The 72,089-nt window shown below is 36.8% G+C and overlaps 5 protein-coding genes across 5 annotated transcripts; 2 read left to right on the top strand and 3 right to left on the bottom strand.

The window, feature by feature from the left end:
• Positions 1 to 1,770: 1,770 nt before the first annotated feature.
• Positions 1,771 to 2,264, bottom strand: LOC136261677 (keratin-associated protein 4-5-like). The gene is made up of 2 exons (XM_066055757.1): positions 2,137 to 2,264; positions 1,771 to 2,074 (listed from the first exon to the last, which is right to left on the bottom strand). The coding sequence occupies exons 1-2, from the start codon at positions 2,262 to 2,264 to the stop codon at positions 1,771 to 1,773; spliced, it is 432 nt and encodes a 143-aa protein (XP_065911829.1).
• Positions 2,265 to 7,277: 5,013 nt separating this feature from the next.
• LOC136257728 (phenylalanine-4-hydroxylase-like) lies at positions 7,278 to 19,607 on the bottom strand. Its single transcript, XM_066051022.1, has 11 exons — positions 19,509 to 19,607; positions 19,361 to 19,459; positions 15,611 to 15,773; positions 12,579 to 12,667; positions 12,459 to 12,526; positions 10,409 to 10,459; positions 10,183 to 10,281; positions 9,859 to 10,111; positions 9,560 to 9,712; positions 9,258 to 9,391; positions 7,278 to 7,514 (listed from the first exon to the last, which is right to left on the bottom strand). The coding sequence occupies exons 1-11, from the start codon at positions 19,527 to 19,529 to the stop codon at positions 7,424 to 7,426; spliced, it is 1,221 nt and encodes a 406-aa protein (XP_065907094.1). The 5' UTR covers positions 19,530 to 19,607; the 3' UTR covers positions 7,278 to 7,423.
• A 16,234-nt stretch (positions 19,608 to 35,841) lies between these two features.
• On the top strand, positions 35,842 to 69,113 carry LOC136248756 (tyrosine aminotransferase-like). The gene is made up of 8 exons (XM_066040551.1): positions 35,842 to 36,040; positions 58,067 to 58,171; positions 59,416 to 59,483; positions 59,530 to 59,688; positions 61,713 to 62,057; positions 62,713 to 62,841; positions 65,253 to 65,435; positions 68,866 to 69,113. The coding sequence occupies exons 1-8, from the start codon at positions 35,905 to 35,907 to the stop codon at positions 68,980 to 68,982; spliced, it is 1,242 nt and encodes a 413-aa protein (XP_065896623.1). The 5' UTR covers positions 35,842 to 35,904; the 3' UTR covers positions 68,983 to 69,113.
• Positions 44,955 to 49,839, top strand: LOC136257710 (uncharacterized). Its single transcript, XM_066051004.1, has 8 exons — positions 44,955 to 47,668; positions 47,730 to 47,777; positions 47,828 to 48,019; positions 48,070 to 48,584; positions 48,639 to 48,869; positions 48,929 to 49,157; positions 49,208 to 49,261; positions 49,320 to 49,839. Exons 1-8 carry the CDS (start codon positions 46,636 to 46,638, stop codon positions 49,523 to 49,525), a joined length of 2,508 nt encoding a protein of 835 aa, XP_065907076.1. The 5' UTR covers positions 44,955 to 46,635; the 3' UTR covers positions 49,526 to 49,839.
• On the bottom strand, positions 47,759 to 51,488 carry LOC136257720 (uncharacterized). Its single transcript, XM_066051009.1, has 2 exons — positions 50,318 to 51,488; positions 47,759 to 50,065 (listed from the first exon to the last, which is right to left on the bottom strand). The coding sequence occupies exons 1-2, from the start codon at positions 51,074 to 51,076 to the stop codon at positions 49,778 to 49,780; spliced, it is 1,047 nt and encodes a 348-aa protein (XP_065907081.1). The 5' UTR covers positions 51,077 to 51,488; the 3' UTR covers positions 47,759 to 49,777.
• Positions 69,114 to 72,089: the final 2,976 nt, after the last annotated feature.

Here is a 72,089-nt window from a genome sequence, read left to right as displayed (position 1 = left end):
AGCTTTCTTGCCTGGAAATGTGGTGTGCACATAGGATTTCATTTATTATAGCTAAGAACACTTGGTATGCTTTTAGCTTTTCTTTACTATTCAGAAATTTGATATTAACACATAGTATTTCCTTAGTGTAGACCACATGGCATGATGATAGTTTCCTATTCTCTTCAGACATCTGACATGTAGATTTAGTGCAGAACACATGACATGATGATAGTTTCCTATTCTCTTCAGACATCTGACATGTAGATTTAGTGCAGAACACATGGCATGATGATAGTTTTCCTATTCTCTTCAGACATCTGACATGTAGATTTAGTGCAGAACACATGACATGATGATAGTTTCCTATTCTCTTCAGACATCTGACATGTAGATTTAGTGCAGAACACATGGCATGATGATAGTTTCCTATTCTCTTCAGACATCTGACATGTAGATTTAGTGCAGAACACATGACATGATGATAGTTTCCTATTCTCTTCAGACATCTGACATGTAGATTTAGTGCAGAACACATGGCATGATGATAGTTTCCTATTCTCTTCAGACATCTGACATGTAGATTTAGTGCAGAACACATGGCATGATGATAGTTTCCTATTCTCTTCAGACATCTGGCATGTAGATTTAGTGCAGAACACATGGCATGATGATAGTTTCCTATTCTCTTCAGACATCTGACATGTAGATTTAGTGCAGAACACATGGCATGATGATAGTTTTCCTATTCTCTTCAGACATCTGGCATGTAGATTTAGTGCAGAACACATGGCATGATGATAGTTTCCTATTCTCTTCAGACATCTGGCATGTAGATTTAGTGCAGAACACATGACATGATGATAGTTTCCTATTCTCTTCAGACATCTGACATGTAGATTTAGTGCAGAACACATGACATGATGATAGTTTCCTATTCTCTTCAGACATCTGGCATGTAGATTTAGTGCAGAACACATGGCATGATGATAGTTTTCCTATTCTCTTCAGACATCTGACATGTAGATTTAGTGCAGAACACATGGCATGATGATAGTTTTCCTATTCTCTTCAGACATCTGACATGTAGATTTAGTGCAGAACACATGGCATGATGATAGTTTTCCTATTCTCTTCAGGCATCTGACATGTAGATTTAGTGCAGAACACATGACATGATGATAGTTTCCTATTCTCTTCAGACATCTGACATGTAGATTTAGTGCAGAACACATGGCATGATGATAGTTTTCCTATTCTCTTCAGACATCTGACATGTAGATTTAGTGCAGAACACATGGCATGATGATAGTTTTCCTATTCTCTTCAGGCATCTGACATGTAGATTTAGTGCAGAACACATGACATGATGATAGTTTCCTATTCTCTTCAGACATCTGACATGTAGATTTAGTGCAGAACACATGGCATGATGATAGTTTTCCTATTCTCTTCAGACATCTGGCATGTAGATTTAGTGCAGAACACATGGCATGATGATAGTTTCCTATTCTCTTCAGACATCTGGCATGTAGATTTAGTGCAGAACACATGACATGATGATAGTTTCCTATTCTCTTCAGACATCTGACATGTAGATTTAGTGCAGAACACATGGCATGATGATAGTTTCCTATTCTCTTCAGACATCTGGCATGTAGATTTAGTGCAGAACACATGGCATGATGATAGTTTTCCTATTCTCTTCAGACATCTGACATGTAGATTTAGTGCAGAACACATGGCATGATGATAGTTTTCCTATTCTCTTCAGACATCTGACATGTAGATTTAGTGCAGAACACATGACATGATGATAGTTTTCCTATTCTCTTCAGACATCTGACATGTAGATTTAGTGCAGAACACATGACATGATGATAGTTTCCTATTCTCTTCAGGCATCTGACATGTAGATTTAGTGCAGAACACATGGCATGATGATAGTTTCCTATTCTCTTCAGACATCTGACATGTAGATTTAGTGCAGAACACATGGCATGATGATAGTTTCCTATTCTCTTCAGACATCTGGCATGTAGATTTAGTGCAGAACACATGGCATGATGATAGTTTTCCTATTCTCTTCAGACATCTGACATGTAGATTTAGTGCAGAACACATGGCATGATGATAGTTTTCCTATTCTCTTCAGACATCTGACATGTAGATTTAGTGCAGAACACATGACATGATGATAGTTTCCTATTCTCTTCAGACATCTGACATGTAGATTTAGTGCAGAACACATGACATGATGATAGTTTCCTATTCTCTTCAGGCATCTGACATGTAGATTTAGTGCAGAACACATGGCATGATGATAGTTTTCCTATTCTCTTCAGGCATCTGACATGTAGATTTAGTGCAGAACACATGACATGATGATAGTTTCCTATTCTCTTCAGACATCTGACATGTAGATTTAGTGCAGAACACATGACATGATGATAGTTTCCTATTCTCTTCAGACATCTGACATGTAGATTTAGTGCAGAACACATGGCATGATGATAGTTTCCTATTCTCTTCAGACATCTGACATGTAGATTTAGTGCAGAACACATGGCATGATGATAGTTTTCCTATTCTCTTCAGAAATATGACATGTAGATTTAGTGCAGAACACATGGCATGATGATAGTTTCCTATTCTCTTCAGACATCTGACATGTAGATTTAGTGCAGAACACATGGCATGTTCTCTTCAGACATCTGACATGTAAATTTAGTGCAGAACACATGGCATGATGATAGTTTCCTATTCTCTTCAGACATCTGACATGTAGATTTAGTGCAGAACACATGACATGCAGTTAGCATTCCTACATGATTCTGTGTAAGTGTAACATGCGGTAATTAATTTTAAAATTTTTAGAGAGGGGGCTTGCCCCTGACCCCCTAGTTGGAGCATGCTTAGTGTGCTTTGCACATTTGTCAGAGCGGCTTCCAGTAATACTTATCTCAAATCAGTCTCTGTTGTCTAAAATTGGAAAATTAACTTTCTGAGATTGAATTTGGTTATACTTTTGATTTAATAAATACTATAATGTGACCATATTTTGGAAAACCATCCTTTTCCACACATGGTAATATATGTAGAAAAACTCAATTAAAAATTTTCAGTCTTTTTAAAATGTCATAATATTTTGCACATTTTGGTAAAGCGACTATTAATTAATTACAGAAAAATACTACGAATACTTGATTCAACTGTCAGAAATCTCTCTTTATGCATTTATTTATTTGAAACTTCACAACATAAAAGTTGAAAGTCTATAGCTAGAACTCAATGGTCCTGTAACCTGTAAATTTTAGATATAGCCTTTGTTCATGTACAATGGGATGGTGTTCTGGAACATCCTAGAAGCGTAGGCTGTTGTGGTAGAGTATCCATTTGTTTCAATCGTATCTGTCTGTGACGGATATGTTAAAATTATCAATCCAATCCAATCCAATCTTGGGCTCATCCAATCTTCATCTTATTTCTGCAGGTGTGCCATAAGGTTCAACATTGCTATTCAACATTTACATTCAGCTGCTTCCTCTATAGTGTTGTGAAACACAACTTGGTGATTGGGTATACAGACGACCATCCTTGGAACATTATTTGTCTCCAGTAAAAACATACAATGAGATGTCTCCAACCATCTACCATTATTTTTGAACAACACTCATATCCCAGAAGTCACTTCAGTCATAGTTTTTGGATTTACATTTGACTCATCTTTTACCTGGCAAAAGTATTATTTATATTCAGGGCCGGAGCTCAAAGATTTTGAGTGGTCAGACCATTCATGGACTGCAATGGAGGTCATAGTCACGCACACTACATTTTATTGATTTGAAATTTAAATCAGATTAGCTACTGTAATTTTTTGTGGTGCTAGCCACAACATGCATTAACATGCTAAGCTAAGGAAGTGTGGGACATGCTTCCTGGGAAATTTTTTGAAAATACATGTTCTGAAATGGCATCTGGAAGCTATTTTACATACACGGTCTCTTTCTGCTTTTTAAAACCAAGAATATATCCAGGTAATTTTGAGCTACTGTATACCAATTAATTCAATTTACTATATAGCTAGTAGCTAATTTTACATTCTATATACAAAGTGAGTTTAGTTCTTTTGAGATACAGAAGCAATTTTGATTATAATTGTTAATGCATAACATACATTATCAATTAGCTTATTGTGCAATTCTATGCAGATGGTTCACTGGAAAATAATGTGAAGACATTTAAAATGGATATAATGGCTTAGATCAACCAGACTGAACCAGTGTAATAAGAGTATTGATATTGTATACTGAATGCTCTATTATCACGATGACTGTTCTATTAGAGTATAATGTAATGACCGCTCTATTAGAGTATCTCGAACTTTTTGCAAATTCAAGTGGCTGAAAAGTGGTCCGTCCGGCCCTGTTTATATTAACAGTACTCTGAGCCACGGAAAACAACAAATAGGCCAAATGTACTGCTGTTGATCTTTCTTTGACTATCATGACATTTTTATCCTTTATAAATTCTTTCATCCTATGTTGGTAGCATGTCTCCATTTATATTCACGAGAGGTCACCAACTATTTATTTTGGTGTACAGATTTCAAAATCTTGCTTTATTTTGCTTGATTTTACTGATTTCTTATTAATTTCCGAGAGTTTAAAGATCAGGAAGAAAACCCTTTAAAACTATGTACTGCAGAAACCATCTAAAAACTGGAATGAAGCCTCCTAAAAGCTGATATAAGCTATTTAAGTAAAACCACTATAAATATATATTATGCACAAAGCTAGCATATAAATAAGTTACCTAAATTGTGCTTGCACTGCATATATAAAGCTAGCTATGAACTTCTGGTCTGTTGGTGAGACATTATTATTTGGTATGCTTCGGGGTTATATTACAGGTCAGATAGTCAAGGTAAGGAGGTAAGGGCTATGATGGTGCTGTTATAATTAGTTGAAGCACTTTTTTGCATGAAACAGATTAATAATTATAACTGTCTACATTATATTGAACCAGGGCAGTATGAAAAGATTTATTACAGTGAAGTGCTGTTCACATTCTGACCAATATTTATATTATCAGACATAGTTTGCATGCAAACCATAATTAATGCCACAGAAAGGTGACTTGTCAACATTTTGAACTAGGTGTTACTTTGCAATGCTCTGAAGTGGAAAATCCTGCTATAACATGTAATGAATGATATTTATACTCTGACAAGTCACATAATTTAGTTATGGTAATCATTGTTCTCCCTTAGCTTGTACAATTAAGTATAAGGCCTTGGTAAAGTGGTGCCCTTATGTGCATAACCCGGCTATATAAACAATTCCATGCTGTAACATATAGTAACCACCTCGTGCTCTGTAATAAATTGGTGATATGCATTTGATGATTGCCTTAGTAAATACTTTTTATCATTATTATAAGTCTAAAGATTTTCATCAGCATTTAATTTGTCAAATGGAGCTGATGAAATGAGAATTCATCTGCATTCTTTTGTTCTGTCAAAGTATATCTGCTGCCCCCCTAGCCAGGTACAGATATTATTAGCAACTGTGTTGTCAGTATACTAATTATACAGTATTGGGCATGGGACCAAGAACGTTTCATAGTACTTTAAGTACAAGTACAAGTGCTTAAAAAGTTCTCAAAAGTATATCCTTTCATACTACAAAAAATTACATGTTTTACCTGTTGTGCATGTGGTGTAAACATACAAGTATGCAATACATGATATGTGCTTATTATTTTTCTTACATGTACTCTGTAAGATATATGGAATTTACATCAAGAAAATAGTTCGACTGCCTACTTAGGGCATGCCTAATTGAGTCACTTACATATGCATGTGACTTCATAACACAATGCTTTGGCTTTATTGGTATGCTGGCTAGCCAACTTTCTATCGAAACTCTCAAAAGCGAGGTGTAACTTGCGTGACCTCCATGACAGCCTATGATAGATAAGTTTCTTTCTTTGCTGCTGTTCATCTATTGCTACATCATCACTGCTTGTGCTCTATCAATTTCCATATCTGACTCATCCGATGACACATACTCAGCCTTCAAAAGTAGTCTTATTTTATCCTTTTCTTAGCAGTTAAGGTAGCTGATGTATTTAATGCTCTTAGGTGACAATGCAATTTCTCACTACAAAAAAAACTATCAACTTTCAGATGCTTTCCAAGTCATTGTAAAGGCATTGGAAGGGTGATACTTCCACATATTTCTAAAAAATCCTTTGGAAATATGAGCCTTTGGTAGGTGTACAATAGACCACATAAACTTAATTATTAGTTTCTCATCCCTGCCTGCCTCACCAGCTACTTCATCAAGGATTTTTTTGCACCACTGGTGGCTGAGTGCAGCCATCTATTAACACCAGTGACAGGGTATAAGGAATAAAATGGCCTAAACACAAAAATTGACCTTTATTGGGTACTTTATATATGTGACCGAATTTTGGAAAATCACCCATATGGGCACATTTGACACCTAAAATATTTAATGATCAGATTACAAACTTCATAGTGCAAATCTACTTTTTGATGGTTTTAAGCCATTTTCAATACCTTAAATTACAAGAAAATTCTTTAAATATTTTTAGAACTGTTTCCTGCTCTTATTAGCAACCTACTAAACCTGAAAAATTCTAATTATTTCATGCACGCCCATATGGGTGATTTTCCAAAATTCAGTCACAGCTGAGTTTAATCTTGCTCTACACATAGAAATATATATATCCACCTGAGCATTATAACTGCAATTGTAAGTTAACAGAGTCTGAGTGGAAAGTACTGCACTTTCCATCACCTGTATATACACTACCAGGGGCGGATCCAGAGTTTGGAAAGAGGGGGGGGGCACCTTTCTGAAAAACAGTTGAAGACCAAAAAAACTTGCTGAAAACCAGTTGAAGACCAAAAAAAAAAAAGGTCATGACAATAATAGCTAGTTATCCTTACCAACTATATCACGTCTGTTATGTAAAATAGAATCCTATTTATAGCTTCATAGGTAAGCTACACTGCCTCATGAACATTGTGACTGCTTTATTAGAGTAATTGACTGCTCTATTAGAGTATCTCGATCTTGTATGCAATTTCTTGAAGGGGGGGCATTTGCCCCAAATGCCCCATCCTGGATCCGCCACTGACTACAAAATTTCAAGCAAGTATATAGATGCAGGTTCAAGTAGCTGATTTCATATCTGACAAAAAAAATTCAATTGTGTGATGCAACTGGTTGATTATACTTAAAGCTACTACTGTATAATCACAATAATTATTACATAACAGCATTGATAAATGGCTCATATACAATATGAATATATGAATGCACAAAATAAAAGAGTTAAATATATATTGGCAATGCCAAAATAGTTCAGCGCAGCATTACATAAGTTACAGTTTCCATGGTGCTTCTTGCAGCTATTGCACATCCTTTGGAATCACTTCCACACTGTTGTTCTCAGAATTATAATGCAGGGAGAATGGCTTAGGAATAGTATCTGCAAATTCCCTACAGTGATGAAGAGGAATAATTATTAATATGTGATTCAGAAAAAAAGGGAAAAACTTGTGCCTCAAATAAATACCCAAGCACAAGTGAGCCACTACCATAATTATGTCATTTACGTGCAGCAATGGTTTAACAATTCTCATCACAATTCACATGATATTTACCATCTTTAATACTTCATCTCATTAAAGTATGACAAGCTTTGAATTTTGTAGTAAGCATGGGTACCATGGGTGCTTGGTTACTCAGAAATACTTCAAATCTGAGCCAAATGATTAAGGCAATACTATATATCTCTCATATCTAACTTGCCAAAGATTCCATCTGCCTTTGTTAATAGGCTCAAACAAGGTGTGGTACCACAAGATATACACTAAAATATACAAACCTCGGTCACATGTAGCTACAAAATAGTCAAAAGCCACTGTAGCCATGACAAGGAAATGTAAAGTACAATTACAATAAAGCAAGTTATAGCAAAAAGTATTCTTTGAAAAGCATTTGTAAAAAATGCTGCTGCTTTACGATTCAAGTACTCATTGGCAATGGGTGGATGAATAGTTTATAACCTTGTGAATAATATTGATACTCTCCTTAGGAAAGGTCCAGCTCAGCTGATTATTACAGTAAGGTACTGATTGGCAGGAGAAGCCAAAATCGTCGAGTTATGCTACTATATTAAATTGATATTTAGGTATTTTAATTAGCTGCTTTAGAGATTTGTGCAGCTACAGGATCTCCATATGAACAACATGGGCAGTTGAGTTCCAATTAAGTTAACACTTTCACTTCCTCATTATAAGCAACAATGTTTAGTTGATACAAGCCAGTATTGGAAAATATTAGATCATGATGACTTAGAGAATCTATAGTTGTAGGTAGTCAGGCTAAAGCAGGACCATGGACTCTTGCCCAGGATAACTAAACAAAATGGTACATACAAATCTTTGTGGTCACGCTTTCTTAACAATGCATAGCAATGTGATTAATTAATTAATTATAACATAATTATTAGTGAATTATGAAAGCTAAAATATTTGATTGCATGGTACAGTATTTGAAAATTAAACAGTTACTAATACCAAGAGTATCTCTTGATACTACCTATAAAGTGATGCATTTCGACAAAGCAAGGTTTGGAATTATGTAACAATAGTCTATATTGCTTTTAGATACAGTATAGCAGAAAAGTTTAGCCAGAAGAACATTTGTGAATGAGCACTGATTTGCCAACCGCCAAATTGTTTGTTGAATACAAATCTGTATTAGCTACTCACAAATTCAACAAACTTTTTGCCAAAATCCCATCAAGGCAAATTCACCAAAGATCCACCCACTAAACTTTCTGGCTATATAGGTACAATAAATCAAATATTACTTTTTAGTTATCAATTGTTAGTCACTATTCATTCAAAAATTCAAATCATTGACTTCAGTATTTGCTCAAGGGCAGTGGAGAAGTGATGGACCACTACATATGACAATGAAATACAGAATTGTTTCATCAACACAATGAAATTGTCTAAAGCACTCTCAAAGCTAACGGTTTCCTCAGACAAATCGCCAGTTCTGCATTCTTACTGTATGTTCTATATAGTTTTTAAGTGGAATGTAAAAGTGAGAGTGGTTGACTGTTCCACCAGTGTATCTTTGCACAAAAATTTGGCCAATAAAAGTAGCACCATGACTACTGTTTCCACCACCTATTTTATTAATTTATACAATAATCATTATGTGACATACTTTAGTTTCTTTCTGGCATCTTCAAAACTTTCAGCAAGAAAATATAGTGGTTGCATTGTAGTGATAGGGTAGTCTGTGACTACAATCTTCTCTGGATTAAATGGCAGCACCTCTGGCTTGTCAGAGAGGCAGTGCTATACAGAGAATAAGACATCACCTCAGTAGTTAACACTGATAATAATAGGTTTCACAATTAATATGATAATGTAATTATATAGCCCATTAAGTTTGGGCATACATACTAATAATTGCTATCAAGTTACAGACTGATTCATGATATTCAAGTTTACATTGTACAGTACCTGTAACTCTCCAAATGAAGACATCAGTCCAGCACCATAAGCCTTCTTCTTCCCACCTTGTTTGCATATTCCAAATTCAATTGTGAACCAGTAAAATGTAGACAATTTCTGTATATACTCTGCTGGTGCTCCTAAACTTGCTAATCCGATATCCTGTAATACATAACTTATAACCAGACTATACTATAACTCCTAATGTACATATATGGCATATATGGCAACATAAGCAAAACTAAACAAATTAATTAATACTAGACTTTTTAATATTAGAATAATATACACTGTAGATGGTAACAAACTTGGGAGAATTTGGCAAAAGTTGGATCAGCAAGCAGTGGTACATGTCCCATCAATTCATGGCACACATCAGGTTCAGGTGTATACATGGGCTTTGACCCATGCCTGATGTACTGAGTGGAATGGAACACCTTGAATGCCAATCCAGCCAAAAAATCTCGTGGTGTGAGCAAACCAGCAACTGGTCTTAGTCGAAAGCCACTACACTTTTTGAGGTATTCGGAAACATCCTCCAATTGTGGTATGTTGTCTTTACTACAACAATAAGGAACTTTGATGAAAGTTCAAAGGGCATATCTATGTAAATAATTTTAGTATTTGCTTACCGGAAGCCGCACTTCTTTTCTAGTAGTGGGAAGTTATCATTATACTCCTTACATGCATGAGTGGCATGTAGTTTAGTAAGCTCCTCGTAGACTGTAGACCTTGAAAAACACATTTTGTACACAGACAATAATAAGGCTGCAAAAGAAATAACTATGCTTAAAGTTTTCTGTCACCATATATGTCCATGCATATTGCATAACATAGACTGCAACATTGATTTCTTACCATGTCTTAATTTCAGCAGGTGTGTAGTCCAATTTTGGAATTTTCTGACCACTGAGGACAACATAACATTGTAACAAGCAAAATCAACATAGATCCTGCGATAGTTATAGCATTGGTATGAATGCATATTACAATGAGTGCCTGTGGTAATAAGAAAACTGTCATTATTTTTACTGTATATACAAAGCATTCAAATAAGTAGCGTGAGATCTCAGGACCACACAGTCACAGATGGAATGTAATTACTGCACACACAAAGATGTGGGAAGGAAATACAGTTTATTTTTAAAATAATTATGTTGTTATTATTGTCCTGACAGTAAAGTGAATATAACATATACAAAAGGTGCTGAAGCAAAGAAAAGACTGGGATTTAAATCAGAAGCCTTGATTGTGAATCCAGATTAGTAACTACTTTGCTACACTGCTGACAGTTATCCACTTTCGTGAATTAGGCTATCATTCCAGCAGCCGGATGCACTTTGCCAGGGCTATTGTTCTGGCAGTTCACCAGATTATCAAACACACTACCTGTATGAAGGTAATATTTTGGTAGGTTAGAGGAAACCTACGGTTGGTCTGATTTTTTTTCAGAGGCTGGTCTTCATGTGTTCCAAATCTAACTCACTTCAAATTTACCAAAAACTTAACTTCATACCTAGCTCACTTCAAACTCACCAAAACTTTAATTTCATACAGCAGGTGTGTTTAATAACCTAGTGGACTGCTGGAACAATAACCCTAGCAAGTGCATTAGGCTGCCAGAACGATAGAGTACACTTTGAACCAGTCTGGGCAATCCCTAGCCAGGAAGATTCCTTTAAAATAAAAAAAACTGACATACTCCAGCTGCCACATCAAAAATCATCTGTAGTTAGGTAGCATTGGACTCATTCTAAAGAAATTAGTTTACACAGTTTGAAAGATGACTGTTCTAAAACAGCTAATTGTACTGTATATATGCATATAAAATAAGATTTCCGAATTTAAAAAAAAATTTTTTTTTCTTCCATTTGTGATCCCTTGTACATTCAAGTTGCTCTATTATATTCAAGGGACATGTAAGTTCTAACAAGGCTATTGAGTTGCTGTCTCATTGTAAAGGAGGGGTGGTAAGGAATGAAGGAGCACTTGTTGCCAGTGAGAGGTAATTACTAACTCACATTCCAGACAAAACTAAGGCCATAATATTGTTAACTTCATGCTATTTGTCAAATCAACCTTTGATTGTCAGGACCATAATTGAGTGTTTGTAATACACTCATACCGTGTATTTGTATACTTTTCAGGCACCAATTGTCCGCCCTGTTAAACCAATATTCATACAGTATGATAGTACTCTACAATAACAATTTCAATGGTTTTGGGTACTTCTAACACAGAAAATATCACCCTAAATCCAGTTCCTTAATGATAATTTGGCAGCATTAGTTAGGTATACAACCAAGCCCAAACGTGCTGCAGGGTGATCCCAGAGCTAACCCTTCCAAAACTTTCCGTGCATGCAATTTTCTATCTTAACTGAAATTAATTTGTCTGTTAATCAACTGACTAACTACAGTGTAACTAACTGATACCTCCAGCCAAGCATAAGTGGACTAAGGTTAACTTTACCAGCTTGGTAAGTTCAAATTACTTCAGTCTGAGACATGTCTTTTCACTAACTGCAGCAATTACACTGCATAAATCATGGCCTTACCTTTGTCCTCCTTTGTAGCACATTTCTTTCATTAATTAACTCTTTCTCCACTGCATGGTGTTGATTCATAATAAGGCCAATCCAAATAACAATGTAGTTCCCATCCAAGCATTTGAAGGAACAAGGTTTATCATCATTATATACATCAATGGTTTTAAGCCACAAAACTATTCATGACATGATAAATAATGTGATTGAAAATGTGATTGTATATGTTCTTCCAGGAGCTGTCTGTTTACCAGCTGGTTTTTCATGCAACATTTTTGACTGCCTTATAAGTTATCATATTATTGCAACTCTCTTAAAGATAAAATTATTTCACTAGAAAGTGTCTTATTACTATTAACTCACTGCTTGTAGTTATTTGCAATATCTGCAATTTCCAGCCTCCTTTTACGATAGACGTCATCTTTGAACCCCTATACATTACAATCAACAAAGTAACCTAGTCACTATATTATCAATTCTCACTGGATGGTCAGCATCCAGTTTTCCCCCGTAGCCCTCAACTCGAGAACCAGTTTTGTCTAGGTCCTCAAGTGTGCGTGGAAACCAAATTTCTGAAATTAAACAAGACAACAATCATGATTGTGTGCATAATAGTAAATCAATGTCATTAAATTTGCTACATTTCTCTTATTAAGACATTGTCTTCTTTGTTTAAATGATTATGGAACAAAAGAACAATGGAACATTCCAATTATGCAGTGCAATATGCTACACAATTTCTCAAGTATTTAAATGAGAAAGTCTGGTGTGTATACATAAGAGCTATATGACTGAATCTAGGAAAAATAGTCTTATTGCTCATGACAACAGGCTTGATTTTTTCAAATAGCACCATCAAAATCACTTGAGTGGTCTACTTTTGTTGGCTGCTTTTCCCAAACACAATTGCAATTCATTAATGAGGTGTGGAGCTTTATTAAATGGAGCTCTGGTCAGCCTGCAGGGTGGCTGGTTAGCTCCATAGTGTTGAATAAAACCTGTGCTGTAAATTTCTTTTATTGTAGCCAGCAGGGCCGCCCAGAGAAATTAAGGGGCCCAGGGCAAAGAGTTAAAGTGGGGCCTTTGACCCAAGTTGTAAGGTGAAGACCAAAAAAAAAAAAAAAAAAAAAGGTCACAACCTGCTGGCAATGACAATAACTACCCATCACCAACCATGTCTCCTTATCTATAAGCTTGCTACACTGCTCCTCTGAAGAATACTGTGACTGCTCTATTAGAGTATTTAGATCTGACTGCTCTATTAGAGTATATCGATCTTTTAAACAGGTATTCAGGGGGCCCTTCATGGGGCCTCCTGGGGCCCCTTTCAGGCTGGGGCCAGGGGCAAAATGCCCCAGTTGCCCCCCCCCCCTCCCCCCTGTGGGCGGCCCTGGTAGCCAGTTTTTACACCTGGATGGCCCATAACTTGGCCTAATTCATTCTTACCCCTTCCTTTTTAATATTTATGGTAGAGCCAACTTTGGTTTTAAAGTTATCTAAGTAGCAGGAAGCTTAGCTGTTGGTTATGTGTACAGTCGATGCTCTAAAGGGTAAGAAATTGTAGAATAAAACAAGTGAAAATTTGTTGCAAATAGATTCAATCATTGGCAAGCTAAAAAATACATAAACTGGAATTTCTCGGTACTATCAAATAGGCCATAAGACCGAGTTTCCCAGACTAAAGCCCTTAAGTACCTGGCAATCCAGCATATTTCAGATGGAGCTTTGCCAGTTGCCAGAGCATCATGGGAGCTTTAGACCAAATAAATGCCTCTTTATAAGTTATATACTAGACTGAGTGCTATAGCCCCAATATTGTGAAAATGTACTCTACCCATAATTCAATGTATCACAAGATCAAATAGTGAATAATGAAATTTTGGAACAATCTTGCAATATATTGCAGGCAGTGACAATAAACTGTAAATCAATTTTACCTGACTTTAAGGTTTTAGCACTGGCTATCACCATAATTGCAAATGATCTCTGTAGTGACTGAATTGAAAGGCAGCTATACTCCTTATACTGTTATTCATTTGTAATGTTGTGTAGCAATCAGAGCATGTGATGAATGGCTGAAAACAAAGCAGCACAGCTACACTGTATTTCAGTAATTGGCATTCAGGGAGTGCTCAATCAAAAATCAAGTTTTATGTGCTGGCTGACTGGCTCACCGCCAGTCATGTCACAGCAAGGTAAATATTCTATTAAACAAGCAACTACAAGTGTAAGTTTGGTCATCATGTAAAGTAACATTTGAACATTATATTTGAGTAAGGTTTATGAAAATAAAAGTAATGGATGAATGGGGTGTTAGTGGATATTCTCAGTTTGGATAAGAAACAGTAAGTGTACCAGGGGCGGATCCAGGGGGGGGGGGGGGGGGGGGGGCTTTGGGGGCTGAAGCCCCCCCTTCATATTTAGGCTTTACTTGATCAATATGCTGAGTATTATAATGAAATTTTGTTTTAGCATAATTATATGATCACTAATAATACAAATACTCATAAAACTACCTTATAAACATCTTTTCAAGGTATCATCAGTAGATTTATGCTAAAGTTTATGCATCAAGGACCCGGATCAACAGTGGAGGTGTACAAGATCGAGATACTCTAATAAGGCAGTCAGCTAACTATTCTAATAGAACATTCACTGGAAACATGTTGTTATGGAATTTTTCCAAATCTGCTGCACTTATACATACAATGAAGTGCATTGGTCTGTTTAAAGGACTTCATTCATGCATCTACTTGTGTAGTTAATATGCATGGCAATACTTAATTCAGGTACACAATTTCCATTGAAAATGCTCTCAGATTCAATCTTGTATTGTTCAAATTTCAAAATTTTCCACTTTCAACATTCTTATTCTAACATGAACCTATTCAGTGTTTTGCTATTGTGAAAGGGGTGCATCATGTACTTGGTTGTCAGTACCTACCCAAACTTTTCCATTAGCAAAATGCTTCAGAGAGCCATACCTATAATCTAAAGGCAGTATATAAAATATCTACAGGTATGAATTTTATGTGGAAATGTCTCCAAATTGCAGTATTTTAGCATCTATTTTTCAAAATTTTCCTGGGGGGCATGCCCCCAGACCCCCCTAGTTCCAGCATGCTTTGCATGCAGGGAAGTGTGCTTTGCACACCTCTACCTAAGAGATTAGTACCTTGAGTTAGCCCCCCCTTTTATAAATCCTAGATCCGCCCCTGTGTACACAGAATTGAAAAATAAAACCTTGTTTTTACAGTTTTGTGAGTGTCATAAATGAACAATTGTTTGTTGAGTTTAATTAAATTTATTTCCTTCTTATACAATGATGGTTAAAGTTTTGGTAGACCATGTACAACTGAAGTATGAATTAAAATGTACTAGTTCAGTTGCAGGTATAGAAGACCTTTCCTGTTTCATTGCTTTTAATTTCTTTGATACTTAATTTTCCTCAACACTTATACAATATTAATGACAACATGTGACCATATACATATAGTGACTTGACATCTGCATACCATGATCAATAATCAAAACTGATTTAAATGTCTCCTTCAATGACATTTGAAGTCCAACAGCTATTTTCTGCTCACACTCAAACTTTACAAAAACATCGCACTGATTATTAGGATCAATTTGTGATGATCTAGTCTCGATATGATGATAATTGATTTCAGCATCCTAAAATTGCAATGTAATGTTTGCCAATTTAAATCAATCAAGACTATTTTTACGAAACAACTAATAATTACAGAAAGATTGGTCATAAATACACTTTCCAACCTATTATACCATTCCATAAACTGACAAAATGTTACTGGGCCTGTGAAAATAAGGCATATGGGCGGCACAAATTACACCTCATCACATAACAGGTCATATCTATGAAATATTTGCATTCCGTGAGTTGTATTATTGTAAAGCCAATTGAAAGGTTTCTAATAGCAGAAAATTATATAGCCATAGCTTAAATATTATGAGTCATCACAAAATTTATTAGCTATGCCCACAGTGCCCTGTTTTCACAGGCCCAGTCACAAAATAATATTAACTCTAAGTTACTTTTTCCGAGGCTCAACAAATTATAATAAGTATCATTATTTTATTGGTTGTCTAGCTATTTCCTCATAGATATAGCTATGATTATAGCTAGCTACTTTTTATTGTGTTATTGTCCAAAAAGATGAAATGTCAAGTGTGGTTGCAATTGTAAGGTAAAGTAATAATGACTTAAGGTGAAAGGATTAAAATTAGGCTTATACTGGTGTAATAATATCTCCTAATACTAAGTATTCTAGTATCCGAGATGTTTAATGAAAAATTCTTCCGTATATTCCCGAATAGAACACCGGCACAAAATAACAACGTGCATTTAACCTGTCGCCAGAGCTCCAATGGGAAGAAAATCGCAATGGGCTTGTCCACACGCAGATAACCACGGAAATCTTAGTTTTGTCGGGTGCGTTACATTGAAGTAAGTTTTGTTTTGTAATCTGTTATAAAGCCCTGTAATCCATACAGAATAGCTACTTTGAAACTTTAAAACGTAGTGTCAGATGGAAGGTACTTCAAAGTGCGTAGTAAGTTACTTTGCTTGGGTTAGAGAGAAAATCATCAATGATGATGAAAATAATGCATACATTATACAGTAACCGAAAGTGTGGTGTGTCCTCGGGCACACGCGAGCACAACATGGAAGACCATAAGGTGGGCGTGGCAAGGAGTGAAATTACAACCGATTTTCACCTACACAACAATTTCTGGCGCACCAACTCAGATGCAGGGGCAGATCCAGGGGGGTTCAAAGGGTTCCATGGAGCTCCACTTTTGGAGAAGAGTCTCTTATTCGAGATACTCTAATAGAGCAGTCACAGTATTCGTCAGAGGAGTGGTGTAGCAAGCTAAAACCGCTTCAAAATTGACTAAGAATATCATAATTGTGACCCTATTTTGGAAAACCATACATCTAGGCACATGCAAAATTTGTGGGAATTCTCAATTGAAAATTTCAGTGATTTTTTAAACTTAATTTTTTTGCATATTCTGATAAAGCAACTATTAAGTCTTCTTGCTGTGAAATTTCACACCCAAAACTTCTTTTATCTAGGAGATATACTGAATTATATCAGACCATGTAGTAGTTTCACAATTCGTGGGACAACAATTAACTTACAAATTGGGTGATTTGTTCATTCCCAAAACCAAACATTTTCTTGTCTTTAGACAATAATACAAATGATTTAATTGACAAAGAACACATGATTTAACTCTCAAGGATCTTTTTTCATTAATTTTAGATTGTAAGAATGGTGATCTTTGTCAACAAAGTGATTTGTCATCAATTTGTCACATCTGATCACTATTCAGTTCTATAAACTGATAATGAAAAGTTAGTTTGAAATGTATTGGACAGTAAATTGGCCATATCTTTGGAATGCTTCAACGTATTATTATTATTATTATTATTATTAATACTTTACAGAACTGTACAGATCAATAAACAAAATTAAACAATATTTAAGAGCTTATAACAATTAAATTACAGAACTGAAGGTCTACCAGTATCATCACAAAATTTTCACACAAGGTAGATAACCACTCAATGCTTCATTGTAGCTATAAAAACAAAATTGGCCAATGTGCCCAGATGTATGGTTTTCCAAAATAGGGTCACAATTACGCATTCCAGTATCCGAGATTTAATTAAAAATCTTCGTATATTCCCCAATAGAACCCTAGCACAGAATAACAATCCACGGAGATTTTATCAATCACCTTGTCATCAAACGATAAATAATTTTATGCAGGCATGGGTACGTTAATGTTTTGTAATTTGCTACTTATCAGCTATGCTGTCTCGACCCAGTATAGACGGAGCTTGTCCAGGGGGCGTGGTAATTATGGCTAAATTCCTGACGCAAAATAATTTTATGTCCTCCATTTTGAGGGGAAATAAGTGTTACCTTGAGTGTAACGTATTCAAAGCACTATTTTGAGTTTGAAAATGATGCAAAAAAAGATATGACAAGAAATTAAGACTGATTAAAGTTTCAGAAGACCCTTACTCCCTGTATGTGCAAAGAACCTGGTTTATTGAGAAGAGACAACCTGAGGAGATAACGGTTGGGACTACAGGATCGATTTTTTTCACTATTCGACGTTGCTTCGTCCCTAGAGGCACCTTTTGGCATACCACTGTACGTACAGTGCACGCATCATGGGCTTAACTCTACCCTCCTTGGTGTCCCATTACTTTCTGCGAACTGTCCAAGGTGTCGATTCGCGGTAGCGCTATGTATGGGCTTAAAGTTAATAAACAATCGATCGTATTTTCTGTGGTGAATAGATTGATTGCAGAGCTGCTTCTGATACTGTTTTTCGTTTATAGTGATGTATAAGGGGCTGAGCATAGCTGAAAGCGAAGGGTAATGACCACTTCACTTTCGAGCCATGATTGATAACTGGGGCGCGCATTCAGACGAAAACCTTAATTCTAGCGAAATCCTTTACTTTGATACTATATATGCACTGGTCATAATAATGTTACAAAACAAACAAGTATAAGGAAAATTAGGATTTAAATTCTATTATGCATCATAGAAATAAAAATAAGGAAACAAGGTAGGTCGCCTACGCCTGCAGCTATAGTCTTTAATTCCTAATTCAGGCAATGGTATAGCTAGACTGAAATGTAGAGATTAAATGTTCACTAGTATGATTATTATTATTATTACGGAGCAGTCAGCCCTGCTGGTGTGCTCAGATTTTCCCAAACATATGCAACACAATTAAAATATCTGAAGGTGTATGCAACCTCCCTTGTTTCCTAATCGAACTTAAAATACCTAATTTTCCTTATATTAAAGAATAAATTACTCTTGATTGTAACAATAATCATAACTTTAGCTGTGATGTAAGCGTAAATAGTATAATGATATTTATTTATTTATTTATTTAGGCTTTATTGTGTGAAAACACCAAAGGTCTGTTGATATCGTTTATTGTTTGTATGAATGTATTGTAAATTTAATCCATTAAGTTTCGTTGGCCGGGTTTCAACAAGTACTTAGCGCTCTCCAACTTTAGCTCGTTTCTAGTTCATTAAAATTTACCTTCATACAAGTGTGTTTGATACTTCTGTTATATTGTCTGTGTCAATAGCTTTTGGAGTTTATTGAGACTGTTGGTTTGTGTCAACAGCCGCTGCGATTAGCAAACATTTCTGTCGAATACTGTTAACAATTACTTGTTTAATAATACTAACTTACCGTTATTATTGTTAACGCTTTGAGAATATCCCTCTTCTGTTCCAAAGTAATTACAATGGAGGCAAGTATAATGTCACTGTGTTCACCTTCTGTAGAAGCCTATTACGCACTACATAATTACTACAACTTTAAATTTGATACTGACTACCTTTCCTACTGGCTGGTCCATTTCGAGAATATGTTGATTGTCGCAAGCGTTTGAGGTTCACGAAATTATGTACGCATAGGCAACCTCGTAGCAATTGTGTCATGCTTAACTATATATGTGAACTCAGCAGGGATGTATGTGGCACGTAAGCGTTGCGTGATATTTGTGTCATGCAGTATTTCTATTCTATGCACATTTGTGATTAGTCATTGTTATCTTTGTTGATAAAGTGTAACAGGCCTTACGCATTATAGTAGACTATACCTGTTGCAATAATAATAATAATCATAATAATAATAAATATATAGTAATGATAGAAATAGATACCATAAATAATGATAATAATTATAGAGATCTATTCCTACTGATTTGTCATCAAATTTAGAGAGACTGAACTTGCCATCTAGATTGATACGAACATTTCAAAAATCTGTTTTATACAGTACCACATCAATAATATGACGATTTATGAACATTTAGTTAAGTTTACTCATATTGCTGTATTTGTTTCGTTATTTTTAAATCTACGCTCTTGGTTAGAGCCAGGTTACTTTCTGTACCAGCATTTATGTACACGGTATGTCATTTGCAGTGAAATTCATAAAATAGTAATATCAAGACACACGGTAGTGTGTCGTGCGGCCCAAGAAGCCGGCGCGTAACACCCGTGAGTATATTGACAGGAAGAAAGAAAACGCAATTTTCGCACCTCCGTAGCTCTGTGCTTACTTGATGAAACAAGACGATTTTTGCTGTGGACATTCCCTTCAACTGCAGCACTCCACATTCCAAATTTGAGCGAAATCGCTTTGCGAATTCCCGAGATATGCGACTTCAAAAATTGGCTCAGTTTCTTCGTTTTTATTTTTTCTTCTTCTTATTTTTCTTTTTCTTGTCGCACACTTACAAAAACTGCTATAAAACGCGAACGCGTTATCCGATTGCCTTGACATTTGGCACACAGAAGGGGATATAAAGGCCCATCTCGATACCAACTTTGGCTGAAATACGATAAACAGGCAAAGAGTTATGAGAGATTATTAACGAAAAATAACACCAATATGTTGTCACGCCTACAGGGTAAACCGCGTATGGGAAGAAGCTGAAAATCGGTGGGTGAATAGGTTAACTATTGAACCTCAAACCTTTTGTGGTTTGAAAGAAATCGAGCTAAAAACCAGGAAGATACAATGAAAAAACCAACAGTGTGTAACAAATACGCAATCGAGATCAGCTAAGAAAAAAACGACTGCTTGCCACGCCTACCAGATAAACCGCTTAGGGTAATGCTTTGAAAATCGTTGTACAGATGAAGTAATCATCTTAGAAAGGCTCATCAATGGTGTAGAAGAATCAGACTTAAAGCCACGGAGTTATAACACGAAATCCAACTTGGTGCAGCAAGTGCGAGATCGAGATACTCTAATAGAGCAGTCATCCTAATAGAGCAGTCACCCTGAAGAGAATTCAAGAGATCAGCTAGAAATAAGAAACTTGTATAGAGATCAGCTACACACAAGTCACCCTGTAGAGAGATCAGCTAGAAGAAGTTACCTTGTAGGGAGTTCATGCAACTATGGAAAGAGATAGTTCAGCTAGAAAAAATCACCTTGTAGAGTTCAGCTACAAAGAAACCACCATGTAGAGAGTTCAGCTACAAACAAATCGCCCTGTGGAGAGATCAATAGAAGAAGTTACCTTGCAATGAGTTCAGCTACAAAGAAACCATCATGTAGAGAGTTCAGCTACAAACAAATCTCCCTGTAGAGAGAATAGCTAGAAGAAGTTACCTTGTAGAGAGTTCAGCTACAAAGAAACCATCATGTAGAGAGTTCAGCTACAAACAAATCTCCCTGTAGAGAGATCAGCTAGAAGAAGTTACCTTGTAGGGAGTTCATGCAACTATGGAAAGAGATAGTTCAGCTAGAAAAAATCACCTTGTAGAGTTCAGCTACAAAGAAACCACCATGTAGAGAGTTCAGCTACAAACAAATAGCCCTGTGGAGAGATCAATAGAAGAAGTTACCTTGCAAAGAGTTCAGCTACAAAGAAACCATCATGTAGAGAGTTCAGCTACAAACAAATCTCCCTGTAGAGAGATTAGCTAGAAGAAGTTACCTTGTAGAGAGTTCAGCTACAAAGAAACCATCATGTAGAGAGTTCAGCTACAAACAAATCTCCCTGTAGAGAGATCAGCTAGAAGAAGTTACCTTGTAGAGAGTTCGGCTTCAAACAAATCACACTGTAGAAAGATCAGCTAGAAGAGGTCACCTTGTAGAGAGTTCAGTTACAAAAAAAACACCATGTAGAGAGCTCAGCTACAAACTAGTGACCTTGTAGAGACATCAGCTAGAAGAAGGTACCTTGTAGAGAGTTCAGCTACAAAGAAACCATTCTTTAAAGAGCTCAGCTGCAAACAAATCATCTGTAAAGAATTCAGCTACAAATAAATCACCCTGTAGAAAGATGAGCTAGAAAAAGTTACCTTGTAGAGAGTTCAGTTACAAAGAAACCACCATGTAGAGAATTCAGCTACAAACTAGTGACCCTGTAAAGACACCAGCTAGAAGAAGTTACCTTATAGAGAGTTCAGCTACAAAGAAACCATTATTTAAAGAGCTCAGCTGCAAACAAATCACCTATACAGAATTCAGCTACAAACAAATCACCATGTAGAGAGATCAGCTAGAAGAAGTTAACTTGTAGAGAGTTCAGCTACAAAGAAACCATCATTTAGAGAGTTCAGCTTCAAACAAATCACCAGTAGAGAGTTCAGCTACAAACAAATCTCCCTGTAGAGAGATCAGCTAGAAGAAGCTACCTTGTAGATCGTTCAGCTACAAACAAATCACCCTGTAGAGAGATCAGCTAGAAGAAGTTACCTTGTAGAGAGTTCAGCTACAAAGAAACCACCATGTAGAGAGTTCAGCTGCAAAGAAATCACCCTGTATAAAATTCTGCCACGAACAAATTGCCCTGTAGAAAGATCAGTTAGAAGAAGTTATCTTATAGAGAGTTCAGCTACAAAGAAACCACCCTGTAGAGAGATCAGCTAGAAGAAGTTACCTTGTAGATCGTTCAGCTACAAACAAATCACCCTGTAGAGAGATCAGCTAGAAAAAGTTACCTTGTAGAGAGTTCAGCTACAAAGAAACCATTCTGTAAAGAGCTCAGCTGCAAACAAATCACCTGTACAGAATTCAGCTACAAACAAGTCACCCTGTAGAGAGATCAGCTAGAAGAAATTACTTTGTAGAGAGTTCAGCTACAAAGAAACCACCATGTAGAGAGTTCAGCTGCAAACAAATCACCCTGTAGAAAATACAGCCACAAACAAATTGCCCTGTAGAAAGATCAGTTAGAAGAAGTTATCTTATAGAGAGTTCAGCTACAAAGAAACCACCCTGTAGAGAGATCAGCTAGAAGAAGTTACCTTGTAGATCGTTCAGCTACAAACAAATCACCCTGTAGAGAGATCAGCTAGAAAAAGTTACCTTGTAGAGAGTTCAGCTACAAAGAAACCACCATGTAGAGAGTTCAGCTGCAAAGAAATCACCCTGTAGAAAATTCTGCCAAAAACAAATTGTCCTGTAGAAAGATCAGTTAGAAGAAGTTGCCTTTTAGAGAGTTCAGCTACAAAGAAACCATTCTGTAAAGAGCTCAGCTGCAAACAAATCACCTGTACAGAATTCATCTACAAACAAATCACCCTGTAGAGAGATCAGCTAGAAGAAGTTAACTTGTAGAGAGATCAGCTACAAAGAAACCATCATTTAGAAAGTTCAGCTTCAAACAAATCACCTGTAGAGAGTTCAGTTACAAACAAATCTCCCTGTAGAGAGATCAGCTAGAAGAAGTTACCTTGTAGAGAGTGAAGCTACAAACAAATCACCCTATTGAAAGATCAGCTAGAAGAAGTCAACTTGTAGAAAGTTCAGTTACAAAGAAACCACCATGTAGAGAGTTCAGCTACAAACTAGCCACCTTGTAGAGACATCAGCTAGAAAAGTTACCTTGTAGAGAGTTCAGCTACAAAGAAACCATTCTGTAAAGAGCTCAGCTGCAAACAAATCACCTGTACAGAATTCAGCTACAAACAAATCACCCTGTAGAGAGATCAGCTAGAAGATATTACCTTGTAGATAGTTCAGCTACAAACAAATCACGCTGTAGAAAGATCAGTTAGAAGAAGTTACTTTGTAGAGAGTTCAGCTACAAAGAAACCATTTTGTAAAGAGCTCAGCTGCAAACACATCGCCTGTACAGAATTCAGCTACGAACAAATCACCCTGTAGAGAGATCAGCTAGAAGAAGTTACCTTGTAGATAGTTCAGCTACAAACAAATCTCTCTGTAGAGAGATCAGCTAGAAGAAATTGCCTTGTAGAGAGTTCAGCTACAAAGAAACCATCATGTGGAGAGTTCAGCTGCAAAGAAATCACCACTGCCCAAATTTCAAGGCAATAGCTCTTTCCAATCTGAAGTTATCAATTGTCAAAGTTGGCAAATTGGATGTGTGTCGAAGGCCCCTTTTTGCAAATCCGGTCACATATGTATTATATATATAATTTGTACATTTACTGATAAAATATTTAAAGTATATATACTTCATCTTTACTTCTTCCTGTAGTAAAGAAAAAAAACATAGGTTAAAAAAGTCCCAAAGCTGGCCATAGGCCGGCTTTGGGGTATACAAATACAAAAAGAAATGAAATCTAATCCAAAACAGCCAAGCTGTAAAAGAAGTGTGCGGCCCTCAGAAAGGCTATGGTGAAAAAAGATGTGAAATCCAAGGTGGCGGCCAAGAAATGGCTGTGATGGTAGGTTAATGATAAAAATTTTAATAACGACAATTCAGGTGAATTTTTGTGCCCGCTTCACAAAATTTACCTGAATTGTCATTATTAAAATTTTTACCATTAACCTACCATCACAGCCATTTCTTGGCCGCCACCTTGGATTTCACATCTTTTTTCACCATAGCCTTTCTGAGGGCCGCACACTTTTTTTACAGCTTGGCTGTTTTGGATTAGATTGTATTATTATTGTTATTGTTATTATTATTATTATTATTATTATTATTATTATTAGGTTGGAAGGGGGTCATTGCTCCAGAACGTCCTTTACTTTATTGTACATTATACTACACATGTTCTGAGTTACATATGATACTAATAGTAGATCTTGTTGAAGTTGCAGATGCTGACATTTTTAGAACTGGACTACAATCATTATTATAATTGTGTTACATGTATTGGGGCAAATATGAGCACACCAGCAGGGCTGACTGCTCAGTAATAATAATAATCATAACCATAATCATAATAATAATAAAGCTGAAGTTATTAAGGTTATGGAATAGTTTTAAAATGCGTGGGCGGAACAAATTACAAAACCTGCTTTAACCCAAGCAGGGATAAATAATTTCAACAACTGTGTTGTGTTAGCAATACAACTAATTGTGTTTGTTTGTTTTTACTACAGAATAACGACTGTTCTTGGGTGTGTGGTCCACAGCAGAGCGATGTTTTATAAAAACGAGGCGCCAAGAACCAGACTAACAGATTACTGAATCCTTATAATTTCAACACAAGTGATTAAACAACTAAAATATCTAGGTCCTGTGGTAGCGGTTTTTTTAAGTTACTGGTTGTATAGACGTTTTATTGAAGTTTTAGTAGTTTTTCGAGTGAAACAAACTCTTTGAAGGCTTGTATCTGAGTCACTGAGAAGAAACACGCCAAAACCGCTTCCACAGGACCTAATAAATTTAATATACAGTATCACTATGCCCCAGAAATGCCAATACAGCCTACAGCTTTTGCTGTATTTTGCGGCGGAAAAACATGGTAGTGACAGCTGGAACTGAGCGATGTACGGGCTGGCTTACTTGTGTTACTACAACAAATTGTAGTGTTCCACCTGCCTCAAACTAAACTGTAGCTACATAAAAACAGTAAATATGAAGGGCTTCATCTTCATTTGAAACTTTTCACGCTGCTAGACTAGTTTTATGATCTTCTCAAAAAGAATCGATAGGCATTCAAAATTTTGAATGATTGCCCGTGACTATACCGTAACCTTAACACCGATCGTCGGTGTCAATAAGCGCCATCTGAAGCTATTGACACCAGCCAGCAAAAGCTTAGATAAAAAAATTCTGCAAAAGAAAAAAGAATTGCACTAAAACAAATCTGCGACCCTTAGCCATTAGTATACTCTAGTCCACCGTGCTAAACAATCAACTACAAGTGCAAGCTACGATTTTCAAGGTGGGTAGTCAGCCACTGATGCATGCAGTGACCGAATAGATATCTGTTCTTTTTCCTTATAAAGACGAGTCGTGAATGATACTATATTTAAGAAGACTAGTGAAGAAGAAACCAAGGCTGAACCCAACCCTAACGTTAACATAATGATGTCTTTCACTGTCTGTATGAAGGTAAGTTTATGGTGAGTTCGAGATGAGCTAGGGTTGGCCCGGATAGGCGAATCCGGGCCAACCCTAGCTTGCTTCGAACTCATTCAGCGGCGTATCTACAGCAGGCTCTGCTAAACTTGTCTAGTGCCCTACCGAACTGAAGACCGACGAAACCCACAATCACCAGTTTCATGGGTCATTGCATTATCTAACAAGTAAAAAACTTATTCTATACTCACCAAAGTATTATTATCGAGCTTTCACGAAGCCAATAATTACGACGATTCTAATTAACGCCCACAGATTATGCACGTGATTAAATAACCTGCTGTAGGTGATATTGATAAGGACGTGTCTTCCTTGTGTTCTTGTAGTTTGTAATCATCATATTTATAGATCCTTGTAGTGTTTCATCATGTATAAGGTGCATAGTGTTGTCTTGTTCATTTTAATTATTTATGTAGCTAGCTATCTAATTCATCCAAGGGGTGGCACCAAAAGGCTAGGCCTGCAGGAGGGTGCTTCCCTAATGTTGTTCATGTTACTGTGCAATTTGAACAGGTTAAATATATAAATAAATTACTTCATAAAAATTTAAAAGCATATTTTTTGTAGATGAAATGGCTTCTGCAGCTGTTGAAATTAAAATTTTTCTTGGTGGGGAGGACGCCCTTGATTTTAGCAGCATATATATACAGTGTCCTAGCTGAGGCCCAGGGGCGTAGGGAGGTGGGTTCTGGGGGTTCAGGAACCTCCCTGTAAAGTTTAGACTTCTGCAAGCAGGATCCTAACACACCATTTAGTATGGCAGGACAAAATTAGTGAGCAATATAGTGTGATGGCACAGCACAACAATTGATAAAACTTAGATTCATTTCTCAGGGAAAGATTTACAGAGGTAACATGAGCCCTCTTCAAAACTTGTTTAAAAGATCGATATACTCTAATAGAGCAGTCAGGTATATACTCTAATAGAGCAGTCAGATATACTCTAATAGAACATGCATGTAAATATCCATGTCCATATGAAGTTTTTCAGACATTCCAACATTAAATGCAAAACTTAGCATGACCTTATACTGCTATAGCTTTGGTGTGCAGTGTTTAAAGATATAGAGCTCCAGTAATTTATCACTTGTGTTATGTAAAATGAATTCATGCTATGCATATTTATAGTTGTATTGTTTTGATTGTCATTTATATCAGTGGATTTATGGCTCCTGTACCACAGTGAGATATAACCTTCACTTACAGATTACTATATGTGTCTCTGTGTGTTATGCTGTCTGTTTCCACTAGGTGACTTTATCTAGTACTACCTTCATCCCAGGGGCATCATAATTAATGTACTTTTTGCATAAAATATAGTAATTTGATGAGTTTTGATTTATTAAAATATTGAAAGTCTTTCAGCGGCTGGGGACTGTGCCCCCAGACTCCTGCTTCTAGTAACTCAATGCTGGTGCTGGAACCCCCTTCAAAAAATCCTGGCTACGCCCCCGAGGCCCTAGATGTACCCTACCAATAGGGAAAGTCTAGATACGCCACTGAACTCACCAAAAACTTACATTCATACAATTAGTATGTTTGATCTTGATCGACGTCGGTGTCAATAGCTTTTAGTGGTGCCTTGAGCTTCTGACACCGACGATCGGTGTCATAGCATTTGGTGGAGCTTATTGACATAAACGATCGGTGCCATAGCATTTGGTGGAGCTTATTGACATAAACGATAGGTGTCATAGCATTTGGTGGAGCTTATTGACATAAACGATGGGTGTCAAAAGCCACTGCGTAATAATAATTTTAGCACATGTGGCCGTCGATCTACGCACATGCCACTGAAGTTCACTTTCAGATGTCCACACCAATACATTACACACTTGCACTACAGCCATGCCGATTATTTGCTCGGGCTATAACTTATACTTCGCTTGGGCTACTTTTCACGTACCAGTCACTGGGAACGCTCTGGCAGCTTACAATGCCACAGGCCAGCTGAAAAACGAGGATAGAAACATGGACACCCTAGGAGAGTTGTCCAGGTGATTTTTATGTAATTAGCTTAATTTTCAGTGGCGAAGGTTATCTTGAAAATCCGACATTGAAGCTGTAGACACTATAACTTTTACTCAAGAACAATTAATGAATGGAACAACTTACCCACTGCAATAATTTTGAGATTCCGTTTGCTAGAACAGATCATTACAAATTCAGCTATTACCCCAAATCTATCCGCGATTGGAACAATTTACCAATTGACACAATAGAATCCCAATCTCTACAAGTATTTTTAGATAAATTATAACTGACTCTTATCTATGTGATTTGTAATGTTTTTCCTTACCTGAACATATCAGTTTGTAACTGTGTTTTCAGTAATCATAATCATAATTGATCATGATGATTTAAACTTGTTTACTAATAACTAGCGGCGGAGGAAGTAGTTGATATGAGGGGGGCTGGGCTGACCCAGACTTGCTTTCCACCTCACCAGCTATCATTTCTAGCTGATAAACTACATAAAAATCCTTTCATAGCTCGCTACACACTGACTACTTTATTAGAGTGACTGCTCTATTAGAGTATCTCGATCTTTATCACGGTTTTCAGCCCCACTCCAAGAAAGATAATTTCGGTGTGATATCATTCTGAGGGAGGGCTAAGCCCCCCCTCAGCAGACCGAGGGGGGGCTTTAGCCCCCTAGCCCCCCCCTTTTCGCCGCCTATGCAGTAATAACTTACTAACATTACTATAGACTCTTAAATCAATGTGGCTAGCTTCCTTTACTATAACATTACTATAAACTCTTAGTGACATCACGGCAGGTTTATTGTCAAGGGTGTGTTCAGATGTTGCTACTGAGCCTCCCTTACAGCCCTTCAGTGGTGAAGTAATCACTCCCAAGTCTGCCAACCGACAGGATAATGCCAGGGCAGATATTCATGCACGTGGTTTCTGGGGACGGCGACAAAGTGCCTTTCTTGACGTAAGGGTGTTCCACCCTAATGCACCAAGTTACCGTAACTCCAGCAAACCATCTGTATATCGCCGTCATGAATTACAGGAGAAGCGAGAGTATGGCGAACGTATCCGGGTGGTGGAACAGGCTTCCTTTACCTCTTAGTAGGGTCCGCAACGAGAAAAATGAAGTAGCAAGAAACAAATCCCCGGATATCGTAGTATGTTTACCTTTAGTGCCCCATCACTAATACCACCCTTGGTTTGGAACTGAGTTCCCTTGTTGGAGAGACACGCGGATTTTAATAACTCACGTGATTGATCTTTATTTCGTGAGCTCCAAAGAAGACGTCCAGAGTTCCCAGATTCTGAGTGTGATATCAAGTATTGTTGGCCTACCAAACCATGCATAGAAGTGAGTAAAACTTTGCCTGTATTTTCCATGGAGGCTGATATTCTGCGGAAGGATGGATCGAGAAAATTTTTCGTTCGAGGTACTCTACTAGCCAAGAGAAGAGAAGCCAATCCTATCACATAAGATAGTAATGAAGTTGGATGTATAAGTATTCTACACACCAAGTTTGAAAGAGCTGCAACTTTTCTAACCATCTGGCTGGCAGAGATGAAATTTTCAGTGCAATGATCTTCAATGATTTTGGTGGGTTGCCTCCTTCCTACTGTTACAAACTGTCTTCCTAGGAGCTTTAAATCACAGGGGAAGATCCAGAAGAACATCTGAGGTTTCTAAGAAGTGGTCAAATCCTTGACTTTTAAAGTTAAAAGGTCATTGGAAGCTACTACTCTAATAGAACATTCACTCTATTAGAACATTCACTCTATTAGAACAACCATGTATAGTCACTACATTTGCCATCTACTATTAGTTGTGTCAATTGAACAGCTGTAGACAAGTTGCTTATTAATAAAACTTGCACAGTCATTATAATATTAAATACAGAATATAGTTTCAGATCAAAAACCTTGTGTATCGGTATGTCAATAATCCTGCATAACCTAGCTAGCTAGCAACTTCTTCAATGTTTAGGGCAAAGGCTATAGCTTTAATCATACTGAAGAACACAATTATGTATAATTTACAATGTTTAAGGTGCATATTGTGCACTTTGATGTCCTCATGCAGTGTGGTTGGGTGTTTATGTTCAAGTAAAGTAGTCCTCCGGGGATGGCACCCCAGACATCCTGCAATGTACATGATGATATAATCACTGTTAGGTTTCACTAATTGTTAACATGTGTAGTTACATTGTTATCCAAACTCACTTAGTTATAATTGTAGGAGTGCATCTAGCTATAGTTGCATTTGAAACAATGTGGTATATACTTTAAAAAGTTGCACAATGTTAATTTATAGCATTATAATTTCCATTTTGTCATTAGCACTCTCAATCAAGGTGTTAAAGCACAAGGGTGGAATCCCAGACCCCTGCCATGTAGTTGATCTCATGCTAGGACCAGCACACTAAGTATTGCATTTCCCTGTGTTCTATGTTGCACACTCATCATCTCACTCACATTACTTTGGAAAGCAGTCACCAAAGCTGAATCATCCATGATAGCTGTCAATCTAATGATAGTTTATGGAATGATTGACAGTATGATTTTAATGCAGGAATAGCAAGGGTGGACATTATTTAAGGGGGTCTAGATTGATGATGCCATGGTCTAGCAGTAAGTTGAAGACCAATAAAGGTCACTGTACTACCTGCTGGCAAAAGTTGCCCTCCACCAACTAGACTATATCTCCTTATTTATAACTACATACATAGCTTGCTACACTGCTCCTCTAAGAATACCGTGACTGCTCTATTAGAGTATATACTTCAATCTTGATTGCTCTATTAGAGTATCTAAATTATTGGTGCTATTGAGCTAGGCTCTACAGATAACTTTAGGGGTGCTAAGCCCCCCATAATTTTTCACAGGGTTGCAGCCCCCTTTCTCTGCTGCCCCTGAGGAATAGACCGTTTTACCATAAAGTTGCATTAACAACTTTCAAGTGTAGTACAATAAGCACATGCTAAATTTATAATTATGAGCATAAGTAAGCATGTTTATCACTGCAATGACTCCTTCATAATTAACTCTATAATAATTATCTATATTCAGTAGTTGCATTGTGCTCAATAAGCAGACAAACTGCCAGATCTTTCATTTCTTATTCCAGCTCCTGCATACATTTCCCACATCCTCATTAAGCTATATAATGAGGCATACCATATATACTTGTACATTAACCTACTCACATTCTATAGGTCGCTTCAAGAACAAATTGTGCGATTAGTCTATTACATTACACACATGTAGTTTACAGTAAACAATCATACATGTGCATGACCACACGCTTAAATAAATTAGGTCACATAAACTCAATCATCAGTTTCTCATCCATCAATACTCAAAATATTGCACAAGCTTATAGCCAATTATTCTTTACAAACTAGTTGGCTGAATTGATACCCCAAATGATTTGTAATGCTATGTTTTAGTCTGCTCTAGCCATGCATTTATTAACTTTGATGACAGCTTCATACAGCTGCACTCAACAATCAATGGAACAAACAATCAATGGAACAAACAATCATTGATATGGTAAGGGAAACAATGACATAGGCAGAGATGTAAAATTAATAGATCTAAATGAACAGAAATTTGGCTTTATAAAGCAGATAACATTGCAGATTGATGAGTATTTTCAAGATAAGTTCGTTATTTTGAACGGGTGTTGTTATACAGAGCAATCCAATGCATATGGACCTGTGACAAGCAGAAATCAATACAACAGGATAAATGTACTCTTTGAACAATAAAATTCACTAATGTGTTCAAGGAATTCTTCAATCACTCACATCTCCTTATGAAGTACTTGCAATTAGGAAATATTTATGCCAGCATAATAAAAAGCATAATAGGCTGGAGTGCTATGCTGCATAATGCTAGCATATTAGGTGGATATTTCAAGCTATGGAGCTTAATTCCATGAAAATAGATCGATGCTCTCCAATAGAACAGTCAGTGCATGGATGCTGCAAGCTGAGCACTCAAATCCATTGTAGATTGATACTCTCTAATAGAACAGTCACTTTTAGTGCAATAATCTAACAGAGCATTCACTGATTAAAATGTTCAAAGATAATTGTCAGAATTGTTGCTAATCTAAGAGCATATTGCAAGCATAATGGGAACATCTGATGAGCATAATAGATAAAAATTTAGGGAAATTCCTGAAAGCATTTTGGGCAAAATTTTGAGCATAATTGACTCAGGCCTACTTGCAATTGAATATAAAAAGTTCTTTAATTAACCCATACAGACACAGATTCCATCTGGATACATGCCCCAGGGCTCTGAGACAGTACTTTGGGTGTCACTTTAAAAATTAAGCAGTTTGTGATTGCTCTATTAGAATGATTAAGAGCACGTTGATCTTTTGCTACAAGAATTGACCACCAAAACTGGGGGACCATACATGGCCTGTGGTTCCCTGCCCTATTTTCACTATCTGTGCAAAACATGATAAAATGACACTGCAAAAACGTGTGTAATCTATTGGTCTACCACACTTATCAAATAACAAACTACTCTAATAGATAGTGCTGGGAGGTATTGAAAAAATAGCAAATGATATACCTTCCATAAAAAGTATCACGATATTACTAAATATCACGGTATTGATGTAAAAGCCATTGGTATTAAAGTAACTGCCATTTACCTCAATAAAAGCACCAAATACCCATGGTAGCTCAACAAGCCTCAGGTACCAACTACCACTAACAAACTTGCTTACATAGTTTGGGCTGACTACATCAGCACCTGCCTACAAACATTGTCACATGTCTGGTTACCTTCTAAATATGGGATGAAACAAGCCCAAGGGAGGTCATAGTGCCCAGACGGTGTGGTGGTATTAAAAAAAACAGGCGGTATCAAAACTGGTATCACAGATTACTAACAATACCGGTATATCGCCCAGCTCTACTAATAGAACACATTGACAGATAAAACTGTGAAGCTTTACCTCTATCTTAGTCATGAATCAATAATTTCACAAACTCATAGGCCATATACACAGCAGCATTAGGGTATTATGGCTATACCTCCATTACTGAGTTGTTATTTGTTTAGGCAGTTGCACAAGATACATTATTATTGTTGTTAATTTTCGTATAGAAAACCAGGTATGTAATATTAATGTGAAGTTAATGAGCTGGTCCTGCAATAAAGTGCTCCAGCTCATACAAAATAATTACAAATGAATGGATTTCAAATACTATTAGACTCCCCAGCATCCTGGACTCTGTATTGCTTGCATCATTGCAAGGTTAAAATATCAAGATTTAAACATCCATAAAATGCACATTTGCCAAGCAATCTATACAGCTGTTCAATCAAAAGCAGATGGTAAATGTAGTGACTACATGGTTGTTCTATAATAGAATACTGAATGTTCTATTAGAGTAGTAGCTTCCAATGACCTTTTAACTTTAAAAGTCAAGGATTTGACCACTTCTTAGAAACCTCAGATGTTCTTCTGGATCTTACCCTGTGAGTTAAAGCTCCTAGGAAGACAGTTTGTAACAGTAGGAAGGAGGCAACCCACCAAAATCATTGAAGATCATTGCACTGAAAATTTCATCTCTGCCAGCCAGATGGTTAGAAAGGTCGCAGCTCTTTCAAATTTGGTGTGTAGAATACTTATACATCCAACTTCATTACTATCTTATGTGATAGGATTGGCTTCTCTTCTCTTGGCTAGTAGAGTACCTCGAACGAAAAATTTTCTCGATCCATCCTTCCGCAGAATATCAGCCTCCATGGAAAATACAGGCAAAGTTTTACTCACTTCTATGCATGGTTTGGTAGGCCAACAATACTTGATATCACACTCAGAATCTGGGAGCTCTGGACGTCTTCTTTGGAGCGCACGAAATAAAGATCAATCACGTGAGATATTAAAATCCGCGTATTTCTCCAACAAGGGAACTCAGTTCCAAACCAAGGGTGGTATTAGTGATGGGGCACTAAGGGTAACATACTACGATAGTCGGGGATTTGTTTCTTGCAACTTCATTTTTCACTTTGCGGACCCTACCTTTAGTACTTTCCACAACAGGCGGAATGGGAGGAGAAGCACTAACATTCTATCGTCGTCTGGCCGACGTGCTTTCTCGCCACAGCTCAACATCTTATAGATTCGCTGCACATTGTCATTTTCATTGCTTCGTTCTGCTACAATGTGCATCCGGGGAACACGATCCATCCTTCATCGTTCCAACCATGCTTCCCCCGAAATTGGGCCATATTGCTGGCCCTAGGGACTTTTAGTTGTCCCCTTTCAGTTGTCCAGCACACTTGCTCCTAGGTGCTGGGGTGGTAGGCAAGGGCAGTACATCCAGCCCGGGAAAAAAATGTAGCTAGCTAATAATTGTAAATCTTTGTAAATTCTTTTTTCCTGGGCACATCAGCAGAGCTGCCAGCGCAGTAATAATAAATACAAATAAAATATATGATTTGGCCATTTTCTGCTCATATACCAATTTCCCGCCTGACACTACCCATGCTGATGCACTTGTGTTACAGATACTGTGGTGGTTATATGTGACCGGATTTGCGCAAACTAAAGTTACCTTTTCACACATTTTACATGCCAGCTAACAAAGTGATGTAATACTTCATTCATTATACTGATTAATCTACTTTGAGTTTCATAATGTAGTCAGATACTTTATCTGAACTTATGAAACATTTTAAGCAATTATATGAAATAATAATAATTATGAAACTTCACATTTTCAAAAGCGGTAAAATTTTGTTTGCAAAAGGTACATTTTAGCAAATCCAGTCACATAAACTTGCTATGGGTTATAGTGAAACAACTATGATTGGCCGAATTTACGTTGAAATTTTATTTATTTTCCAAAAATGTGCAGCCTCAGTTTGAGGATTAACGCACATATGAAACATGCATACAAAATGTTTTACAATATGATTGATTATGGGATTACTGATTGGTAGGGGAAAGTAATAATAATTTCAGTTGGTACTTAAAAATTTGTAATGATTGTTGTTGGATTTTCAAGCTCGTAGCTTTGTCTTTCAAAGTTGTTCTGGATTGACATGTTTAGCTAGCTAAAACATCTTTTTTGAAATCATCAATATTGATGTAGTGATAAAAACAAAACAATTACGAAGTGGATATTTAGCCGGTCACCGGTCACGGTTAAAATATTTATTTAGCCGGTCGTTTGTTGGGAAGTGTCACCTATAACTCTATTATCAAACACACTAGTTGTATGAAGGTAAGTTTTGGGTGAGTTCCAGGCGATCTAGGGTTGGAGCGAGCGAAGCGAACGTCCCGGCGAAGCTGGGCCAACCCTAGCTCGCCTCGAACTCACCCAAAAACTTACCTTCATACAGGCAGTGAAAGTCATCATTACGTTTAACAGGCAAACGTCAGGTTAGCGTTAGGGTTAGGGTTAGGGTCGGGTTCAGCTTTGGTTTCTTCTTCACTGGTATAGTTAGACTATATAGTATTTTATATTTGTAACATTAAATAGTACAAAAACAAAAGGAGTAGCCAGCAAACACCGGTGGTACAGTGGTAAAGCGTTGGCACTCTAAACCTGAAAGTGTGGGTTCGAGTCTAGGTCACGTCACTCCTTTTTCTTCGTTTCTTGAACCTTTTTGTGTCACGATTTTTCTATTTTTTTTTTTTAATTGCAATGACCGGCTAAATATCAACAGCCAAACAATTACAACTCCTTGGTCACATGCGACTGCATAATGCCTAAGCTAGCAGGAGTAAATTAAAATACTTAATTTGACCAATCATTTATCACAATCTATTGATGTGCGTAGATCAACGGTTTTCCTAAATTAGTATTACGTGCACGATAATTAAATTATGACTACTATTGCATAGAAATGCGCTAAAAGTGTTCAGTCTTAGCTACCTTGCTTTAAAAAATAACATCTGACATATTATGTTACATTAAACATGGCCACGATTCAAAGCAACTGGAAAATAGATGGATCGCAAGAAGCAAAACGTATTGTGAATCCTATTAGAGATATCGTTGATGGGAGAAAGTTAGAAGAAAATCCAGAAAAGGAGTTGATTAATTTATCTCTTGGTACGGTATACATTATTTCTGTAGATATTTAAATTACTACGTTACTAGCTAAAGATGAGTCCAACTTTTCATGTGTAGAATCTTAATAGCGAAAACACAGCAACCGCTAATTGCACCAAACCATTAACTTAAATATACATTAGGATCAGAACATCATTAATCATCATAATTATGAATTCCACCATAGCTGCAAGAAGAACTAATTTCAGAATTCTCTTAAAACCTTGTAGGTCAGTGAATATATAATTCATAATACATGCAGTACAACTTCACACATGTGGCGTTTTTCACGTCATGCCAAGCATGTTTGTGCACTGTGAATTCGACGGTCACGCTTGTATGTTACGACCACGCACGAGAACTCCATGATCACGTAGAATGTAAGTTCAAATTCCAGTTGTATATATCGTTTTTTACAAGCTACTAGCAATGCTAGTAGACCTAAAGTGTATTTTAAATAATCCAACCCCGTGTTTGTATCATACACTGTAAACATTAATAATAATAATAATAACATTAATAAACCTCAGGCTTCTTTTATCGCTTTGACACGATCTCTACAATCTGAATGGATGTTTCTTATGAGAGTAATTCCTAACTGTAGTCCTAACGAAACCTAAACAACTGCCCATCTGATACTAAAAGAACAGCGTATTTAACATTGGTTCGACCAATTATGGAATATGCCGCCCCAGTTTGGGATCCGTATTATAACACTGACATTTGTAAGTTAGAAAAGGTGCAAAGAAGAGCTGCTAGATGGATTTTATCAGATTACTCCAGAAATAGTGTTACGTCATTATTGTCTTCTCTTAGTATACCTACATTACAACAATGCCGTCAGTCATCAAGATTAACACTATTCTATAAAATAATTAATAATACACTACCGATCTCCATCCCCTCACATTATCAAAGAACTCAATTTTGTACCAGGCAACATCACCCCAATCTTTTCATTCTGCCACAAGCAACCCTCAACACCTATAAATATAGTTATTATCCTAGAACTATTAAAGACTGGAATGAGTTGCCAATTAATATAATAGAATCAAGAAATTTGGATGAATTTATTTACGCACTTAACCTTCACTACTGTAATTAATTATCAAATTGCATGTATGTATGTATGTATGTATTTGATTGTACCATTTGGGGTTTTCACCCCCTAGGCAAACCAGCTGAGCTGACTGCCCAGTACCTAATCTAAAATCTTAAATCTATTTTGGCTGAGCTTGAACACTGTCTCTTTTCCTGTTTTTTACCAGCGTTATTTGGAGTTGAAGTATCTGTTGCTGAAAGGCAGTTATTTACTCTGCTGGTCCATATGGGTGGACTTGGTCTTTCTAATCCGGTAGCTGCTTCCAATCATTATTTCGAGTCATCCGTAAGTTCATTCGCTCTTCTTCGTGAGTCTATACTGGGTGCTGTCACTTTTGAATTAGGGGCTTATTTTGATTCAGTTCAGTTCTCAAAGTCTATGTTTGGTAAATTAAAGTCAGACTATTTTTCTGGAGTTTTTAACAGTCTGATTGGGAACTTTGCTGCAGCACAACAGCGTGCTATCTTGAGGGCTAGAGAATGTGCCTCTTCTTGGTTGTCAGTTCTTCCTTTACGAAGTCATCATTTTGATTTGTCTGCACAGGAATTTAGGGATGCACTTGCTTTGCGTTATAGAAAGCCGTTGTTAAATTTACCACCAGTTTGTGATGGTTGTGGCTCTCTTATTAGTGTGGAACATGCCTTAGATTGTCGTGTAGGTGGCTTGGTTTGTCAGAGACATAATGAGGTGTGTGATGCAATTTGTGATCTAGCTTCATTGGCTTGGGGACAGGTTCAAAAGGAGCCTGTGGTTTGGAAGAAAAGATGGATGATCCATCTTCTGAGACCCTGATTGCTGATGTAAGAATTCGTGGTGTTTGGCAGTCTCAAGTTGATGCTTTGTTTGATGTTCGGGTTGTTGACACAGATGCTCCTTCATATCAATCTCGTTCACCTCAGGCTGTCCTTCGTACTGCTGAAGTTGAAAAAAGGAGGAAGTATGGTGCTGCTTGTCTGGCGCGTCGTGCCAGTTTCACGCCTCTGTGCTTTTCTGTAGATGGTTTATTTGGCTCATAGGCTGATTATTTTTGCGCAGGCTTGCAGACTCTCTATCAGTTAAATGGGAAAAGAATTATAGTGTTGTAATGGGATATGTGAGGGCACGATTATCATTTGCAATTATTCGAGCAGCCTTATTGTGTGTACGTGGATCACGAACGAAATGGAGATCACTAAGTTTGTTTTATTTGTTTATTATTAACACTTTACAGTGACCACCACTGAAGGTCTACAGCAACATGTGCTGCAGCCTTAGGATTACCTAACCTAATTTCAAGGACTTAGACTTAATGACTTATAGCTGGAAAGGTGTAACAGAAAAGGGGCCAAAGTAAGGAAAAAAATCCCTCCAACCCCAGGATTCGAACTACAGGTCACCCAATGTCTAGTCGGGGTCACACTCAGTCTTCCTCCAGGAGGGATGGATTTTCTTCCTTAGACCCTTTTTGTGGTGAATTTTGGAGGTGTCTAAGTTACTTAGACCCTTTTCGTGTTTACTTAGACCCTTTCATGTTTACTTAGACCCTTTTCATGTTTATTACGCGCACCAGGGCTGGTAGCGTTGGCAACGCATCGCCACCTGAAAATTAATTTTAAACCCGTAACTGTTGTTACGGGTGGAGTAATGGCTTGTTTCTACTAATGAACGCTACATTTCTCTGTTACAAGCAGCTGTCAACAATGTTAAGGTACAACAACTACATAAAGGGTCTAAATAACTTAGACTTCAGACCACAGGGGTCTAAGTAATTTAGTAACCCTCAGGCCCTGTAGTAGCGCCTTCGCTTCGCTCAGGCGCCACGACACAGGGCCATCGGTTACTAAATTACTTAGACCCCTGTGGTCTGAAGTCTAACTATTACTTAAACCTAAAGTATTTATTATTAACACTTTGGCAGATGGAGCGGCTATTGATGAGACATCTTATTGACGGTTGTGACAGATATATTCCTTTTTGTTTAATTGTCATATTTACTGTTGTTTCATTGTGTGTATGCTTTAATGTGTTTTATTTAACCAATAATAATAATAATAATACTAAACACAAACAAGCCTTCACATTGAACCGAAGCGTTTTCAACAAGTTGCTATGCAATTTATTATTAACGTTCTTGAATGGATTTTTCTAGTGACTGAATAATTATGATTATGATTTTTTAATATAAAAGAAAATAATATAAATCAATAATAAATGCTCAAACAGTAGGCAGAGAGACAAACTCTGCCCAATCCTGTGATGAAGGAATTGTTGCCATTACAGAAGCAGCATTGCCACGTTGCACATCAATAGCAACCTTCTGAATCAAAAATTTAGTGGCCCTATTATCACCAGACTGTTCCATTACCCGGGAACCTATCCGCTTCACTAATTATGATTAATACGGGTAAAGGCATAGCCAGTACCGTAGGCGGGGAAAGTTACGCGTGGGAAAAGTTTCGCGAATTACACTTTACTTTGTATACCGGCGTAAAAGTTTCGCGATGCTGATTTTACATACTAATTTATTACTGTACAAATACAAGCATTTAGACTACAACAAGTTTGATACTGAAATTTGATTGGCTGAAAACGTGGTCTCTAAATCTCGTAGAGCCACGGTCATGTCCAATAGAGACCACGCTCTGAGGCGATACGAAACACGATAATTACGCGCCTGTAACATTGGCAACGCATGGGCATTTAAATGGCTAGTAACAGCCGTACTGAATTGGAGGGAGGTGTAATGGGCTTGTTTGTACTAATCAACACTACATTACTTGCTTACAAGCAGCTGTCGAGGCACAACAACAGCAACAATGAGTTGTAGTCCACTCGCTGAGTCCAGTACTTCGATACATAGCACGCGCCTGTAACATTGGCAACGCATGGGCGTTTAAACGGGTAGCAACAGCCACGCGAGGTCCCGCCATGTCGGGAGGTGTAGAGGGCTTGTTTCTAGTAATTAGCCATACATTTCCTATTTACAAGCAGCTGTCAACTCAAGGTACAATAACGAGTTGTAGTCTAAATAAGTTAGACGTCAAGAACCACTGGGTTCTACGGGATTTAGAAAACCCTCAGGCCCTTAGTAGCGCCCTCGCTGCGCTCAGGCGCTACAGCCCAGGGCCTTCGAGTTTTCTAAATCCCGTAGAACCCTGGTTCTTGACGTCTAACTATTATTTAGAAATTAACCGGCATAAAAGTTTCGCGATAGCTACTGCAATTCCGAAATTCGCGAAACTTTTCCCACGCGTAACTTTCCCCGCCTACGGTATACCCGATCAATGAAATGTATTATGCAAAAATAAATCTTGAATCTAGTAAGTAACTGTCTAACAACTACTGTTGTTTCAGTAAGGACTTTCAGTTTTATAGTCAGTTTTGTCAAAGTTTTAGTTAGTAATTTTTCTTAATTCCTTTTAGTTATTGATTTAGTTATGGTTACATTCTCTGTGTTATTTTAGTTTTAGTTATAGTTTTAGTTTAAAATGTGAAAATCTTTTAGTTATAGTTATAGTTTTAATAACATTTCTAAAAACATTTTAGTTATAGTTTTAGTTGTACAAAAGAAAATCTTTTGGTTTTGGTTATAGTTTTAGTAATCTTTTCCAATTCTTTTTAGTTTTAGATTTAGTTTTAGTAAAATAGTCTGTTGTATTGTAGTTATAGATTTAGTTTTCGTTATAACACGGATTTGCTTTTAGTTGTAGTTTTAGTTAACTAATACATATTTGTCTTACTAAAGTACTTTTTAGTTTTAGTTATAGCTAACTAAACCACCATCAGGTCAAAAACTATAGCATATTTGACTCAATTTTGGAAAACCATCCTTTTGGGGAAATGCACAATTTACAGAAAAATGCAACTGAAAATTTCAGCAATATTTTTAATTAGTTTTTTGCACATTTGGATAAAGCAACTATTAAACCTTCTTGATGAGAAATTTCACACCCATAGCTTCTTTCTACTAGGAGATATGGATGATTTTATCAGACCATGTAGTGATTTCACCATGCGTGGGACACCAATTAATTTACAAATGGGGTGATTTGTTCAGGTGCTAGAATGGTTAAATCTAAGTCTTAGACAATGATACATGGCATTTATTTGAAGAAAAGGACCAGGAACACTTGATTTAACTATCAGAAGTCACTTTATAATACTTTTAAATAGTAGGAATGGAATTATTTGTAAACAAAGTGATTTGTTACAATTTGTCACACTTAATCACTCACAGAACTCAATGTATTAATATGAGAAGTTACTTTGTAATGTATTAGACAGTAAATTGACCATATCTCTGGAATGCTTCAAGATATCAAGCTGAAATTTTGACACAAGATAGATAAACACCCAGTGCTTCATTTTAGCTACAAAAGAGAAAATTGACCAATGTGCCAAAAAGGATGGTTTTCCAAAATTGGGTCACATATATTGATGTTTGGATGCTACATGTTTCATTGTGTATATTGTTCCACCTGTAGAACATATGTGAACTTATATGTGCAGTGGGCTGAGCAACATAGTGTTGTTTTAGTAAAGCGTTTTAGTTTTATTATAGTCATAGCTAATAACTGCTAGTTTCTTCAATAATTTTAGTTTTAGTTATAATAATCCTTCTTAATTCGAGTTATAGATTTAGTTGTGGTTATATTGTCCTTGTTGTTTTAGTTTTAGTTAAAAACATGAAAACCTTTTAGTTTTAGTTATAGTTGTAGTTGTGCATAAGAAAATCTTTTGGTTTTAGTTATAGTTTTAGTTATCTTTCTTAACTCTTTTTAGTTTTAGATTTAGTAAATTATTCTGCTGTTTTTTAGTTATAGATTTAGTTTTAGTTATAATGTGGATTTGCTTTTAGTTATAGTTTAATTTTAGTTAACTAATACATATTTGCCTTACTAAAATTACTTTTAGGTTTAGTTTAGTTTAAACTAAAACAACACTACTAACAACGATTTAAAAGTATTAATTGAGGTTCTATTTACAACTTAGTAGGTAAGCTATTCCAATCATTGGTGATCCTATTAATAAAGTAATTTGATCTACACAACAATCTTGACCGTTCCTTAAACAACTTGAAGTGATTCCCCCTGGTGGTAGTAGTTCAGAAAGTAGCAAAATCTGTGTTAATTAAAGTAGTTAGGGACCCGCCTATTATGCTCAAATTTTTACCTATTAGGCCAGGCAAACTTGATTAATTGTTTCTCGTTTTACAGCTCAGCAAATGTTACTTTCACCTCAGAAACAGTGGTAAAATGTAAGTACTAGTTCTTATAAGGCTTTAGCTAACCTTTATAATAACAGACAGCTTGATTTGGAGTATTTTCTTTAATAATGAATAATGAAAAACTCCCGCCCACATGGAAATCTGTGGATGAGAAACAAGTAATTGTTTGCCTAGTCTTATGCTATGGTGCGCTGCTCAAAAGTTTTACCTATTATGCTCAAATTATGCTCAAGCTTTATGTCTCAGTTGCTATATTTTGTTAATAAATTTGGCACATTAATACGTGGCTGAAGCACATCCTTGCTCTTCAAAATGCATGTAACAGAAAATATCCATATACTCTAATAGAATAGATTGTTCTCTTGGAGTTACTGACCGTTCTATTAGAGTTTATCGTTCTTTTTCTGTGATATTTATTTTGACCATCCATAATTTGTAGCTTGGCTCAAAATAATATTCTGCCTATTAATTGCGCCAGCATAATAAGCGGATCCCTAGACTATTTATTAAGAATTTTATAAAGGAAAATTAGGTCACCTCTCAAACGTCTGCATTGGAGTGATGGTAATGATAAGTTATATCATACTTTTCATGACATTATCATCATCAGCGTCAACCTCTCAGCATAGGATTTATCCTGTAGTTGTGGGAGAAAACGGGTAGCTCTTCGTTGAGCCTTCTCTATCTTTCTCTGATCAAGAGCGTAATGAGGTCCCCAAATAGCATTATTATATTATATTCTAAGATGAGTCGAAATAACATAGCTACTGAACAATTTGTGTTAGCATGATAGAGTAAAGATATTCAAAAGATTTTTTAATTAATCCAAGTACTCGGTTAGCTTTGGTGGTTACTTGAGTAGTGTGGTCATGAAATTTATGTTGGTTGTCAAAAAGGATACCAAGGTCGCTGTGTGATGTAGCTATTGAGTTCAATTAGTGTTCCATTGAGATAGTAAGGACTGATGCATTCATACAATTCCCAGGTAAAAAAAACTAGCAAGATTTAACAAGCCCGTGCAAGATCTTGCAAGGTGAAATTTAAGGACTTTTACAAACATCTTGCACGATTGGGCAAGAATATTGCAAGAATTGTGCTTTACTTGCACAATTGCAAGAATTTGATGCAAGATTTGCGCAAGAATTTGATGCAAGATTCTTGCAAGTTTTTTTTTTTTACCTGGGAAGTGTAACTCAATAAAGGCTAAGGGTACGGACTTGATTTTTTACTGTTCTACGTCGCTTTAGTCGAACACGTGCCTTTTAGCATACCACAGTACGTACAATGCATTCTTCACAGACTTACCAGTGTCCTCCTTTAGGCCAATGAAATTTGATTGGCAGTTTCGCGTCATCGCCCGCATGCTTTTGATACACCAGCATGGAATTTCATTATTGGTATTTCAGATTGAAATACTCTAATAGAGCAGTCACTTTTACTCTAATGGAGCAATGAGCTATACTCTAATGGAAAAATCACTTGTTATATGGATTAGTAACGTATTTTAGCTATTTAATGCAGGAGTAATCAATGTAGACTCACTTTTTTGGCAGAAATCTTCATGTTTGGGATGTGTGTTGTGCCTTTTGAAAAATAATGAATAATGAATAATAACCACCCGCCCGCATCAAATTTTCAAAAATCTGAGCGAGAAACTGGTAATCAAGTTTCATTGGCCTTATGTCCCGTTCATCTTTGCTCACAGAGATTTGTTATGCACCTATCAATGTTAAGCCCCACTACCCCCCTTCCGGGCTTACTAGGGGATTAGTGGGGGATTTTGACCTGATTTGATCTGAAACTCTGCCCCACTAGTGGGGCATTTGACCGCTCGAAATTTTAGGCGTTTGTTTTAATTTGCAAGCTAAGGCCACTACAATGAGATTACTTGTTTCTCATCAACCGCCCGCACCAAAATTTTCTTTTGCCCATGCGCACTCATTATTGCACGAGATGGCAGCATGGCTTTTTTGAGTGTTGTGGTAGTGGGTTTATCACGTAGAAAAGCACTATTTCCATGAAAAACTGCAATCCCATTGAGATACAGACACCATTTATGAGTGTTTTTTACTTCTGTGTTGATTAGAGTGCTTTCTGGAGCATCAACAACCACCAAGGCATCAACAGTGAGTGCTACAGTGTACATTAGACCATACACTAGCATTGGTATCGTGACCTGCATGCCCTATGTGCAGGGCCATCATATCTAAGAGACATAATAGCTTTAGTGTTGCTACTTCTGCCACAAGCTTACACAGCCCCTCCCCCTAATAAGGCTGACCAGCCTACATGTGCTAACACTGCTGCTGTCTGCTGCTGCATGGTACATGACTCCAAGACTGGTGGAACTTTCGCAAAGGACTTGAATGCTTTGTTACTGGAGTTGAAGTTTATGTGCACTTGGAATTATACCCTCAGTGTGCACCAGTGCTTGGTGTGCATCCTGCCAATAGCCTAAAATAAAGGATTATTATACTGGTTTTGTACAAATATGCTATGGCTTGTGCAATAATGAGATAATGAGATAACCCGCCCGCCCGCATCTGTTATTCTATGAGAAGCTGATGAGAAACAAGTTATCTCATTGCAGTGGCCTAAAGGAATTGACCTGTTTCCTAAAGTACCTAACAGCCATACTACATGGAGATTTGACCACTAGTCGTTCCCCCATGGGTGGAGAATTTGATTTTTCAAAGAGTCAAATCCCCACCATTTCCCCCACTACGCCCGGGAGGGGGTAGGTGGGGGATAACATTGATAGGTGCATTAGTAGCACGTGATAGCTTCCATTCAAAATAGAAATCGTCTGCAATTTTCATACTGGCTACTTTGATTGCAGAGATACTTTTAAAACAGTTTTTGATTCGTAACGAGTTAAGGGTTAACATGGTTGACAACGAAGACGATAGTCGATAGCTGAGACGCGCGGCGCCATATCTTACTTTTGATGCGATTTGCGTTGGTTCATCAGTCATAATTTTATAAACAAGTACACAAAAATTGGAATTTTTAACTAGAGTAATAGGCCTGAGTCAAATATGCTCAAAAGTTTTCCCTAACTGCTTTCAGGAATTTCCCTAAATTTTCACCCAATATGCTGCTCTTTCAGCATAAGTTTATAATAGCAACGTTCGTTATAATATTTTGATCAGTGAATGCTCTATTAGAGTATTTCACTATAAAGTGACTGTGCTATTAGAGAGTATCGATCTAAGGAGCTTTGTACAGTGCATTTGAGTGCTCTATTGCAGTTGCAGTTTTCCATTGACTGCTCTATTAGGGAGTATCAATCTACTTTCATGGAATTATGCTCCATAGTTTGAAATATCCACCTAATATACCAGCCAGAAATATGCTGGTATAGTACTCCAGCCTATGATGCTTTTATTATGCTCGCATATCTTTTTCCCTACTCTGTCCAAGCAATCATGAAATTTTTTTAGAAAGTAACTGTTATAATAATGATTAGTTTTAGCAGCAGGTGTATTAAAGTGGAAAGGATGTTGGAATCTAGTTAAATATACAATAGGGCAAACATTTACAAACTGAGGATGATTAGCGCAACCTGAAGAACAATTATAACAAATATTATCTGTGAATCTCACAATAAGTATCAAAACAAGATTTTCTTCCAATAATGGTGACATGAACTATAAGAAATTCTGGAGGTATGTCAAAACTATTTACTCGTGGAATTGCACATCTTAAAGTAGAAAATTGTGTACCATACAGAAGACCAGGCTGAGATCCTTAACAATCAATTTCAATCTGTCATACCAAACAAAATCTATCTAATATTCCCGAATGCTCTAGACTTCCTGTAACACCATCACTTAATGTCCCAATCTTAGTTGATGGGGTTAAAAAGTTATCATCTACTCTGGACCCATCCAAATCATGTGACCCCGATAACATATCAGCTCGGATTCTAAAGTATTGTTGTGATGATACTGCTTCAGTTTTAACAGTGATATTTACTCAGCCAATTTGTTAGGCTAAGTTACACTAAAGTTGTAGTTCTGTGATGGTGATTCTAGTGGTGTTTCTCTCATCCTATCATCAAGAGTTAATAATAGTAGAGAGGAGAGTGTCTAACGCTCTATAGGGCTGTATAAAATGATTTCGTGCAAGCGAAAGGCTTCACCTCCGCATATTTCCGTCTTTTGTCGTATACCCTAGATGTGTCAAATGGAGTTAATCGACACTTTCTATGTCTCACACCGACGATGCCGCACGACTTCGAATCGATACTTTGACAGCTGCTGGTAGTGGTATTCGGTTTCAAGCATGGCAAATCAGGAAACTCCGCGTCGCGTGTTCGAACGGCGCTCACCGTTAAGCTTCTCCTCGACGCCTGTTCACGATACCGCTACTACTAACTCAAAGGAATCTGATGTGCAAGCAGAAGAATCCCAAGCATCGATGTCCCAGACCATTCCCGGTGGAGCGCTTCAATTGGAAACAATTTGTAGAGCTAGCGAAGGTCGTTTTCCAGAATTGGCATTTGTTCTCGGACATACTGGAAGTGATAAAGCTCAGACACTAACTATAACCCAACGTGAGCTCCACTGTCATCCTCCATTCGGTCATACATCAAGAATACATATTGTGTTTACTGGAAATGATTACACAGTAAACATACTCGGCTTACCATTTCTGTCTGGTACGGTACACAGTGATACAGATGTGTACAACTTGTGTGAGATGTTTTCTGATCAATCCCTGTACAAGTTCTGTCCAGGAATTGACTTTAATCAATACAAAGAGCACTATCACAGAGTAATCCGTTACCATTTGAAGTCTGTTCGGCAGTGCACTGCTCCCTTTAAACGGGTTGACTCTGTGAACTGTAAGCTTTGCTTCACGTTGCCAGCAAATGCACCTCTATCAGAGAAATTTTCTAAGGAAGTATTGTGCCCTGCCTGCAGAAAGTTGAAGTTGAACTTGGATTGGCAGAGAAAACGTACCGCATCTGAAAGTCCCTCTAGAAAAATAAAGCGGCAAGCAGCATCATCCAAGGCAAAATTAACATACATGTCACCTGCAAGCCAGTTGAAGCGAAAGCAGAATGTTTTAATGGAGCGGAATAGTGACAAGCGTAAGCTATCAAAGTACCAGGCCACTGAAGTTACGTTGTCTGAAGAACAGCACGAAGAAATGAGTACTGTTGTGAACAGAATAGAAGAAATGAGCAAAGATGAATTGGAGAAGGTTTTGGCTGAAGGAGATGCACATGGAGTTGGAGCCCAGATAAGGGAGATATGGGCAACTGACAGAAGGGAGCAGTCGGAGCAGTTCAGCGAAGACCAAGCCAGAAATAGTGTGTTATCAACATAATATTATGATATTTGCTATTTTATTTTTATTTTTTTAATTTATAGAAACTGGCAAGCGGAGCAACCAATGGAATATGATTACTATCAGAGTTGGTAAGAAGTATTTTGTTATTGTCCAGTCCTTAGTGTTAAAATTGGTATAGCATTGGCTGTGTACACCAGAAGCCCTGCAGCATACGAAGCTTTGAAAAGCTTTGGAGTACTACAGCTGCCATCAAAGTCTACATTGCAGTCTTACACTGGATCTTTTCTACACGAGCCAGGTGCCAGCAGCCAGTGTATTGCTGACCAGGTTGCACAATATGTCTTATTTAAGGAGGAATGTCGCAAACAAGGTAACACAAGCATCAATCAATGCACAATTAATAAATTGTACTCATACTAGGTAAGCACACACCACACGGTGATGGTGTGCTGATATTCGATGAGGTCAAGGTCGCATGCCAATTGGTTTGGAACTCCCGCAACCAGAAGCTGTCAGGATTAGCTATGACTCAAGAAGATCTTTCGTCATTAAATGACATTTACAGGATGCTGCTAGAGCCACAGACCCCTAAACAAACTTCTTACATCCTCCAGTTTTTATGGAGGGATTTAACCAGCAGCTATGACATAGTCGGGCCATACTTTACATGCTCGGAGACGGTAGATGGGAACTATATTTTGGCTTGTGTGCTGGAAACAGTAAAGCTATTCCAGATGCATGGGCTTCAAACAAGCTTACTGGTTTGTGATGGCTGTGCTGCAAATTTAACCACCATCAAGACTACCCATGGGTGTTCTGGTGCATACTCAGTGTTGAGTGATGCAACTGGGGACAAATACAAAGTAGAACCCTGGATGATCAACCCATATTGCCCTCCTGCTCTGATTTACTGGATGATATGCCCTACTCACCAGGTACGTACAGGCTCATTCATTACCACTTATAAACTGTACACTGTTTTTGCGTAGCTAAAAAATATGATTAATGCCCTCTTCTCATCAAAGAGTGATGGTACAAAACAATTTAAGCGTGGGGCACAATATTGTACTTTTGGCTGGGACTTCATCATTGATATGTACAAGCGTGAAGTCAACAGAGCCAAGCAGCAGCTAACCAGGATGGTACCGCGCTTGAAAGAAGTTCATTGTGTGAGGGATGCTTGGACAAAGCTAAATGTGTCACCAGCCAAGATTATGCAGGTACAGTGCTGTATAGGAGAAAGTCCAAGTTGATTTATTTAAATACTTCCCATTTTCAGCAAGAGCAGGTCCTGAGCGAATTGTACCAGTACACTCACCAGCAGCCACCACCACCAGATAAAGATAGTACATCGGAGACACTGGAATACCTGCAGGCATGCAACCAGCTCTTTGAGGCTGGTTTTCTTTCTCATGATAAAATCACCTCTTTGGACTCTCCTGTATTACAAAGCATTGACAAGGGATATGAGTATTTTACATCTTGGCTATCCACACTATTAACCGAAGGTTGTTCACATTAGTAGAAAACTTGACTATGTTTATCATTTCCCTTTCAGATCCCAATTTTCCACATATTTCTGCTGAGCAAAAGGCTTTCCTCTCCTGGCAAAGTGAGCACTATATACATACATTTGTACGTGTGCCTGACAGATGTATTTTTGTGTATAGCATGGGACCTGTTACGGATAGACATGTACGGATTCAAAGCCTTCTGCAAATACTTTTTAGACAAGTACCCGGGATATTTTGTGTCACCTTTGAGGATATCAGGCTCTGCTGTAGAAAGCCTTTTCAGCCAGTACAAATACAATGCCAGAGGAAAATTAGATGCCTGCAATTACGTTACAGCAAGATGTGCACATCTTGTACAATAATGTGCAACAGGTCACCACAGTGGAGTTGGATATCGTGACCAGACATTAACACATTTGGAGCTACCCCTCAAAAAGAAGAAGTATGGAAATTAATCCATGACAACGGCATTTTTTTTGCTAGAATTCATGTACAGAGGGGTGATTGTTATATATTGTAACATACGTAGCTTTATGAATGTACGTACATTGGGAATGATCATTACAGAACACATTATTTTTAAACTACAACACATACAACAATACACATGTACATTATTGCTGTCTTATAGTTGAAACCTGTGTGTGATTTGTCAACAGTTTTGTTCGTAAGTTTACGTCAACAGTGGATGCCAGTCCCTTTTTAGCAGCCAAATTTTGTTTGGTGGAAGAAAGAAACTCTTGTATCCTAGTGTTACATAACTTCCTGGTGAGTTCATCGTAGATGACAGTGATAGCATCCTCGCTTTCTGCATCAAGTGTGACATTAGGAAGTAGTAATTTTAGTGACTCTGTAAACTGTTGCTTTAAATTTGTAGCTGCCTTTAGTTCAGTATGTGCAACCTAGAAGACATACATTAGTAACCCATCTACCGTATGGTGCAAAATTTTGGTGGGGGGAAATTTTGGCGAAGGTTGGGAAACTGTTGAATTAAGTTCCTTCACGAGGGATTCAAGGTTTTCGGAGGGGGCAAATTAGCCAAAATTTTGCACTGTACGATATCTAAAACACTGAATAAAGAGTTGTCAAATGCCACATAAACATGCACCTAGCAATGCAAGTTAACAATGTGTGTACCAAACTCTCATTTATACCTGTATCAAACCATCTCCATGTTTACAAAACCCTTCTTCATTGACTGATTTTTTCACGACAGTGTCAAGAGCACAGAAAAATGGTATTAAACTACCATGAGGAAAATACATATATCCTCTGTCACGGTATTTCAAGTAATCAGGAATGCAAGATTTGTCCTTCAGATTCATGGCTTGTAGCATGCAAATTTGAATTGATATTCCATTTCTGTCTGTCCTCAAACAATTCTTCATCTCTTTGTATCTGATTTTTAGCATAGCACATATCGCCGCACCACCGAAGCGGTAATACACGTCATCACCATCTTCACCCACTGGCAGGCTCTCAGCTGTGTCCGAATGTGTTTGATCAGTCAAACTCGCTTGATAAATGGATACTTGATCAAGGAGATAGCTGTAAGCTCTAGACGATATTGCCATTATTACAGGGTTACTTCCAGGCACAGGGAAATTACAATTCTTGCAGAACTCCAACCATGTTTTCCTTGCAGCAACCAATGTGGCACAAGTTGACTCATCTAACTTGATGGCAGCTAGAGTGTATTTTTCCTCCAGAAGATAAGCACTACAGTGATACTGATACTGCAGCTGAAATTGCATAGAAGAATTCTTTTGTTGCTTGCATTCTCCATACAAAGCAGCAAAACTGTCACGATGCTGCCTTGCAATCTCCATAATGGGTTCGTCTTCCTCGAACAATTCATTAATAAATTCCCGGAATTTGCTGTCCCCAAACAACTCTTCCACTGCGGTATGCATTTCAATTCGCAAAGCGTTTAAGTCAGTAGATTTCAGGAGCTTTACGAGATCTTGGCGCTTCTTTTTGGGAATAATTTTGGCGGTTACTTTGCGACGCTTTGCTTTCCCCGCTTCAGATTGCGACGACGACGATTCTTTCTCCACAACTAGGGACTGACCGCTCCGTTTGCCACTTGTACTGCCCAAGGGTTCGCACTACCCGGTAACTTCGACCGAGATCTTCGACCCGACGCCATATTTACAACACATACGTAACCTTCACCACTCACGTGAACCATTATCGATACGTTCTTTTTAGCATGGAAATCGCGCGGGCCCGAAGTAATAATTTAACGCGTTAACACGTCGCTTGAGAAGCCCTTCGCTTGCACGCAATCATTTTATACAGCCCTATAGAGCGTTAGACACTCTCCTCTCTACTATTATTAACTCTTGCTATCATCTATGGTCATATAATCAACACTGCTGTAATGTGCACATGAACTGTAAAGAATGGAAATTCATTTTAGATTAAGCTACACCATTGGAGTTCTCCTTACAAAGATGCAGAATAAACATCTGAATTCAGTACATTGACTATATATTATTGGTCGATTATGCTATAATAATTATCATAACATAAAATGGAATGTATTATGCAATTCACCATCATCCCTATAAGAAATTTTGCTAGGCCTGAGTCAAATATGCTCAAAATTTTGCCCAAAATACTTTCAGGAATATTCTCCTATTAAGCTCTTTCAGTGTTCCCTACATGCTTGCATTATGCTCTTAAGTTAAGAATATTAATTTTTCTTATAATATTCTTGAAACATTTTAACCAGTGAATGCTCTATTAGAGTATTTCACTACAAAGTGACTGTGCTATTAGAGAGTATCAATCTAAGGAGCTATGTATATCCAATGCATTTAATTTGCAATTTGTATTTTCCACTGACTGCTCAGTATTGATCCATTTTCAGCTCCATAATCCACTTAATATGCTGCCATTATGTTAGCATAGCACTCTAGCTATTATGGCATATTAGATTTGATGTAGGCCTGAACTCTGCATTATTCTAACAGGCCTGCATAGTTGTAGGGGGTAGAGTGTACATGAATGACACTCTTTTGAAAAGGTCCACAATTCACTAGTGCACCACACTCGATAGAAAGATTAATAAATTCTAATAGAGTAGTCAAATAACAGTCAGTTAATGTAAACACTATAATATAATTACAATGCAACAAAATACATTGAAATACCCTGTATCTATCACCAAACAAAATATGCATCTGAACGATTATTTTGTTTCACTCCATGATTGCCTCAGTGACTACTGTATTAGAGTATTTTGATCTTTAAAAGTGGAGGCTCTAAAATTAAGTAGAGAGGGTCAGCCTCCATAGCCCCCTTATTGTTACACCTATGCATACATAGGCACACATTATATATAAAGTCTATATTTAACTACCAAATGGCCATGGCATAGACACACTTAACTGTGCACAACATTATTACTTTATTTACAACCCTATATTTCCCTACCAGTTACTGTTAACTAGTAATTTTGTTACAAAATAGTGATATCAATGCAAAACATCTTCTCTGTAAAAAGGGCACATCCAAGAAACCACAAGTAAATGTACTGAACTGCAACTAAAAGATTTGATATCTGGTGTGGCCAAGAAACAATGTAAATGCTATCACTATGCTGTTTGAGGAATAATAGGTAGGCCAGCACAATTCAAGCATAATAGAAAAGTTTTTTGTGCATTGATTATGAGAGAAACTGAAAGCATTATCCACAATGAAATAGTATAATAAACACAAAAACGCTAGATTTACATCTCCTTGTAAAGAAAAGAGTGGCTAAAGATTGATATACTCTAATATAACAGTCACTGCATGTTGAAATATCTAACATTCATAGGTGCATTAATGCCCTACTAGAACAGTCTAGATACAATTTCTAGTAGCATATTTTGGGAATAATGGAGAAAACTGGCATAATTTAGCATAATAAGAGTAATGCTCAAAAGCACAATAGACAATTTCAAAAGAATAGCTAATAGGCTGAGACCTAGCAAATGCTACATGAGGATTGATAAATTGTGCACTGATTAATGTTCTGCATTTGATCTTGCTGCTTTCTTAATTAATACCTAATTGACTAGTCATTTGGCCACCTTTTTTCCCTACACAATTACTGTTTAAAAGGTGGCCAAATGACTTGTTAATTAGAATTAAAGATATTAATTAAGAAAGTTGCAAGACTACATGACTACAGAACATCAGTTAGTGAAAATTCGTCAATTGTTAATCATACTCAGTAACACTTATGTTATACATTCATTCTTGGCCACAACAGTTGTCAGATCTTTTAGTTGAGGTTCAGTACAGTTACTTGTAATTTCTTGGATGTGCCCTTTTTTACAGCAAAGGTGTTTTTGTACGGATCTTGTTGTTTATGTGTATAGTAGCTGTGGCTCTCCTGCAATCATTCTGCAGGAGAGCCAAAGGCCACTTTACATGTAAACAACATGATTACAAGTATGTTTTATGTCAGTATTGTTTGTAACAGTTTAGCTACTGTATGCGTATTTATCTATATTAAAGCCAGACTTAAATAAACACCAGGTCCTGAATCAAGGCCAGGGGGCACTTCCTTAATACAAGAGGTATGATGAGATTATGATAGCTTAATTTGTATAACAAGGCTTACTACAACTAATGAAGGGAAGGTACAAATACTGGAATGGACCACTGGACTGGGCTACTGGACTGATGTTTTTTTTGTTTTTGATTGCATTTTTCAACACTTTTGTAAGGCACATTGACTGTTACACTTTCTTTAACACACTTGATTCCATCTCATAACTGCTTGAATGTGAGTGTGACATGTCCCAAGATTATTGCATTAGCTATGGTACTGGAAATAAATTATATTGATTTCCCTATTGTTATTTCTTTGAAATGCCTCACCACTAGATGTATTATATAGCTTCCATGAAAGATTCAATTATGGGTCAGTAGCTCATACACGTGCATCATTTCAACATCATCAGTCCCTAAAAATTTTACACAGTGTCTACATGCAAATCTAGCGGTAGCTACCTCTCTTCAATATACCACTTACATTTGAGGATCAAACATGGGCATTAAAATTTACTACTTTTAGCCAGTTTTGAGACCTGAATGGCCAATATATTGGTCTAATTAATCCCTATGCCTTCCTCTTTAAGATTTCTAAACATCCTCTGGCTCTCCTCCAGCCCTCCTCCCACCCCTTATGCAGGGGCGTTGGGAGGGGAGGTTCCAAGGGGTTCAGGAACCCCCCTGTAAAATTTAAACTTCTGCGAGAAGGACCCTAACACACCATTTATTGTGGTAGGACAAAATGAGTGAATAATATAGTGTAATGGCGCAGCACAACAATTGATTTCATCTCTCAGGGAAGGATTTACAGAGGTAACACGGGCCCTCTTCAGAACTTATTAATAAGATCGATATACTCTAATAGAGCATTCAGGTACATACTATTCAGGTATACTCTAATAGAACATGCATGTAAATATCCTGAAGTTTTTCAGACATTCTAACATTAAATGCAAAACTGAGCATGACCTTATACTGCTGTAGCTTTGGTGTGCAGTGTTTAAGGATATAGAACTCCAGTAATTTATCGCTTAATGTGTTCTGCAAAATGAATTAATGCTATGCATGTTTGTATAGTTATAATGTTTTGATTGTAAGTCATGACATTTGTATCAGCGAATTTATGGTTCCTATACTAGTGAGAAAACTATCACTTACAGATTACTATATGTGTCTCTATGTGTTATGCTGTCTGTTTCAACTAGGTAGTTTTATCTAGTACTAGCTTCATCCCAGGGGCACTTATATGCATTACAATTAATGTACCTTTTGCATAAAATATAGCAATTTGCTAAGTTTAAATTCATTAAAATATTGAAAATCTCTCAGTCGTCCCCCCAGACACCTGCTTCTAGTAACTCAGTACTGCTGCTGGAACTCCCCTTCAAAAAATCCTGACTACACCCCTGTTATGGGGCTCTAAAAACTACCTATAATGACAGGAAACTAAGCTGTTGGCTACTTGTACAGTGGATGCTCTGGAAAGCAAGGAATTAATGTAAAATGTGTGAAAATTTGGTACAACCATTGGCAAACTATAACACACCGAATCTTAAAACCGGCACTTCTCGATACTTTTAAATAGGTGGTATGACTGGTTTTCCCAGACTGGATCTCAATTTAGAAGAATAATAGATCCACTGGAAAATATGAAGCCAAAGGAATCAATAAAACTTTATTAACAACTGAATATGCCTTTTTTCATCATGAACCATAATGATGGGTTCATAAGAGGGATTGCCTACTAAAAACTAAATAGAACGTACACCTAAAAATCACCTTGGAAAGTATCCTTCAATTCAAAACAATCCTTTGGTGATTTTTTGCAATGATTATACAGTAGGTTCACTATTGGGTATAGTTATCAAGTGAATAGGAAAATTTGTAATTGTGACAAAGCTGAAATTTGCCATTTTGTTCATCATAATACTATTATTCATTTTGGTACCTATCACAAGTGTAAAAAAAAATTTTAATATGTGAAATAGAGATCACTGAAAAAGAGTCAAACAAGCCAGCAGGTTAAACACACACCGATCTCTATTTGGATTCAATGGATATGGTAGAGACTAGGGAAAAACAATAGTTTCCATAAATCAGGAGCAGATAAGGACTGAGAATGCTTCTATATAGAAGTTTATTTGAGTCTAAATAGAGACCTATGTGTGTTTAATATAATGGCTTGTTTGACTCCTGTTTCTTTCAGCAATCATTATTTCCCATATTTTAATGTTTTAATATTATTCTTACACTAGTTTATTTAATTTTTATAAATCTGTGGATAGCTAACATGATAAAAAGTGCTGGTGGTGCTTGATATTACTAAACATGTATATCAAGTCAGTCATCATGCACAGTATTAAGTGTTCAGATCTAATATTAACAGCCATGAGAGTTAACAAACATCAGGTGCATTGTGTATATACAGCTTTAATACTTAATATCCAACATTAAGCAGTGTATAGCATGTTGTGGTCAGCAATACTCATTTGGATAAGCTGACATGGTCACATATGGCTAACTTCAGTTATGAGGGGTAGCCAATGCTCATACAAAATCTCAAAATCATCACGATAGTTACTAATATTTATAAATACAATTTTTTTTTTACAAAAATGTTTCTAGTTCTAAAAGAGACTGTAGGACCACAGGAGCCTCATCAAAGGCACAAGTGTTCCTTGTACAGAAACTTCTGGCAGTCAATTACTCCAAATGATTATCGTAGCTTGAGTCATAGCTACCCAGTCCTTGTCACAGCCACTTCTGTCATAACTTAAGTCGCCATAACAAGTTGTCATACTTTAACTCTTATATTGTAGTTATACCGACTTATGGCAGTAGTGAACAGGTAAAAATGAAAATATGTTTGATTGGTTTCTAAATATATTATGGATCTCTAATTGGATTTCTGAGGTGGTGTATGAGAGGTCCAGGCCATTGGCAACCCTTGTGCAGTTACTATCTCTTCGCAGAAGAAGTTACATTATAATGTTTTGTTAGACTTCCTTAAAATTAGATTAAAATTAGGAGTTACAACTTCTTGTACTATTGTATTAAACATTTTTTTAAAAAGCAATTCAAGCAATCAAAAGTAGTGAACAAGAGGTGAATGGTGAATTACAGCATAAGGGATATCCCTACATTTGGAATTTTAGCTATAGAAATTATTTATTCCATGCCAAAGTAGAGATGCTGTAATACATCATTCATCTACTAAATTAATATACTAATTTGTTTAGTTTTGGCCACTCCAGTGGTTCCCATCCACTGCTCGCATCTCTTTACTGTCAGCACTAACATGGTTCATTATTCCACATTCTTCCATTATTTTCCGGTTATTCTTGCATGATGTACAGGCTCAGGAGACCCAATCTTGTAAGGGTGTCAGCTCACATGTCAGTGCCATGGGTGTACTATTAAGTCAGCACAAATTCACCTTTGTATTATTCCTGCAATTTAAATGATCGAGGTACAAGCTTAAGTATTCTTTTATGCAGCTTGCTATGGTTCTGCTAGGAAAAAAAATTACTTCAAAAGCTCCTAATCTCATAATGAAATAATGGAAATGGACCCCCACCCAAATGCAAATATTCCTGGGTACAGGATGGAAAACAGAGAACTTATTTGGAGTGGCCTTAGCATAGCTACAGCTATACATATGTGACTGTTCTATTAGAATATCATACATGACTGTTGTACTAGGGTGACTGCTTTATTAGAGTATCTCTAGTCAGCCAACAAGAGAGTATGCATCATCATCATGTTCGAGTAAATAGATTATCATTATTAAGAGAGATGTGGGACCACATCTCTCTTAATTATAGTGTGAATCAATTACAGTGCAAATCAATCTAGATCAAGATTACAGGCATCTAGCACATGTCCACTAGTGTAAGCCCTTAAATGTTTTTGTGGTATGGAAAAGTAATGCCTCGATATGGTTTTGTTGCATTAAGAAGATGAACACTGAAGATAAAAGGAAATACAAGGCACAGAGTCATCAGTACCCCAAAAGGCACAAGTCATTGGTGAGTTCAATGGCCATGTGCTGCTTTAACCTCCAGCTTTATGACTATGGTCAGTGGGACTGGCAGGCTGATATGTTGCAAGACAAAAATTTGAAAAATGGTAATTTTTTCTTTAAATGTCTATATTTGGCCGCTGGAGAGTGGTTTCTTGTTTTTAATTCTGTATTTCATGTTAGATGGACTAACCCGCAAAAGTGATTTTTGTTGCATAAGATGTTTCTAGGATGATTTTTAAATATGTCATCTTTGTTATTTCCGGGATCCCTACTTAAACAGTACTACTGTACTGTTTGATGCTATTATTAATTTCATTTGTAATAATAGGTGACCCTACTGTGTTTGGAAACTTACCAATTCATGAAGCAATGAAGAAAGCTATCCAAGATGCAGTGAATAGTGGTACATGCAATGGATATGGCCCTGCTCATGGTATGTAAGTATGCTCAATCTACAAAAGTACTGTGTATTATGATCAATGAAATTATGCTTCAATAGATTCAGTAATTAATTTATTAAAGCTTTACAGCACTTGTGAAGGTCTGTAGGACACCTGGTCCTACAGCCTGCTCAAAGACACTAGATACAAAGACATTAGCTACATAAGGTGTGTTTGAAAAGTTGCAGGAAGGAGAAAAAATCCATGACTGGACCTAGGTGGCCTCAAACCTGCAGCCATCCGATTTACGCTCGAACGCTTACAGGAGTCTACCAGGCGGTCAGGATGTTTTCTCCTTGTTATTTTCATGTAATTATATCCATAGGAGTTCTAGAGAGTGACTCATTATCTCTAAGCACCCCAAGTAGAACCAAATTAAAATGTACCCATTTTAAATTACTTTGTATCCCACATGATAGAGCCTACCAATATCTGGTTTTAAACTGTGGATATGGAGAAGAACAAATGCCTTGGACAATTATAGCCATGTCATAAATTTCAATGAATATTGGGTATTTGCATAAGCTGACATATAGAATGCTATCAATTGCTTTTTGGGTGATTGGGCGAGGTGTTCTACAAAATACACTTGCATAAGGGTAGCTAATTTGCTACAAATAGAAGGAAAATTTGGAACTTTCAGTCAGATTAGGGATTAAAGAAACAAAAGTAGCAAATAAAAAATGGCAGAACAATGAAGATTCTGCCTATACCTCCAGATATGCTAGTGGACTATACCTCAGTCTATGACCATGACTGAATTAGGGATTAAAATTTAATGTCCACTAGTATATCTTCAGGTATAGGCAACCTTCCTTGTTTCACTGCCATTTAGTTATTCACTACTTTTTTGATCCCTAATCCAACTTAACCTAATTTTTCCTTGTACTTGTTTGTTTATTTTATAACATATTTTATGAGTATTGAACCTGTGCATACCACAGTAAAAGAAAGAATGGTGCCAGGAATGCCATAAAAATAGTTTAGCTATACGCTTCATTTTCAGCTATGCTCTGCTTGATCACAGCATGACAAATGAAGAAAATTATGAGAGCATCTCTACAATCAATCCAGTCATTATGGAAAATATGTGCGATAGGCACAGAAGGAATCCTATTGCACTATCGTAAAATTGACACCTTGCATTGTCAGCAAAAAGAACTGCAGAACAATACACAAATACTTCCTTGCATTCACTTTTGTGTCAATCTATAAACATAATCATTTCATAATGTAGGTTTGCAACAAGCTCGTAAGGCTGTGGCCAAGCATTATGGTGCACCTGATTCTCCATTAACAGAGAATGTGAGTTCAGATTGTCACATAACTCTATTATGTTGTACCATTGAAGGATGTCATAATGACTTGTGGGTGTTCTGGAGCACTGGATTTGTGCATCACATCTATAGGCAACTCTGGACAGAATATTCTGATTCCAAGACCAGGATTTGTTTTGTACAGATGTTTATCAGTGCCCCGAGGTGTAGAAGCTCGTCAATATGATTTGCTGGTGAGATATACCTGTAGAGTTAGCTACAGGTTATAGATGCTTTCATGAAGGGCTGCCAGGTGCTCATGGCTGTAAGAACATGTGGGACCCAAATAATTTGCTTACAAACTATTATTGGTGGTATCACTGGGCTTTAAAGCCATTTTAATGTTAAGTATATTGACGACTTCTCATAAGTTACTGTATATCACAATGAAATAAATTGAGCATAATGTTGGGAAATTAGAGCAGAGCAGCATAGCATAATAGGTTTAAAATGAGCATAATTGACTGGTCCCTAAAAAAAATGCGTGAATGCAGCCAGACATCAAAAACAAGCTAACCACTTAAACAATATACCTTCTGAAACAACAGTGATGATTAACTGTAGCCAGCTAGCTACTCCCACTACTACCACGCAAACAAGCTTGTATATAATTTTTTAAATGAATGCTGGGATGTGTAATGGCCTGGGTTATCAAAGAAAGTCTATTAATTGTGGGAATAATCATGTTTGCTTTCCATACATCATTCCTTTTCCAAATGTACAACCAGAACAAACATTGGAGCTCTAAACTTTACCAACATCAAACAAACAACAAGTTTAATGAATGCTATGTATGTAAGAGGATGTATCCACCCAGGGAGTTATTTTCCATAGTTCACATGCTTACACAAGCTCATGCTATGAGTTAGATACCATTATACTCCAAGAATATGTATCCAATTCAAAAGTACAATAACTATAAGGTAATTTGCCATTGATGAAAACATTGAAGTACTGTATGCTAAGCAGCATTGCGGATGTTGCTGCCCATTTTTATTCAAAACTCTGAAAATTGCAAAACATTTAATTGTTACAGACACAGCAAGGGAAATCACCACATTATTAACCTACAGTTTTATGTAGACTTAGGTAGGATGATCGCCCAGAATTAAAGAGGAAACTACAGTGGTTGAATTTTTCATTGCAAGCCCTACTATTGTTCAAACAGTGGTAGAGGTGTAATTTACTGGTTTATCTACACAAAACTGACCCATAGGATGCAAATTCAGTCACTTAATGTGCACCTTCTACCCAGCTTACACTAATCATTTATAATCTTGACGAATGACACATGATTAACTGCAACACTCTACCACTGCTTGATTGGTCTACTTGGCCTGGATTTACCTAAGCAATTAATAGTACTTGTAATCCATAGTCTTCATGTACTCTTAGAATCTACTGATAGTGTTCTTTTGTGGTTAGTTGTGCTACCTGTACATTATGCAGTCAGTAATATAATGACCTATAGTATTGAGTTGTGCTCATCACTATACTGTACCTACAGTAAATTATGTCTCTCAATTTTACTGATAGTATCGGTCACTCAAAATTGGAAGACCACCAAAACTTCCCGCTATAGAGTACTCTCATAGCTTCTTGAAATATCAAAGCTTGAGCACTTTCAACAACTGGATTGAATGTTAGACATTCCCTGTCACAAAATCAAAAATCAATACATTGTCCCCAGAACTTTGATTTAAATATCACCATACAGTAAAAAGGGTCAATATTATATAACACAATAATTATTTTGTTTAACAATTGCTACTGTATGTAGCTTATATATGTAGCTCTCCAGCGAGTCATAAATATTGCATGTATACTCCATCAAATATTCTTTGTTTAAGTTTTAAATGTGATTAGGTTTTGGTGACACAGTTTTAACGTCACACATGAAAGGATTAAGATTTTACAATTTTACCGTTAAGACAATAATTACATACCTGTTGGATTACTTACAGAATTTTTTGTAATTCAAAGTATGAGCTACTTTTTGATCACTTTGACGCAAATTGATTATGATAATAAACATTAGTTTTGAGTTGTCTAATGTGATGTTAAGCTGATTATTCAAAGTTTGATCACAAAATGTAGCTTTACAATTTTCTGATTTATCCTTGCAATACACTTACTCAATTTTTAGTATGCCACTTGGTGTGTATATGTGGTGCAAACAGTTGACATTTTCTTCTTTACCATTATTATTATCATGCAGCCTGATAAGCAATGGGAAGCTGATCTTGACCACATGGAAAAATTGATAGATGCCAACACTGTTGCAATTGTTGTAGTGAATCCTTCAAATCCTTGTGGATCAGTATATTCAAAGCAGCACATTCTTGAAATTTTGGCTGTTGCAGAAAGGCACTTTTTGCCGGTAATTGCTGATGAAGTATATGCAGGATTAGTGTTTAGTGGATCAAAGTTCTACTCCATTGCATCTTTATCTCAAAATGTACCTGTTCTGTCTTGTGGAGGTATGGGAAAGAAGTACCTAGTTCCAGGATGGCGTGTAGGATGGATATTAATTCACGACAAGAATGATATTCTCAAGAAAGAGGTACTGTCATTTCTTAACATATAATAATGTGTCATAAAAGTCATTATTAAAGATACTACCACAATTAATATCAAAATTTAAGTATTTCCATTATTATGACACTAATTGACCTAATTGACACTCACCAAATTCACCTGAATTGCTGCTATTAAATTTTTTACAATTAACCTACCATCACAGCCATTTCTTGGATTTCACATCTTTTTTACCATGGCCTTTTTAAGGGTCGCACCTTTTTTACAGCATGGGTGCTTTTGATTAGATCATACATACTGAAGTATACCACTAGTGTATCTGCAGGTATGTATAGGCAACCTCCCTTGTTTCACTTTACTTTTAAGAATTCACTTGCGTACCTGACTGTCATCAGCTGCACTTTGTGGCATGACACATATTTAATACTCCTAAGCATCTTGGTAAATTGGTAATTCACATAAATGTATGCCTACTTAAATAGTACTATGCATCAATGAAAAATATAATATGGTGTTTGATATTTTTCCAATAGTCGGAGTAAACTGTAAATATTTCCTAATAGTTTAGATAAACTAAGAACACTATTGTGCAATTTTGTATGCATACTCTTTGCCTGGTAGAATATCCTTATATTGTTGCTATATTATAATATCTTCAAGCATATTTACTACTCATTTAGGTTGTGCCCTGCCTAATGAGTGCAACTCGTAAGATTTTGGGACCAAGCACCATCTTACAAGCTGCTTTACCAGATATCTTGGAAAATGTCCCAAACTCATATGTTGAAAACACAATGAATGTTGTCCAGGTGAGAAAATATTACTTCCTATACATTTCTTTACTAGTTATGCACACAATTATCCCTAGGAAGTAGGGATCTGTGATTAATATCAACACAGCATTTAAAATGAGTATCACAATAATTATGATACACAAAAACAGCCAAGCTGTAAAAAATGGTGTGGCCTTAAAAAGCCTGGGTGAAAAGAGTTGTAAAACCAAAGGTGGCGGCCAAGAAATGGCTGCAATGATGTTAATGCTAATAAATTTTAACAATGCACACAGCCATTATTAAAATTGTTTAGCATTAACATCATTGCAGCCATTTCTTGGCCGCCACTTTTGATTTTACAACTTTTTTCACCCAGGCTTTTTAAGGCCGCACCATTTTTTACAGCTTGGCCGTTTTTGTGTGAATTTTACTCCTATTTGTACTTTATTAGGCCCCAAAACCAACCTATGGCTGACTTTGAGGTTTGTTTTCACTCACATTTCTTCTTTTCTATGTAGATACAATGATGATTATTGAAGACAGACTTATAAATGTATTTCATTGCATGATTAATTCAATATTTGATAATATTATTGTAATACTCTAATAGAGTGCACATTTTTTTTGAGGACTTCTAATAGAACATACATAGAATGTTCTAGAACAATCTAGTACTTCTATTCGTAGATCTATGAACTTACAAACGTTTGATTATAAGCAGATTTCAACTAGAAATTTCATTTATAAATTAAGTGAGGTTATCAGCCAAGGTAGCAGTGGTTCAGTGGTTAAGGATGCAGGTGTTAGGTATGGAGGTCCCTGGTTCGAACTCCGGTTAGTTTGTTTTTTTCAACATTTTTGTACACCTTTTTACCCCGTGGTGACTGCTCTATTAGAGTATCTCGATCCCGCGATTTTATACTTGCTTAGTTTTTGCTTTATAACTTCGTCGCTGTAACTCTATTGCTATTCAAACTATCAAAAGGCACTGCTACGATGATCAGCCTATCTACACACCAATTTTCAAGTTATTTCCATAGTCGGTTTACTCTGTAGCCGTAACAGAAGTTTGATCTTTTTTTACGTGAATAAACGATCATAACTCCTTGAAGTTTACTCAGATTCACGGCAAACTTGGTACGTGAATCCACCGTTACAAGCTCTTCATTTATGCCAAACATCGAGGCAATCGAGTCACACGTTTGCATTTTATAGCAATTTTTGCAAAGTGTGCGAAAAGAAATCGAAGCCCCCGTACCCCCGTACGGCATAAGAAGGAAAAAACGAAGAAATTAAAACGAAATTTTGAACGCCCATATCTCGCAAATGGCTGTTGCTAATTTGATCAAATTTGCTGTGTGGCGTACCCTACCTGGGGGACAGCTATAATGCAAAAATGGTGTGTTTTGGAGAAGGGGCCATGGAGCTATGCACACATGAAAAAGCTGTTTTCTTTCTTCCTGTAAATATACTCACGGTGTGGTCGCCGGCTTTCTTGGCCGCACGACACACTACCGTGTGTCTTGATACTGCGCCAAGAAATATTGATACATCAAAATACTTTAATAGAACAGTCTATAACAGTGATCCCTTTCTGAAAATGCATCACATTTCCTCATATAAAAGCTGCATATGAATAAATTCCTGGATTGATTACAAGCCGGGGGGAGGGGGGGTTTCAGCATGTTTGGAAAATAAATGCTTTGTCTAAAATAAAGACCCAAGTTATTAATGAAGTCTACTGTTAGTGGTTTTAGCTCTTTCTGTTGCTGCTCTAACTTATTAAGGTTAAGTTTAAAGCCATCTGAAGGGTGAAGAAGCTATGAATAATCACATGAGTAGTCTGTGTGAGCCCACATGCATGCAAATATGTATACATATCATACAATCATTTTCCAATAATTTTAGGCCTTGAATACAGCTGCCTGTTTATATAGTCAACACACTATATGAAGGTTCTCTATACGCTACTATTACAATAGTGGCATACTACCAAATGCTGGGCATCAACCGGGCCTATCCAAAATAAATGCCCAGTCTCAAATAAAGTCCCAATTTGTTTACAGGCTGGGTCAAAAATACTGAGAAGAAAATAAAAGCCTTGGCTTTTATATGAGGTAATATGGCATTCTTACCCATTTATTCTTTTGAATTCAAGAGGATATTGCTTCAGTCATCATAGTAGTTGGGTGAAATGGTTGATCATGCTTGTTAGTACCAGTCATAATTAGCTAGTCATGACCAGTTCATTATAGTATCGTGATACAGTATCTGATGGTGATATGTGATACACAAAATCCACTGTATCGCAGAATCCTACTACCCATAGTATGATATAAATCTATATGTGAATATTCATGTAACTATGGTAACATAATAATTATGTGAAACTTATACATGCATGTTACAATGAATTCAACACGTGATTTTATGCTGCCCATGCATAGGCTAATGCCACTGCAGTGTATAATAAATTGTCGGCTGTTCCTGGACTTCAGCCAGTGATACCTCTGGGTGCAATGTACATGATGGTTGGAATAGACCTGACTAAATTTCCAAATCTTACATCTGCAATTGACTTGATGGAGAAGTTGATGTGTGAAGAAAGTGTTTATTGCCTACCTGGAGAGGTTAGCACAATAGGAATATATAATACGACTTGTTATTTTAGAGTAACACTGCAAACACTACTCGGTATAGTTATATGTACACTACATAGTAACATGTGTCTGTCTTACTTCATAGCCTAAAATAAGTGTGCTGTATATAGTTCCTAAGTGTTGTTATGTACTTCATTATGTATACCTATATTAATCCTGTACACCATTTTGAACTCAACTTCATTGGTAGAGCTGATTTTTGTACAGATACTATATATACCTCAGCAGTAATATCTGTACAAGTACATGCTGATGATAAATAAAGTTAGCGTTGAGTCAGGCAACTAGTGGACATTAATAACACTTAATAAGTCTCTGCAGGCCTGCAGTGAAACTGAGGTTAATATCAAACCAGGAGAAAAATTGAGATTCTCTAATAGAACAGTAAACACTCTAATAGAACAGTCATTACATGCAGTACTGATTTCACGTGACATAGAGAATGAGAACCATTCAAGTGTTTATTAATCGTCAGGAGGCTAATCTGTTCTTGGCATGGTGCTACAAATGCAAGTCACATATTACACTGAGCAGTTGCTGTCCTTTGAATACTAATCGTTACAACTCAGAAAATTGATTAGAATCATTGAGAAACCATGAATTATACATAATTATTTGCATACCACAAAACTACAAAGATATTAGACAGTATTTCAGATTCAGAAGAGATCTGTTACTTAATGATTAACAATTTTATTGATATTAGTACTGGAATTTTTTTGTCATTTTCAACAATCAAATCAACAAGATGAAATTATTCGAGCCCCACACAAATTGTTTATCAAGATCCAGTTAGAGTTGGAATTCTCTACCCCAGTCAGTGATTGATGACAATCCCCAAATCAGTTTAAGAACCTTTTGGACAGACACCATATAAATGTAAAGTATGATTTGTAATAGGTAAATTGTGTATGACTAGTGTGTGTGATTTGGATGTTCAGGCTTACACCTCTATCCAAAATTTACAATTAAAATAAAATGCCTATAGCTTCTGAGGGACTATAGATATGCCCTCAGACCCCCTGCTTTAATATGCCTACTAACTCTGGAGCACATCCCCTTTGCAAGCTATTGCTATTATTTGTATATTGCAGTTGAAGTGACACTTCTCTGTTTACATTTTATCATATGAAGAACTTCTCTAAAAAGCATAATGCATTTCTGAAAAGCATAAAAACAAGCATAATATTAAGCAGAAATTTAGGGAAATGCCAAGAAGCATAAGACGAAAATTTTGGAACATAATTAACAGACTTAAGTCTAGCCATGATTTTTTAGCATTTGTGCTCCTCAGAATATTTAGGAGAGGTGTATATTAGAGTATCAGCTTGTTATTTCAGTTCCATGCAGTTCTGGAACCATAAACCTAAGGAATTACAGTTCCAGTTCTGGAGCTATAACTTATAGTTTCAGTCCCTGTTCTTGACCCATACTTAAAGCTCCAGTTCCAGAACTATAACCCTTAGAATTTCTAATTCTAGAACTATAACCTTTTAGAGTGCAGTTTCAGTTCCAATACTGTAACCAAAACTTTAGAATTAACAGTCCATTTCTAGAACAATTCAGAACCAGTCAAATGCTATGTACCACTGACATTTGAACCTTAATTTGATTGTTCATGTATCTGTAAAGCTATTAGACAAAACAGATATATCACAAAACTATTTCTAACTACGTGCAAAGCTACATGCAAGACCTTCAAGAATCAAGGCTTTGATTATGAAGTAAAGATCAACATTTCAGTATGCCTAGGTAGTGACAACTATATTGGTTCCATTTTGTCTTTAGCATTACATCAAATGTATACAATCACCGGACTACTGGACTTGAAGTTTTTACAAATATTTTGGAAACTGTTTACATTTATTTTTTGCCACATTGAATGTAGAATATGCTGGTAGACCTTTCAACTGACAGCTGTGTGTCTAGCTATATGGAAAAGCAAGGCAACTATTTAAATTTTGCAGACTTGAATCCTCATAGCTTGTGTTAGGATGCATGGCACTACCACACAACATAATAGTTATGTACTCCATAATTTGAATGTTTGCTCAGAGAATGGTGCATCACACCCATGAACACATGCTCAGTTAAAAGTTTAACTGTATTTAATGCTTCAATTTTAAATTCATTTATGTAGTTAATATAACTAGCAAACAATACCTAAGCAACAAATGACAAGTGTAACCCTAGAAATGAACAAGCAATGTAGCTGAGCAAAGTTAATATGTTCACTTGCATAATTGTACAGTCAGTGTAGCAATACCATCATTTTATAGCAGTGTAGCTAAGTTCAACATCTCAACAACATAGATATTGTTTTGTAGCTCACCAGTGGTTGAGGCTATGTGTACCAAATTTTCGCATGTTTTACCCCAATTCCTTCCTTTCAAGAGCATCTACTGTATTAGTAGCAAACAGCAAAGTTACCCACTATTTTTGATAGTTTTAATTTGATGTGACTGTACCATGCGAGCTCCAAAAGGGATGGGTGATGGGGGCAGAGGAGGGTAAGTCACTGCTTAAAAATTAAAGAGAAAGCATAACGATGAATTAGGCCAAATTATAGGACATTCAAGTTTAATTGGCTAAAATAAAAGGGCATTTACAGCACAGGTCTTTATTTAACACCACTAAGCTACACAGCCACATACAGTTCTGGCCAGAGGTCCATTAGGGCCCCAGACAGCTCGTATGGATTACCACTGTGATTGGGAAAAGCAGCCAGCTAGCAAAAGCAGACCACATAAGTCATGCTAATTTTCAATGTGAATTTTGATATACGTATATATATAGTTCATTCATAGGTTTGTGTTCTTGGTGAAAATCAAATCTGCTGTCATTGGGCAATTAGACTGTTTTTCCCAGACCCAGTCACAATTAATATTTGCTGTAAAAAGAAAAAAGCACAAGTCCAGTAATCCATGTAGTCCACCTGTCTAGTCTAGTGATTGTAGATGTACATATACACAACTGCAGCTGTTGTATTATATTCTATTAAATAATAATCAGCTCTTGCTTTCTCAGCACACAAACTGAGGTCTTGTACAGAGCATCATATCTTGAGTTTTGGCTACAAAACTGTATGATATTTCCGGTTCCAGTTCTACCATTAGTTTCAGTACTTGATAAATTTTCTTAATAGTTGTTCTATTGCCAGGGCCAAGGAAAAATAATGTCCTGTCCTGGTTCTAGTTCTAGAACTGGAACTAGAATAAAATTGCTGGGACAGAAATTACTTTTAGTTCCAGTACAGAGAACTGTATTAACAATTAATGACAATTATACACATATGCACAATTACATTATGCATTCCTTTATGTATGTTGATGTGATTTAATGTAACACCTGTGCTTGTAATTACAGTAATGTGTATACTGTTCTCTTCTTCACTTTGTAGTGCTTCCAATATCCTGGGTTTTTCAGATTGGTATTGTCAATGCCAAATGACAGAGTGAAGGAGGCTTGCTCCCGCATAACAGATTTTTGCAAGAAGTATTATGTTGAAGCTAAGTAACATTACAAAGAACTGTGCTGTATAATTACACTGCTACTGATTTTTCTATATATACTTTAGTTATTGAATTATGCTTCTGCTTTTTCTTTATTGATATTTGCTACATATTAATCATGTAATAATGCAATTAACTTTTTATGTAAGGCATCTGAAGTTCTGAATTCTGAATTTCCAACCTGTCCATGCACTGCAAAATTCCTTGGCAATCATGAACTGCTCATAGGTGCTGCTGATCCAAGTGGTAACTTGCTGACATTTCAAGTTAGCAAGCCTTTCATTTACATAAAATCATGAAAAATGTAACAAGTGGTCAGAAAACTGTTCAATATTGTACAATGTGAACGTACACTGTAGTTTGCAAAGCACAACTCAGCGTGATTTACTCATGGTATGTAGTGAGATTTCCTACAATTACATGAGAATTCCTAAGTCAAGGACACATGGCATACAGTGAGATTTCCTATACTAATCAGAAATTTGACATTTACATGAGATTTCCTACACATGGCATGCAGTTAGCCTTTTTTGTACTGTTCAGAATATACATGCACATACATCACTGCTATGTGTTCTGGACTAAGGAATGTTATGCAAATGTAAAGTTTCTGAATAGTATAGAAAAGCTAACAGCATGCCATGTGTTGCTCACCATAACGTCAATGTCACAATTTAAATAATGTGATTATTATTATTATAGGAACACATGACATGTTGTCAGACTAAATGTGAAGTGTAGGTATATAAATAGCACAACATGTTGTTAGTTGTGCATGGCTGGACTTATCAACTATCATGCATTATGTTTGAACTACATTGTTTTTGTTATAATGCATGGTTTTATACTGCCATATTATGCATTAGAAGTTGTCTAAGAACAGGTTATCACGTGATTTGTTATTGTAACATAACTGTGAAGCAGGGGCTAAAAAAAGGGGCTAGTTGTGGCCCTAAAAGCTAGTTGTAAATGACTTTAGGCTAGTTGCAAATGGTGATTTGGCTATAGTCATAAAAGTCAGCAAGCTGCACCACGGAAAGGAATAAAGTCAAAAATTACATACATTTGCTGTGTATGTTTACAGGGATTTGATTTAAAGTACCTCAAGATCCAGTCTTGAAATTACCATTTTCAAAAAATTTCCACTTGTGGTCCACTAAAATTGCAACTTATAGTTATGGTCATTTTCACAGTCCACATGCCTTAAAATCTTATAAAACAATAAAGAATTGGCTTGTACATTACTGTAAGTTTGTTTTTAGTTCCAGGTCTCAGTCACTTATCTCAAATTGCTTCCAGATTCAATCTTGCCACAATTATGTTTCAACTAGGTAAACTATGCTCCCACACTCCCCTGAAATCCCCGCTTCAATCATTCCCTTCACTAACTGGCATTTTGCTACATAACAATTGTGACAATATAGAGCACAATTGCAAAATACAAAAATAATGTAACAAATGAAAATTTGTTTCTATGTACTACTACTACCCCCCCCTCCCCCCAGGTTTGGGCTAGTTGTAAAAATAGTTTTTTAGCCACTGCTGTGAAGGTATCAAAAAGTGTATAATAACAAAAAATCAGAGAAGAACTTCCTAGGAAAAGTGTCAAAATCTACACCTACTATAGTAAGCAAATTTTCACTCATTTTAGTCTGAGATTGTCACTCCAACTGCTGTCATACCTGACTACTGTAACACTTTATGGATTAGGATAAGGTCTCTGTGTAACCTGCATTAGCTTTCCTTCTGTATAATTATGTAAATGCAATATATACGGTACATTGTAGACTCCATTATAGGCCAAGGATGCATATAATGTAAATTGTGACCAAATCTTACCTTTTGGGCACAAGCAAAATTTGTGGAAAATCTCAAATGAAAATTTCAACAATTTTTAAAAATAATCTTTTTGCACATTTGGATAAAGCAACTATTAAACCTTCTTGCTGTGAATTTTGACACCCAAAACTTTTTTCCTAGGAGATATGGATGATAATATTAGACCATGTAGTAATTTCACATGTGTGGGACACCAATTAACCTACAAATTGGGTGATGTGTTTAGTGATGGAATGGCTAAAACTATAAGTCTACTCTTAGACAACTATACATGCCATTTAATTGCAAAAAAGTACCAAGAATTCTTCATTAATTCAGAAATCTGTTTTAAGTATTATAGATGGTAGGAATGGATTATTTTATTGATAAGCAAAGTGATTTGTCACCATTAGTCACTCACAGAACTCAATACATTACCATAAAAGTTAGTTTGTAATGTACAGGGCAGAAAACTGACCAAATCTATTAAGCTAAAATTTTAACACAAGACAGATGAACACCCAGTACCCTCATTTAAGCTATAAAATTGACCAATGTGCCAAAAAGGTAGGCTTTCCAAGATTGGGTCACAATTTCATATTTACTGGACATCTACAGTAACAGGAAATGTGTTAGCCGAAATCTGCAATGAATTCGAATAGCATCTTGGAAATATAGGTGCCTTATACATTTTGCTAACTCTATGGTAAGCTAGCTAGCTGCACTGTACTAATGCTGCTGTCTGTTTCTTGCAATTGCCAAATGTCCATATAAATGTCATGTAATGTAATGTGATGTGTCCTGAGCTGGTGGAGAGGATAATACACACTGGACCATGACGACACATGACATTTATGCACTTGTCAATTTCATGTCCCACCCCCCCATCCCCGGGCGTCCCTACACCCCAGGTGGGGATTTGACATTGCTTCTTGTCCCCACCCCTGGGGCAATTGATATGCAGTTGTCCAATTCACTGACCAATTTTCGGTAGTTGCATTTCTAAACAATAAAATTGCGCACTTGCTATAATTTTACTAGCTACAGGGCAGGTTTAATACTATAGTCGCATGCATGAAATATGCACTTAGTCATCCTTGAGGTGTTGTCAAATCCCCTACTATGGGGCTGGGGACATAGTGGAGATTTGACAGCCGATTTTGCCCCACTAGTGGGGAATCTGACACCATGATTTGTCAAATCCCCTGTATTCCCCACCCACCCCCTGGGGGTGGGGCATGAAATTGACAAGTGCATTACTGACAGTTCCTAGGCAGGAAATTTGCATTTTGAC

This window comes from Dysidea avara, chromosome 1 (assembly GCF_963678975.1).
Source record: "Dysidea avara chromosome 1, odDysAvar1.4, whole genome shotgun sequence".
In the NCBI taxonomy this organism is placed as follows: domain Eukaryota; kingdom Metazoa; phylum Porifera; class Demospongiae; order Dictyoceratida; family Dysideidae; genus Dysidea; species Dysidea avara.
The sequence above is the reverse complement of the archived record's forward strand: the minus strand, read 5'-3'. Positions and strand labels throughout refer to the sequence as shown.

Coding starts and splice junctions, on each gene's coding strand:
- LOC136261677 (XM_066055757.1), bottom strand. CDS start 2,264: ATGCCTGAAGAGAATAGGAAACTATCATCATGTCATGTGTTCTGCACT. Junction 2,075..2,136: donor ACTAAATCTACATGTCAGAT/GTCTGAAGAGAA, acceptor TCTACATGTCAG/ATGTCTGAAGAGAATAGGAA.
- LOC136257728 (XM_066051022.1), bottom strand. CDS start 19,529: ATGGACCAGCCAGTAGGAAAG. Junction 10,460..12,458: donor ATTGCAAATAACTACAAGCA/GTGAGTTAATAG, acceptor TGTTGTCCTCAG/TGGTCAGAAAATTCCAAAAT. Junction 9,392..9,559: donor CTTCATTTGGAGAGTTACAG/GTACTGTACAAT, acceptor TTCTCTGTATAG/CACTGCCTCTCTGACAAGCC.
- LOC136248756 (XM_066040551.1), top strand. CDS start 35,905: ATGGCCACGATTCAAAGCAACTGGAAAATAGATGGATCGCAAGAAGCA. Junction 59,689..61,712: donor CTCGTCAATATGATTTGCTG/GTGAGATATACC, acceptor ATTATCATGCAG/CCTGATAAGCAATGGGAAGC. Junction 62,842..65,252: donor ACACAATGAATGTTGTCCAG/GTGAGAAAATAT, acceptor GCCCATGCATAG/GCTAATGCCACTGCAGTGTA.
- LOC136257710 (XM_066051004.1), top strand. CDS start 46,636: ATGGCAAATCAGGAAACTCCGCGTCGCGTGTTCGAACGGCGCTCACCG. Junction 48,585..48,638: donor TGATATGCCCTACTCACCAG/GTACGTACAGGC, acceptor GTTTTTGCGTAG/CTAAAAAATATGATTAATGC. Junction 49,262..49,319: donor GGCTTTCCTCTCCTGGCAAA/GTGAGCACTATA, acceptor TTTTGTGTATAG/CATGGGACCTGTTACGGATA.
- LOC136257720 (XM_066051009.1), bottom strand. CDS start 51,076: ATGCATACCGCAGTGGAAGAGTTGTTTGGGGACAGCAAATTCCGGGAA. Junction 50,066..50,317: donor ATGGAGATGGTTTGATACAG/GTATAAATGAGA, acceptor TATGTCTTCTAG/GTTGCACATACTGAACTAAA.